Source organism: Balaenoptera physalus (genome assembly GCF_965194825.1).
Source record: "Balaenoptera physalus genome assembly, chromosome: 6".
Taxonomy (NCBI): domain Eukaryota; kingdom Metazoa; phylum Chordata; class Mammalia; order Artiodactyla; family Balaenopteridae; genus Balaenoptera; species Balaenoptera physalus.
The window spans coordinates 92,315-164,403 of NC_138885.1; the positions used below are offsets into that span (position 1 = coordinate 92,315).

The following is a 72,089-nucleotide window of genomic DNA, read 5'->3' on the forward strand; positions in this document are numbered from 1 at the left end:
TAAATATGCATTTGGGCTATGCCTAGCCAAGGGCATAAAATCTTCTTTTTTTTATTTAGGCTATGTTGTTTCATACCCCAACAGTTGAAATTAAAAGTAATTGATCACGCATTTCTTAGTTCTAATGAGGCTTTAAGCACTGAGGAAACCAACAAAAAAAATACAACTACTAGACAAAAAAGGGCAAATGCCATGGACCCTAAGTCTCACAGGCATCAGTCCAGATTATGAGTCCAGATAAGAAAGTCGCCAGTTTACTGGACAGACCTAACTGGTAGAAGTTCTTCTCTGAACACAATGTTCCCAGGCCATGCACACACTCTCTCCATGATATTTTCAGAGAAGAATGCCTCGTTTGCGTGTAATTCTGAGAAGCATGTATAATTCTGAGAGCGTTAGTGTCTTAACAGGATCTTGCAAAGCCAGAAACAGCTGTCTTGTAGTGAAAACACAAACTGGACTTGGATTCAAACCAGACTTGTTCTAGCTCCCATTCTGCCACTCACTAGCTGTATGACTAGTCACTTAATCTTGCCAAGCCTCAGTTTTCCAACCTGTAAAACTGATAAATCTATGTCCTCACTGATTGAAGGAAAATCAGTTTAAATATTTCTCTGGATAATCCCCCATCAACTTTTTGCTTTGCAAAACTGTAGTGTAGAAATGCCAGCAGTATGGAAGTTTATGTATTGCACTTGAAAGATTTCTGAACTAGCGCTCTTGGATCTGAGAGTAGAATGGGAAGGGGGTCTGTCTAATTAATTAGCATTAATTAGGTAACCTGTCCAGAACCTCAGTTTCTGATTCTGTAACATCAGGGTTAGATTAGGTAATATTCAAGGTTCCCCTCTAGTTCTGGATCTAATATTCTCACTCAATATTTTTAATTAGGCGATTAAATATAAATTTGTATCATTCACTAATATACCTGTCCTGTGACTTTTGCTCAGAAATTTCTGTTTCTGGCTGGGGAACTTCTTGCTGCTTTTGGAAATTTCATCGTTACATAGCTCTTAGATAGTTGTAACGGGTAAAGGATGATCCTCCTATCAGCACAATTAACTGCCCTTTCTTCTCAAGTAGCCCTCTGCGGAATGAACTTGATTACACTTGTTTCCTGGGCCTCTCTATTTGGCCCTGCTGCTGCTTTCTCCATCCAAATCTGCATTTCCTCTGAATGCGCCTTATATAGTGATTGGTGGAGAGATTTGCTCCCAGGGAAATCAGGAAACCTTTTTCCTCCTCCTGAACACCTGCTCACTCCTTAATCCTTGCCTTCAAAGTTTCCACCCCCACCATCCTGCTGACATTAATGTCAGCATCACCTCTCTGACTGACCCAATGCCCTTTTCATGGTCCTCCTTTTCTCCATCTTCTCTGTAGAGCTTTTTACTATATCCTCTCTCTTGAAAATACCACCCTCTCGAAGATACCACCTCCCTTGACTTCTTCTGACACTAATAATGAAGTTCCCATCACTTTAGAGTTGACAAAATGATTTTGTAACAAGACTGGAGAAAACCCTCATAGACAGAACTCCTCTCAGGGTTGGGGGAGATGGAATGATGGTGTGGGGTGTGAGCTGGGGACTACAGGGCATAGTGGTGGGATAAAGATGAAGCTCCCAAAGGGAATATGTGAGTAAAAATAGGTGATCACCAAACTTGCTAAGGATAAAAGTGGTGTTCTTTACTTGAGGACTTTTATTTTGTTGAGTAACCAGATGAGTAGGTATGCAGGTCAATGGCAGAGCTAAATGGCCCCATGTAACACAGGAACAACTGAGTAACCGTAGGGGTCGGGCAGACACGTCAGGGGAAGAAAGGAAATCAACCACCTGCATCAGTGTGACGGAAAATGGACTTCGTGGAAGTCATTGCTGATGGAAACTGAATACTTTAGGGGATGTAATATAATCCTCTTCTAGTCTGCTCTACAAAATCTTCAGTAAAGCCTGCATTGCTCACTTATGTTTTTTGTGCTAGTGGATTATTTGCCAAGGTCTGTGTCAATGTTGATACAGATTGAAGCATACTGTTTGGCACTGGCTGGAAAGAGACTGCCTGCGGAGACAGCCACATCTTGACAGTATCTCATTTGATCCCCACACTATCCTTGGGTTAGATGACTTGGGCAGAAACAGAATTATGTTTCTGATTTTGCAGTGGAAGGAGAAAACATCACAGCTGCGAAGTGAGGTGATGGGACTTGCCATTTATGGCAGTAAATGACAGAAGTAAAATATGGATCCACGTGGCTCTTTTGACTCCAGCAAGATCTCACTCAGGTATTTGTTTACCTGAAGAATAACCTTTTTTTTTTCCACTCTTTTTGTCTTCATTTCCGCCTCTCACCTCCTCAACATGCAGCCTTTCTCTGAGAACCCAGCTTCCTTAATAAGTTCAACTATCAACTGCATACAGGTGACACCCTCATACTCACAGACCTACATCTTCAGTCTTAATGTCTCCTGTATGTAAACTTTGAATCCTTATCTCTACCTACTTAGCTGGATATCACCATCATCTCAATCTCAATCTGTCCAAAATTGAAATTCCTATTCCCCCCCTTCACTATTTCTCCTGGGCAGGTATCATGCCCCTAGATTTCTAGGCTGCAATGAGGGCTGGATGAAAGGTAGGATCCTCTGATTCCTTTTTCCTCCTCAAACTCGGCATCATCAAAGTCTTGTGGATCCTGCCTTCAGGGTATCCCTTGGGTTTTCTCTTTCCTTTTACATCTCATTTCTGTACTGCTTAATCAAGGCCCTCTTCATTTTACACCATGATTATTTTTATATTCAATGCAAATAGATATCACTTGCATGTTTAATATTATGTTGAGAGGACTGTAATATATTAATGTGGGATAGGGCCTCGAAAAATAAGTCTAGAGGACTTCCCAGTGGTCCAGTGGGTAAGACTCCGCACTCCCAATGCAGGGGGCCCGGGTTCGATCCCTGGTCGGGGAACTACTTCCCACGTGCATGCCACAACTAAAGATCCCGCATGCCACAAAGAGGATCTCACATGCCGCAACTAAGACCTGGAGCAGCCTAAATAAACAAATAAATGTTAAAAATAATAATAATAAGTGTAGAGCTCAGAGAGGTCTTAAATGAGCTAAACATATTCCTTTCACCTCCTGGGGTTCTCTTTTTGCCAGGCCTAAATGGGACAGTGAGGCAGACAACTTCAAGCCCACACAATACTCTTCTTGAACCTACGGGATGGACCCGGAGATACCAGGGGACAATCACTGGGAAAGCCAGCCCTCTGGTGCTATGGAGAATTTTAACACACATCTGAATTTATAGGGTCATCCAGGGGTTAATTCTAACTGCCCACCTACTCCCATAAATCATATCAGAGCCTGTATAATCATCTTGGCAAGTTGTACACCAAGATTTTCTAAATAGTTGCTAAGTGGTTCTAGGACCTCAGGTTCTCCCTCTCCATTATATCCCACCATCAGTTCTATACTAATCTTCAGATATATGTGTGTGTCTACACACACACACATACACACACACGTTCACTTTTCTGCTTAAAACCTTGAAAGGTTCCCCAATGATCTCAGAATAATGTCCTGACTCCTTCCATGGGCATTGGGAGCCCATCACAGACAAGCCCAGCCCACTTCTCCAGCCTCACCTCCGTGTTACCCCCAACCCTTCCATCCAGGCTTGCCCATTCCACCTTCCTGAAACACACCCTGGAAGTCTTGTTTCTAACCACAATCCCTACGTTCCCTAAGCCTGGAACCTCCTCCCTGTACTCTTAAAATCTGCCTCCTTTAAGAGAGAGTAGAGGATAGAGGAAAAGGCGAGGCTTTGGAATCAGCAACCTGGGATTCCAATTCTGGCTCCATTGCCTACTAGCTGTGGGGCCTTTTGGTCAATCACTTAACTCCCTTAGGCCTCAGTTCCCCATATGGACAATGGGAATAATAAGAATATAAACAGTATAACCCCCTAAGGCTTGCAGAGAAAAATAAACATAATAAAATATACAAAAGTGCTATGTAAACTGGAAAGAACTACAAAAAGCATTATTATTTTTTTTTTATTATTATTATTATCTCCACAGTCACCATCCCCTTCACATCTCTTCTCTCCTCCAAAGCAGTATCATTATCATTAATAACAATTCTGAGAATATTTTACATAAACAACATACCTTACGGGTTTTAAATACCTTGTCCATACATCTAGTCCACTGTGCATCTCACTCATCTTGGCACTTAACCTTGGAAAAGTAATTTATCTTTTCGTGTCTATGTACTCTCTTCCCATGTCCATTATCACCTCCTTTGGAGCAATGTCCCTATTTCATATCTCCTTTCCCCATTGCCAGCACTCAAAAGTGATGGGCTTGCAAAAGTGAAAGGTTATAGGCATTGGCTCTAGAGCCAGAGAGGATCTGAATCCCATTTCTGCCACTTACTAGTTGTGTGGCCTTAGGCAGTTTATTTAAACTCTCAGTGGCCCAAATTTCTTCAGCCATAAAATGGGAATGATGTTAGCACCTACCCCACAAAACTATTATGATGCTTAAGTGAGCCAATATGGATAAAGCCTGGCACGTAGTGAGTTCTTAATAAATATAAACTATTACTATTAAGTGAGACTGAGTCTGATTCCATTCTTTTCTGCCTTATCACTTCAGCCCTCTTTCAACACAGATTCCCCATGAATCGTCCTTATTCATTTATACACAGGAACAAAATCTACTGAGCATCTGTTACATACAAAAGACTGTCCCTTGGATAAAAGCAGCTGTGTTTATGCCTGATCACTGTCTGTTGCTTTCTCCTGGGCCAAATGGTACTAAGAATGAGACGAGTTCTCTGTGGATTGCAGCCTTCAGCCTTCTCCTCTTGTTTTCTCAAGCAGGGAGTAAGATGGTGTTCCAACATCAGATCACCAGGTACAAAAAAGTTCTTCATATTTTTTTACTGAAAGGCTTCTCAGGCCCCTTAACATGCTAGTATTTATGGTGAATCTCCAATAACAGGGAATAGAGTTGGCCACATTTCCTGAACTCATTTAGCCACGGGACCTTTTATTTCAGTTTCTCGCAGAATCAGCATTCTGTCAAATCTGCTTTGGAAAATGCTACGTGGAAGTCCTATTCCTATCTGTTTCTCCTTTGTCCACAATTTCATTTTGACTAATGCAAACTGTCCTTGGAAATGCCTCACCTATATGAGACGACCCACTGGAAGACTAGAGAATCTTTTTTTCTTTTGAATTGAAGTATAGTTGATTTACAATATTGTGTTAGTTTCAGGTGTACGGAAAAGTGACTCAGTTTTATTGTTTTCAGATTATATTCCATTATAGGTTATTACAAAATATTGAGTATAATTCAGTACACATTGATCATATACAACATAAACAAGTCAGGCTGTATTGCTGTAAATGGCTCTAACTTCTAAAATGTATGGTAATTCCTACATAGTCAAACATTACTTATGTTTCAGCCAAAAAACAACCCCGAGCAACCATAAGAGTTGTCACAAAGACCATGTATTTTCATTAGGACTTCTAGAACTTCCCATGGAACTTATGACTCCTTTTGTTTGTTTGTTTTTTCCTATAGCTTGCTCATCTGTTTCCCATTCTATAGCAGATTAGAAAAAGGAAGATCGGGCTCACAGAGGCAAACACACTAACCACAGACAGAATACAGCTGAGTACCTTGCCGTGAAGGTGTAGATATAAAAACTAGAAAGGTGACACAAAAATTCATTGCAACCTAGGAACAATTAGTGCAGGGTAAAATCCGCGAAGAAACTATAATATCCCTGACGACTTTATTACGTCACCTCCCAGGCCCCTGAGTGATCAAGGAAAAGTTGAAGTCTATTCAAGATACTAGATTAAATAAATCAAGATAATATATAATACATTTTAGAAAGTTTTCCATCTACAATGGATTTTTTAACAAAATAAATTAATGGATAAGAATAGATGGGTTAGAAAAAAAATCACAGTTACAGAAAGATAGAGAAGATGAAAAGGCAGAGGGCTATGTACCAGATGAAGGAACAAGAAAAAACCCCAGAAAAACAACTAAATGAAGTGGAGATAGGCAACCTTCCAGAAAAAGAATTCAGAATAATGATAGTGAAGATGATCCAGGACCTCGGAATAAGAATGGAGGCAAAGATTGAGAAGATGCAAGAAATGATTAACAAAGAACTAGAAGAATTAAAGAACAAACAAACAGAGATGACCAATACAATAACTGAAATGAAAACTACACTAGAAGGAATCAATAGCAGAATAACTGAGGCAGAAGAACGGATAAGTGACCTGGAAGACAGAATGGTGGAATTCACTGCTGTGGAACAGACTAAAGAAAAAAGAATGAAAAGAAATGAAGACAGCCTAAGAGACCTCTGGGACAACATTAAACTCAACAACATTCGCATTATAGGGGTCCCAGAAGAAGAGAGAGAGAAAGGACCAGAGAAAATATTTGAAGAGATTATAGTCGAAAACTTCCCTAACATGGGAAAGGAAATAGCCACCCAAGTCCAGGAAGCGCAGAGAGTCCCATACACAATAAACCCAAGGAGAAACACGCCGAGACACATAGTAATCAAAGTGGCAAAAATTAAAGACAAAGAAAAATTATTGAAAGCAGCAAGGGAAAAACGACAAATAACATACAAGGGAACTCCCATAAGGTTAACAGCTGATTTCTCAGCAGAAACTCTGCAAGCCAGAAGGGAGTGGCATGATATACTTAAAGTGATGAAAGGGAAGAACCTACAACCAAGATTACTCTACCCGGCAAGGATCTCATTTAGATTTGATGGAGAAATCAAAAGCTTTACAGACAAGCAAAAGCTAAGAGAATTCAGCACCACCAAACCAGCTCTACAACAAATGCTAAAGGAACTTCTCTAAGTGGGAAACACAAGAGAAGAAAAGGACCTACAAAAACAAACCCAAAACAATTAAGAAAATGGTCATAGGAACATACATATCGATAATTACCTTAAATGTGAATGGATTAAACGCCCCAACCAAAAGACATAGACTGGCTGAATGGATACAAAAACAAGACCCATATATATGCTGTCTACAAGAGACCCACTTTAGACCTAGGGACACATACAGACTGAAAGTGAGGGGATGGAAAAAGATATTCCATGCAAATGGAAATCAAAAGAAAGCTGGAGTAGCTATACTCATATCAGATAAAATAGACTTTAAAATAAAGAATGTTACAAGAGACAAGGAAGGACACTACATAATGATCCAGGGATCAATCCAAAAAGAAGATATAACAACTATAAATATATATGCACCCAACATAGGAGCACCTCAATACATAAGGCAACTGCTAACAGCTATAAAAGAGGAAATCGACAGTAACACAATAATAGTGGGGGACTTTAACACCTCACTTACACCAATGGACAGATCATCCAAAATGAAAATAAATAAGGAAACAGAAGCTTTAAATGACACAATAGACCAGATAGATTTAATTGATATATATAGGACATTCCATCCAAAAACAGCAGATTACACGTTCTTCTCAAGTGCGCACGGAACATTCTCCAGGATAGATCACATCTTGGGTCACAAATCAAGCCTCAGTAAATTTAAGAAAATTGAAATCATATCAAGCATCTTTTCTGACCACAACGCTATGAGATTAGAAATCAATTACAGGGAAAAAAACGTAAAAAAGACAAACACATGGAGGCTAAACAATACGTTACTAAATAACCAAGAGATCACTGAAGAAATCAAAGAGGAAATAAAAAAATACCTAGAGACAAATGACAATGAAAACACGACAACCCAAAACCTATGGGATGCAGCAAAAGCAGTTCTAAGAGGGAAGTTTATAGCTATACAAGCCTACCTCAAGAAACAAGAAAAATCTCAAGTAAACAATCTAACCTTACACCTAAAGAAACTAGAGAAAGAAGAACAAACAAAACCCAAAGCTGGTAGAAGGAAAGAAATCATAAAAATCAGAGCAGAAATAAATGAAATAGAAACAAAGAAAACAATAGCAAAGATCAATAAAACTAAAAGTTGGTTCTTTGAGAAGATAAACAAAATTGATAAGCCATTAGCCAGACTCATCAAGAAAAAGAGGGAGAGGACTCAAATCAATAAAATCAGAAATGAAAAAGGAGAAGTTACAACAGACACTGCAGAAATACAAAGCATCCTAAGAGACTACTACAAGCAACTTTATGCCAATAAAATGGACAACCTGGAAGAAATGGACAAATTCTTAGAAAGGTATAACCTTCCAAGACTGAACCAGGAAGAAACAGAAAATATGAACAGACCAATCACAAGTAATGAAATTGAAACTGTGATTAAAAATCTTCCAACAAACAAAAGTCCAGGACCAGATGGCTTCACAGGTGAATTCTATCAAACATTTAGAGAAGAGATAACACCCATCCTTCTCAAACTCTTCCAAAAGATTGCAGAGGAAGGAACACTCCCAAACTCATTCTATGAGGCCACCATCACCCTGATACCAAAACCAGACAAAGACACTACAAAAAAAGAAAATTACAGACCAATATCACTGATGAATATAGATGCAAAAATCCTCAACAAAATACTAGCAAACAGAATCCAACAACACATTAAAAGGATCATACACCACGATCAAGTGGTGTTTATCCCAGGGATGCAAGGATTCTTCAATATACGCAAATCAATCAATGTGATACACCATATTAACAAATTGAAGAATAAAAACCATATGATCATCTCAATAGATGCAGAAAAAGCTTTTGACAAAATTCAACACCCATTTCTGATAAAAACTCTCCAGAAAGTGGGCATAGAGGGAACCTACCTCAACATAATAAAGGCCATATATGACAAACCCACAGCAAACATCATTCTCAATGGTGAAAAACTGAAAGCATTTCCTCTAAGATCAGGAACGAGACAAGGATGTCCACTCTCACCACTATTATTCAACATAGTTCTGGAAGTCCTAGCCACGGCAATCAGAGAAGAAAAAGAAATAAAAGGAATACAAATTGGAAAAGAAGAAGTAAAACTGTCACTGTTTGCGGATGACATGATACTATACATAGAGAATCCTAAAACTGCCACCAGAAAACTGCTAGAGCTAATTAATGAATATGGTAAAGTTGCAGGATACAAAATTAATGCACAGAAATCTCTTGCATTCCTATACACTAATGATGAAAAATCTGAAAGAGAAATTATGGAAACACTCCCATTTACCATTGCAACAAAAAGAATAAAATACCTAGGAATAAACCTACCTAGGGAGACAAAAGACCTGTATGCAGAAAACTATAAGACACTGATGAAAGAAATTAAAGATGATACCAACAGATGGAGAGATATACCATGTTCTTGGATTGGAAGAATCAACATTGTGAAAATGAGTATACTACCCAAAGCAATCTACAGATTCAATGCAATCCCTATCAAATTACCAATGGCATTTTTTACGGAGCTAGAACAAATCATCTTAAAATTTGTATGGAGACACAAAAGACCCCGAATAGCCAAAGCAGTCTTGAGGCAAAAAAATGGAGCTGGAGGAATCAGACTCCCTGACTTCGACTATACTACAAAGCTACAGTAATCAAGACAATATGGTACTGGCACAAAAACAGAAACATAGATCAATGGAACAAGATAGAAAGCCCAGAGATTAACCCACGCACCTATGGTCAACTAATCTATGACAAAGGAGGCAAAGATATACAATGGAGAAAAGACAGTCTCTTCAATAAGTGGTGCTGGGAAAACTGGACAGCTACATGTAAAAGAATGAAATTAGAATACTCCCTAACACCATACACAAAAATAAACTCAAAATGGATTAGAGACCTAAATATAAGACTGGACACTATAAAACTCTTAGAGGAAAACATAGGAAGAACACTCTTTGACATAAATCACAGCAAGATCTTTTTTGATCCACCTCCTAGAGTAATGGAAATAAAAACAAAAATAAACAAGTGGGACCTAATGAAACTTCAAAGCTTTTGCACAGCAAAGGAAACCATAAACAAGACGAAAAGACAACCCTCAGAATGGGAGCAAATATTTGCAAATGAATCAACGGACAAAGGATTAATCTCCAAAATATATAAACAGCTCATTCAGCTCAATATTAAAGAAACAAACACCCCAATCCAAAAATGGGCAGAAGACCTAAATAGACATTTCTCCAAAGAAGACATACAGACGGCCACGAAGCACATGAAAAGATGCTCAACATCACTAATTATTAGAGAAATGCAAATCAAAACTACAATGAGGTATCACCTCACTTCTGTTAGAATGGGCATCATCAGAAAATCTACAAACAACAAATGCTGGAGAGGGTGTGGAGAAAAGGGAAACCTCTTGCACTGTTGGTGGGAATGTAAATTGATACAGCCACTATGGAGAACAATATGGAGGTTCCTTAAAAAACTAAAAATAGAATTACCATATGACCCAGCAATCCCACTACTGGGCATATACCCAGAGAAAACCGTAATTCAAAAAGACACATGCACCCGAATGTTCATTGCAGCACTATTTACAATAGCCAGGTCATGGAAGCAACCTAAATGCCCATCAACAGACGAATGGATAAAGAAGTTGTGGTACATATATACAATGGAATATTACTCAGCCATAAAAAGGACCGAAATTGAGTCATTTGTTGAGACGTGGATGGATCTAGAGACTGTCATACAGAGTGAAGTAAGTCAGAAAGAGAAAAACAAATATCGTATATTAATGCATGTATGTGGAACCTAGGAAAATGGTACAGATGAGCCAGTTTGCAGGGCAGAAGTTGAGACACAGATGTAGAGAATGGACATATGGACACCAAGGGGGGAAAACTGCGGTGGGGTGGGGATGGTGGTGTGCTGAATTGGGCGATTGGGATTGACATGTATACACTGATGTGTATAAAATTGATGCCTAATTAGAACCTGCAGTATAAAAAAACAAACAAAACAACTAATACTAAACTTTCATTGGGTTATTTGTATGGAAATATGTTAATATAAATGTTTCAGACATTACATGAAATTTCTAAAAATCTTATATTTATAATTGTATGGAAATATGTATGGAAATATGTTAATATAAATGTTTCAGACATTACATGAAATTTCTAAAAATCTTATATGTTCTGGTATAATGTTATAAGTAATAATCCTAGTTATTACTTTAAAATGTATATCTCAGAAATAACTAATTTTCTTGTCAACTGCATTATTATGAACTTTCATCAAATCTTTAACCATGGTCATTTTTAAGTCTTTTGTCATTTACAGACAGTACTGGGTGTACTCTGATGATTTTGCAAATATGTTCCTATATAAGGGTTTCATCTTCAAGAAAGTCATGGAAAAGACTCTGACAAGTACAGGTTTCTGGTAACTGACTGTACTGCTGAACTGAATGAATAAGCATTTTCAGAACTCTAATGAAAAACTGATGAACTCATAAAAGTGCTAACAAAAGATCAAGATGAAAAAAAAAATTAATTACATGGGACTGAGTGAACTGATGAGGATGAGTATAATTTTTGTGACTTTCTGTCTGAATTAAAAAAAAAAATCCCACAAGGACTCAGAGGCAAAGAATATACAAATCAATTTTCACTGCAAAGTAAAGGAGCTGTTGCAGTGGAGGATTACTGGACTGAATGTCAATATTATGACATAGTATGAGTGTGTTTCATGTTTGGTAATTGCAATCATTGTTGCTTTTGTTGTGGTCATCCATGTACAATGCTTGGTGTCAGTCTATTTATCTCTTGTAAAAATAAAATACAGTGTGTGTGTGTGAAAAAAAAAAGTGGACAGAAGATATGAATGATAGCTATTCAAAGAAAATATACAGATGGTTAAAAGCCTCTGAAAAGATGCTCAACATTATTAGTCATTAAAGAAAAGCATATCAAAACCATGTTAACTTCATGCTTTATATACTGGGAAATTAATGAACATATAGACCAGTTGTAGCTTGGGTTAGGGTCATTGTGCTGGTTTTTTATAGATTCATTTCTTCTTTGAGTGTCTGTTCTTGATCATTCTTCATGCCTCTTCAAAATGCCATGTTCTATATTTCAAGTTTATTCACATTAATTCTCATTAAACCAATCAACGCCTTGTATCATTTCCGACACATTAATGATAGAAATACACTCGCAAGCACTTTCTTACTTTTCAGACATCATTGATTCACAAGATCTCCAGACCTCTTTAATAAAAAAAAAAAAAAAAGAAGAATAGATGGGTTAGATGGACCTAGAGATTATCACACTAAGTGAAGTAAGCCAGACAAAGACAAATATACGATATCGCTTATATGTGGAATCTAAAAAATAATGATACAAATGAACTTATTTACAAAACAGAAGTAGACCTACACATATAGAAAACAAATTTATGGTTACCTAAGGGGAAAGGGAGGTGGGGGATAAATTAGGAGTTTGGGATTAACACATACACACTACTATATATAAAATAGAAAAACAGCAAGGACCTACTGTATAGCACAGGGAACTATACTCAGTATTTTGTAATAACCTATAAGGGAAATGAATCTGAAAAAGAATATATAGATAGATGTGTGTGTGTGTGTGTGTGTGTGTGTGTGTGTGTGTATACATGAATCTCTTTGCTGTACACCTGAAACTAACACAACATTGTAAATCAAATATACTTCAATTAAAAAATAATGTATAAAAAAAAAAGAATGGATGTGTTAAATGGCCAATCTTATGTTTTCCGGAGATTTCTGAGAAGAGGCGCACACCACCTCATGTTTACGATGCTGGGTAAAGGAGACGTACTTAGTATCCATGCTATTGATCATCCATCGCTTGACAATTCACCCTGTGGCTCTGCCCTTCACTGACCTTCTTAGCACACTCTGCCTCAGTTCTGCTCGGCCTCTAGGACTCTCTAAGTCTCAAAGATCTGTGTCCAACGTCAAAATCCCTACGCAGCTGACTTGGCATTCTACAGCCTCCGCTGGTCATTTATCCAAGTAACTTAACAAGAGTGAAAGATCAGGGCTACGATGCATTTACATCTAAGGAGTAAATGGTGATCCCCCAATACAGCCACGTTAGAGTGCTGGGCTTGCGCATTTGGGAGTATAAAGGGAGCTGGGGGGCCACACTTTCGAAACTGCTTCGACCACAGCATCGCAAGGTAAGTGCTCGCAAGTGCCCGCTTTTTTGCTCCATGTAGCTGTGATTATACCTGATCAGGTTACCTGGAGAGGAGAGAAGGCAACACAGCAGCCTTTGCTGAGGGCCTACTAAGCGTAAGGAACTGTGTTAAGGGCAATATGGGAGACAAGATGGCGAGGCCTTTCAAGAAGCTTCTACAAAGAGTAAAAACACAAGAATATAAGCAATTATGACACCAAAAAAAAAACTAACCTGCAGGATATAAAGCTGAATATAATACGTGCTTACCCCTCTAATTGTTTAGGTCAGTATTATAATTGCAGTTAACAAATAAACATGCTAATTTGTGATATCTCTTCTGTGATTGCCTTGAAGTATTATTTGAAATTTTTGTGATTGGTTATGTAAATTTTTTTCTTATGTCAGGACTTCTGGGAGATGATTGCGGGAAGAAATTCTCCCATGCATTTTATTCATCTCAGAATGCATCCTAGTTTGCTTATTAATGACCAGTTTCCAGACTGCTCATGCATGGCATGCCTTGTGGACTTTGGGCTGGGTCATGTCTGACACTGCAGGAGCATCCCTCAGAGGGATTCTACAGCTTTAGGAGCTTGCGATGCTTTGATTTCTGGCCACCATCTTCACCAGAATACCTTCTGTCGTACATTCACAGGGTTAAGAGAAATCTTGGGGATTTTCTGGTCCATCTGTCTCATTTACAGAAGGAAACCAAAGCTCAAGGAAATTACAACAGCTACTTTACAGAGCTGGCATTAGAAAACCGAGGTTCTGCCTCCAAGTGTGATTTCGTTTGAACCAAGGATTCAGAATATGATACTTAATCATTTAATCTTTTCCTGAGAAAGTTGTGAGAATTTTAGGATATAGTTGGAGATTATTAGAGACTCATAAAAGGTAGAGACCAAGAGTACGCGACCAAAGTAGGAAAGCAAGTGTTGAAATGTCTCTTCCTGCCTAAATGGTATTTCACGACATGTTCCCCAGGTTCCATAAAAGTACTGTGTGGTAAATGGGAAGTTTAAGTTAAATTTGATATTGAAAATTATTCAGACTCTTATGGTATCCTGAGATCTTCATGTAGGTTATCAACTTCTGGACTGAGATTCCTTAGTCCCAAGTAAGTTATCAGCTACCCTACCTTCATCTTCTCCAAGAGAATATAGGATATTTAAGAGAGTGCCCTTCCTAGACCTCTTAAAGAAGTCTTGCCCATAATTCACAACTTTTCTCTCATTGCCAAAGAATTCAACTTCTGGTCTAAAAGCATCCAAGTTACAATCCGGATCATTCCCCTCCTTCCCTCCTTTCTTTTTTGACCCCTCACGGCCCCCTACCCTCAGCCGGAAGCATCATCTCTCTAAGTCCCCATAACACTTCATTTAGACGCTTACAGAATTTGTATTATTCTTCCTTGTTCAAAGATTTATTTGAGCATTTCTCTTAACTGTTCCTAAATTTTGCATTCCTTTAGGGTAGAGACTGTCTTTATCCTTTTTTATACCCCCTTAAGGAGCTGACATGGTACTTTGCACACACAGAAGATACTCAAAAAAATTGTTAATCAGTGCTGTAATTACCCAATTATTTAAAGAATGATGACTTAACCGAAGGGAAAAATGGAAAATGTATTTCCATCCCACACCATCCACTGTGTACTATTTAAATGTAGCTAAACTTAGAAAAGTACAATTTCTAGATTTATTTAAACTCTTCATAGTTCATTTGTTCTTTGTTTTGTTTAGTTTTGATTTCCGGAATCACTCTCTCAGAAGCCACTTCATTCCTGAAGGACACTAACCATTGCTTTGGAAACCAAGAAGGTAAGAGTCACTTTCATCTTGATTGGGAATACAATAATTGAAATTAGCAAACAGTGTTTTACACATTCTCATTCTTGCCACACTCATAGGAATCTGAAACTGATGAAATTAAAATCCATTACTTAAGTATTTCTAAAGGCAGATTACAAAATATGCAGCTAAGGAAGCAGGGCTTCCCAAATTTGCTCATCACACTAACAGGAATAAAACACACTGCAGAACTTTGACACACAAGCTCCAGGTCAATATACTTAGGTTGGCCCCAAACATGATGTTCGTAGGCTCAAGATTCAGTCTTCACACAAGTCTAACTTTGCTGTTTTTTGAGCAGAGGCCGCACCCGTGAATCCCCTCAGCTGTGTCTTTACTCACAAATGATGCTGAGAGAATAAGGAGAAATGGATTCAAACCTATGTCCACTGTAGTAATAAAAAAAATTACTCCCCCACCTCAAGATTTGTGTTTATTGGAAGTAATTCTAGATGAATTAGGACCAAGAAAACCAAAGTATAATTAAGTCATGACCACACCATTGCTGACAAGATGCAGTAGCTGAGAAGTTCCCAGGAGAGGGCTGAAAGTTGAGAGCAGTGTCATAGCGCACTGACAGCAGTAAGAGGGGTTGCGGAGCACTCAGAAGGTGGTGCTGGAGGTCAGGGAGGCTGGGATGGCCATCCCCATTGGAAGACCCCTAAAGACAGGAACAGAGGGGATGGTTGGAGGGACACAGCTGTGTAGGGCTGGAAGCAGGTCAAGCTCTCAAAACCAAGAAGCAGATAATTAGGGGACTTTCTGGGGGTAGAGTTTCCAGGGACACCATGAGTCATGCCAAGAGAGTTGGATGAGACCTAACAAGGGAAAGTTTTATCAGCCAAGAATACATGGTTTTAGCCCTGGGTCCCAGAGTACAGTTGTATAAATATGGGGACAAGATCTGACTTAGCAACCGGACGCACACAGCGTGCGTTGAGGGGCTTTGCTTGACAGTGAGTGGTGAGCCATCGGTGTGAGGAGGCTGCCAGAGGGCAGTCACCACCTCGGGCATGACACCTAGGTCAGGAGAGGTGAGGGCACATGCTGATGGAGGACAACATGTGGTCTGGATGTCACACTTAAGAGATTAACAGGAGTGAGCTCACTGTGATGGTAAAGGAGATGCAGAAGCACATCACGGAAGAAACAGATGAAGACAGCACTGGGGCTACTTAGCCTGGAAAAGAAAAAGCTAAGGGGGGACTTCCCTGGAGGTCCAGTGGTTAAGACTTCGCCTTCCAGGCTCAATCCCTGGTCTGGGAGCTAAGATCCTACATGCCTTGCAGCCAAAAAACCAAAACATAAAACAGAAGCAATACTGTAACAAATTCAATAAACACTTGAAAAATGGTCCACATTAAAAAAAAAAAAAAAAAAAAAAAAAGCCAAGGAGAACCCAGAGAAGCCATCAAGTGGGTGAAGAGTTGTCTTGTGGGGAGAAGGTCTGAACTCTTTCTGTTGTTACCAAGAGCCGAAAGGAGGATCAAACATCCTGAAGTCACAGAGAGCCAGATTTCAGTTTAAAGCAAGAAGTATCTTTGGCCTGCAGAAACTACCCCAAATGATTTTCCAAAATTTTCAAAAGGGAAAAAAGTCATCTTGAAGGCATTTGAGTAGGCTGGACAACACATTTGCAAGAATATCGCTGAGACAACTCATGCATCATCTAGGCAGTAAAAGTAGGAGATACTGGATTCTGAGTCATGGTTAGAGCTGTGGGTGGAAGAAGAAAAATCTTCACCTCAACACACGCAGTGACTTGAATCCCAGACGGAAAGTCTTGTTTTTCTAAGAGACCTAAAGGTATAGTTTGACCATGAGTCATTGTAGTCTTTCCCCAACTTCAGACTTCATTCTTATACTACTATCACAAATTTTGCAATACCCATTTAAGACCAGTACTGCTAATTCACTTAATATTTTGATTTACCTTGATTCCTTTCTCTTCTTAGATGTGTTTTTCAAAGTTACCCTATATGCTTGCTATGAAAGTCTGGACAGTCTATCTCAGCATCAGCTGAGACATTTAGATATTCAGAATCTCAAACTCTACTCCAGCTCTGCTGAATCAGAATATCTATTTCAACAAGATTCCCAATTGGATTCCTATGCCCACCAAAGTTTGAGAAACACTGCTTTATATCACTACTATAAACAGATATTTCACTGTCTCTAAGTCGTTAGCACATATTATTCTATTTTATTCTAACTTTCTTCACATTTTCACAAAATATTATCTCTAAACTTGGGATGCATCTTATAATCAATGAAAGGAGTACTGTAATTAGCAGGGTGTTTTCCTTTATTAGTGGGACACAAAATAGGTTATCTTACAATCGATGGCATCTTACATTTTGCTAAAATAAGGTAATAGACTTTAATATAACTATTAAAATTAAGAAATAGTTGCCTAAAATCATTTTGTATTTGACCATTGGGACTATGCCATGGTTTTGGAAAGAGTGGCTTTATAAAAGCAAAATAATGCTCCCAAACATCACTGTGTTTGAGGCCCTTGAGAACAATTCAGTTTCCTCAGTCCCAACCACAGAGATTCTGTTGCAGATGATTTTGATGTGGATCAACTTTCAACACTTTGGGTAGCAGGCTGAACACTAAGTCAAGCTAAATGACATCAGATCATAAACTTGTAGCCTGATGAGATTCCCTCACACTATAGTGCAACCATTCTCAAACTGTGGCCCATGGATCCTTGGAGATTCCTAAGACCTTTTCAAGAGGTACATGAGGTCAAAACAATTTTCGTAATACCCAGATGCCATGTGCTTTCTTCACTGTGTTGACTTAATGATGCAAAAGCAAGGATGGATAGACGATCTGACACTTTATTACAAATCAAGACATGGCACCAAGCTGTACTAATAGTCATAGTATTCTTCACAGCCATACACTGACAGTGAAAAAGAATTTTTTTTAATTTAAAAAGCCAGCTTCAGGACTTCCCTGGCGGCACAGTGGCTAAGAATACGCCTGCCAATGCAGGGGACACGGGTTCGAGCCCTGGTCCGGGAAGATCCCACATGCTGCGGAGCAACTAAGCCCGTGAGCCACAACCACTGAGCCCGTGTGCCACAACTACCGAAGCCCGCGTGCCTAGAGCCCATGCTCCGCAACAAGAGAAGCCACCGCAATTAGAAGCCCGCGCTCCGCAACGAAGAGTAGCACTCGCCTCAACTAGAGAAAGCCTGCACGCAGCAACAAAGACCCAACGCAGCCAAAAATAAATATAAATAAATAAATAAATGTTTTTAAAAGCCAGCTTCATTGAAAAATGACCTAAAATTTGCAGCAATGGAAAGTATTAATTTGACTACATCTCAAATTTATCCACATCTTTATAATATTCTACATGATCAAACAGGAAGTTCATGAAAAGCACTCCTTTTGCACACTGGACTTTGACATTTGTCTCAAGGAAAAACACATGTGCAGTTGTCTGAGTTGCAAGATGAACCAGCCACTTGATTCATGAAGCACCATTTTTACTTGAAAGAATGACTAGTGGACAAACTATTGTTTCTCAGACTTGTATATCTGGCACACAGTTTCTCAAAAAGCAGTGAAGTGTGTTTATCCTTTCAAGGAGAACTACTGACAGTATTTTTTACTAATGATATAGTTGAGTTTTCAAGCAAAAATTAAAATTTTGGAAGACTTGTATCTACTATCATTAGCTTGACAACGTCCTAATATTTGAATTTTCTAATGAGATCAGTACTGATATTAATGATTGTGATTTTTTATACTGTATAATGAAACGTGCCAATATTTGGAAGTTCTGTATAATTCAGTGAACAATATTTTCCAAATGATCAATGTATGATGTTTACAGATGGGTAAAAGTTTCATTCAAAGTTCAACACAGACCAACAGATCATAATGTTTGTTGATATGGTTTCAGATTCCACATTGCAACTAGCCTTTAAGGAACTACCACAGAAACTACCACGTGTCAAGTTTTGGTATAGTATCTAAAAAGAATTTCCACAATTATGTGAAAGGGCAATTAAAATACTCTTTCCTTTTCCAAATTATATATCTGTGAAAGATTTTCTATATCTACTTTAACCAAAAAATAAAAAACAAAAAAACAAAAAACCATACAGCAACAGACAGAATACAAAAGCAGGCATGAAAATCCATCCATCTTCTACTCAGCAGACATTAAAGTGAGTTGCAAAAATGAAAAACAATGGTACTCTTGCCACTAATTTTTTTGTTTTGGAAAATATAGTCATTTTCATAAAAATATGTCATTAATGTTAACATGCAATGAATTTGATAGGAACTTTAAATGAATTAGATTTTCTCAATTTTGACTTCTAATACCATAAATATTGGTAGATATGACCTGCATAAACCAAACTCACTGGGTTCTCAATGGTTTTTAAAAGTGTGAAGGGGTTCTGAGAAAACAAAGCTTGAGAACTGCTGCTGTCGTAAAACTCACTTAAGCCACAAAAGTAGGGACTATCTTCACAGATGAGGAAACAATATGGATGAATTCTTCCTCTCCACCAGGCAGTAACTGAGAAAATTTAAACCGCATGAAGCCTGCAAGCCAGAGGTCCTCTTTGCGGTGCTATATTGAGTTCCAATCTCTTAACTATGAAAACTTAACCACGAGCACACAGATGGTTCAGCAGAGCCGCTGGCCAAAGTAACATCGAAATGCAACTTATCCTGAATAAGATCCAGAGGGAAGCAGTTGCTCCTCTTTCTGTAGGACTAGATCCCCCCAGAATCTCAAGGAGGGATATTGCAACAACAGTCAGTTACCAATGAAGAGTAATTTCATAAAGTGTAAGACTGAGGGCGGGGGAAGTTCCAAGAGACAACCATAAAATGTTCAATTTTCCCACTTTTAATAGAAAACATAAAAGGCTTTATTCAAAACATATGACCTATTTCTTAAGAGAGATATGGGGATACATGTGTGTAATTGAACTCCATTTTATGGTCACTTACAGAAGAATGTATGGAAAGGAAAAAGCAGAGAAAGAAAGGGAGAAGGGGAAGAGTTGTGGGGAAAAGAAGTAGAGGGTCAGGAAGGATACGGGAAGAGGTCCAGAGGGAACAGGAAAAGCAAATGCAGATGAGGAAAAGGAACCAGAAAAGTCACACAACCTGCAGGGGCCTTAGAAATGAGCTAGGCTTGCTTCTTCATTTTAAGTGAAATTAGTGGCCCAAAGAAGTTAAGTGGTTTGACCAAGTTCAGTGCCGGGACTTTAAGCCAAATTTTCTAGCTTCTAAGCAAGGAAAACACATAAAGAGAAGGTCTGTGAAAGGGGATGGTTTGGAAAGAAGTGACGGGAGGGATGAGCGGGAGGGTGGACAGAGAGAGAGAGGCAGAAAGATACATAGACACACCATACACGCACATGCACACACACACACACGCTAAGCAGTGAGTTCTAAAGCAGCTATTTAATTAAACACTGTTTGTCACACCCCGACACTGCTACACATAACTAAAGTTTGGAGACCCCTGCCTTAAGCCCAGTACTTCTCAACTCTACTATGCCTAGAAATCACCTGGAGATCTTGTTAAAGTGCAGATTCTGGTTTTGTAATGCGGGGTGGTTCTGAGATTCTGAATGTCTAACAACTCCTCGGTGATGCTGATGCAACGTGTTCAAGGACCACTCTTGGAGTCAGAAGGCCCTACACCAGCAGTTCTCAGAGTGTGGTCCCTGGACCACAATGATGAATTCACCATCAGCTGATGAATGCACCACCAGCATTGCCTAAGAACTTGCTAGAAATGCATATTCTCAGGCCCCATCCCATACCTACTGAATCAGAGGCTCTGGGGCTGAGGCCCAGAAATCTGTGTTTTAACAAGCTCTCCAGGTAATTCTGGTGCATATTAAAGTTTGGAACCATTGCACTAGGCCATAATGTCTCCTATCACCTTGTTGCCTGTAATTGGCTAAACAAGTGTGGCAGTACTTTATATTCAAGTCATTACTTTTCACTGGGCTATCTGAACTTTCTACTAGGAATTATCAACATTCCAGTAATTCTTTTCAGACACCCTTAAGATTTGGGAATGACACCGAGATCATGAGGCTCAAATGTGATGTGTAATTAAGGAAGTATTTTCTGAGGCCTCCTTTATTAGGCTCAGCTTGGTTTCCTCTAATTGGTTTAGACTTCCACACCTGGAGCTGGACTAAGAGATGTCCCCTCAAACTTTTTTCTTGGAGTAAAATATCTCCTTTAGCTCACCCCCACTTGCCCACTCTAGGCCCCTATACCAGGTCCTGGATTCCTCAGAACGTAGGTTAATCCCAGGAACTTTTGAATCTGGCCCCCTGTCTGAATGGAAATAACAGGATGGAGTTTCCCAAAGCTCCAGACTCAGCAGCCCTGGTCTTCCCAGCCCCTGCAGTCATGAGCTCTGATGCAGAGATGGCCATTTTTGGAGAAGCAGCTCCCTACCTGTGGAAATCAGAGAAGGAGAGAATCGAGGCTCAAAATCGCCCATTTGATTCTAAGAAAGCTTGCTTTGCAGTGGATGATAAGGAATTTTATGTGAAAGGTATGATCCAGAGCAAGGAAAATGACAAAGTCACAGTCGAGACCCTCGACAACCGGGTAAGTGTTGATCTCAGATGTCCTTGCTAACATGGGCATCCCCCTTTGCCTTTGGATTAGAATAGTAGAAATTGCATACTGGCCCATAGGAATCTGAAGATAGAACAAGACTCACATTGATCTACTCTGAGTGAAGTCGCAGGTAAAAACTGCCATGGCACATACCTTTCCTCTGGCTCTTTCCTTCGAGGACTTGGGCTTTGAGAGTTTTTATGATGTTTGCTTTGGAGAAAGGGGAAGGTGGTGGTGGAAGAGTTTGGACTGTTTAAGGGAGAGATTGATACAGATTGCTGCTGGATGGGCGAATATACCAAATAGAACTCTCTAGGCTGCAGAGTCACTTACAGAGGGAGCTCCAGAGGCAATGCCTAATTTAATGCAGAGAATTACAGAGCACCATTCAATTCAATCCTTACTGAACACGCACCATGTCTAGGTCACAGTGTCTATCACTCTGCAAATATGAGCAAATCTCAGTCCCGCTTCCCCAAAGTTTATCATCTAGTGTAGGAATCAAGAGTACATGGTGGGTATGGGGACTTCCCTGGTGGCACAGAGGTTAAGAATCCGCCTGCCGATGCAGGGGACACGGGGTCAATCCCCGGTCCCAGAAGATCCCACATGCCGCGGAGCAACTAAGCCCGTGTGCCACAACTACTGAGCCTGCACTCTAGAGCCCGTGAGCCACAACTACTCAGCCCGTGCGCCACAACTACTGAAGCCCGTGTGCCTAGAGCCTGTGCTCTGCAACAAGAGAAGCCATGACAATAAGAAGACCGTGCACCGCAACGAAGAGTAACCCCCACTCGCCACAACTAGAGAAAAGCCCGTGTGCAGTAAGGAAGAACCAACGCAGCCAAAAATAAATAAATAAAATAATTTTTTAAAAAAAGAGTACATGGTAGGTATGAATCGCAGTTCACAAATTCAAGCATACAAGACAGATGATGATGACGATGATGATGATGATGATTGTTATTATTAAACTTAACCTCTGGTGTCAGCCTCTTTTCACAGGGCCGGAAATAAATTTTCTGGAGTTACTATTGGGGTCCCCTCCCCAGAGCCATGCCACATTTTCAGTAATACCACATGGGGTGTCACTGCCCCCCTGAAGGATTGCTAAGAAACAAGCCCCAGTTTCTTTGTTTTTTTTTTTTTTTGGAAAAGATTTTTTTATCCAGTGTTTAAGTAAGATTAAAAACTACAAGATTTTGCTTGCAGCTGATGAGCAAGAAGAGAAAAGTTAAACCCAAATTATCATCTGATTGGCTAGTTAAAACGCTCTGACTCAAGATCAAATTATTCAGTGACACACCAGTTACTTTGTGTGGGCTGAGGAGTTCTGGAGCAAAACAGCCCTAAACAAAACATATCATCTGAGAGCACAGGGCTAATGGGCATATGAAATACTAAACAAGAAAGCTGATAAAGGGAGGCTGTCGCAGACCTTTTGCTATTTTAGGCTTCTAGCAGTTGGTTACCATATACAAGGACCTAGCAGCCAGTTATTTTATCTCTTGACTTATCTGAGGTTAAACAACTTTAACCCACTAAGCAGGAATAAAGAGACACTTTGTAGATGAGTTGGAAAACATAAAGCAGTCCCACTTCTCCAGTAGAATTTTAGTTGAATTAAATCATAAGAGAAACAATGATTACTGCACATATTGTCCTTGTCACACTGCATCTGTTGAGTAGAATTTCCATTCCAAGTGTTGTTTTCATCTTCACCATCGTCTTGAGTCCTCAATCTGTATATCTTGCCCTCCTTTTTCAAGTCTTCCCCCCGTTTCTCCAGCACTCTTTTTCTGACTGGTTCCGTTTTTTCTGAGTTGCTAGAGGATGCAAGGTTTGAGGATTCCAATGATGCTGCTCTCACCGAGGTCTGTGCAGGAGGAGGATTACCAAATAAGAAGTTGCTGATCAATCTCCAGATGGCAAGGAATGGGTAAAGGACTGTCCCCAAGAATGTCCAAAAGTCGCCACTGGAAGAATGTACCATGGATGTAGTTGGTCTTCCTGCTGGCAACAGTACCACTGAAGCACTTGGGGCAAGTTCCAAATCCAGTAATTTCTTTTTATAATCTTCTTTGGTAAATTCCCTCCTGGGAAACATTGTTGCTAATGAAAAATTACCGTAAGTGTTGCCAACAGTCTGTGCAGCACTGCCTTGCTTCTTCTAGAGGAGCATCACAAGGGAACTGATTTGTGAAGGAAGAACCATCAGGAAGACGGAATTGAATTCTCGCAACACTGCTTCTTTCTGTTGTGGAAGAGTCTCTCTTGACTTCCATTTCTGCCTGTTTGGCCAGCAGGGCAGCAGCTTTAGCAGCTTCTACTTCTTCCTTTGTCTTTGCAAAACGAGCAGCTCTCTCTGCACGGTCCAGTGCAATCTTCTGTTTTATACGCTCTCGAGCTGCCCTATCTTCTGCCTTTTCTCTGTTCCTTTCCTCTAACACTCTTTTTGTTAATTCTTCTTCTTGCTTTCTTTTATAATCCAACATTTCTTTTCCAGTTTTCCTCCTCTCAATTTCCTCCTTAATCTCTCTCTGTTCTTCCTCTTTCCTTTTCTCTTCTCTCTTTTCTTCAAGTTGTTTGGTTAGTCTTTCCACTCTGACGGTGAGCTCCTCTGTAGGTCTCTGATTTGAACATCCACCAGGCTCTGGAGACACAGTGGCCTGGCCTGAAATTTCTCCTCCTGTTGCAGAATCTGACTTTGTATCAGAAGTGGGTGGTGTCTCACAGAGCTCTACATTTCTGGACTGACAGTTTTCAGAAGTGTTGTTCTGATCAAATGAGGTGGATGGAGTAGAGACTGAACTTTCTCACTGGCCACTATTTGCCACTGATATTTCACCTTTTAACGAGTGCATCTGCCGGACTTTGTGGATTCTGGTAACAAGTTCATCTGCAGGAACACTTCCTGCTATTACTTCCAAGGGAATTCCACTGTCTCCAATAAAGAAACTGGATGGAACACACACTACAGGATAGATCTGTGAAAACTGTAGGCAGGCTTCACTTTTGGTATCGATTTTCACAGCAACAAAACTGTTTGAAGATGCTTCTGTCACTTTCTCATCTTCCCAACTTGCAGCCATCTGTGTAGCCTGTTCATCATCACCTGCCACGAACACCACGAAGACCGTGCCGCTCCTCTTGGCCGACGCGATGGTGGCCGGAATGGCGCCCTGGAACCACAGCATCGCTGCCCTCGGGCACAGGCGCTCGCTCGGCGTGTTGCCGCCTCGGTCCCGGAGCCGGCCCCGCCCTCTCCGTCTTTGGGCCCCCGCGGCCCGCCTCCGGCTCCGCACCGGCGCGCAGGCCCGTCAGCGGCTCCCAGGACGCGTGCAAGCGCGCAGGCCGAGGCGCGCCCCGCGACGCATGACGCCACGGGTCGCCGTTGGCAGCGCGCCCCCGTCCTTTGTCTCGTTGGCAAGTCGGTGCGTGCGGGAGCCCGGGAGACCGCAGGCCCTGCAGTCCCGGAAGTGGAAGGAGCGCCCCAGTTTCTGAACCTTCAGGACACACAGATTTTTCCATCTCCCTTATGCTATTTTGGATGTCCCTCTCTCTCTAGTTTAGGGCGGTGGGGCAGAAGGGCTTCCTTTCCTCAAGAGATTTGGTCTATATCAACAAATCTCCTCCCTTTTATCTTTTCGGTAAAACCCTCAAAGCTCTTCTGAGGATTCGGGCTTTTGGAAAACAAACGCTAGAAAGGCTTACAGGCTCTCTCGCTTTTATGCCCTATTTTCTACCTTTCCTGAGTAATGGAGTGCCAGTTGTATGCTTAAAGGGGAGGGAAAACAGAGAGGGGAAAATTAGGTAATAGTCTCAAAATACTGTTTTCAGGCATGGACCATGCTTCAAGTCCAAATGTTTTAACTATTAGGGCAGCGGTGCAAGGAATTCTGGAAGCCTTGAAAAGACAGGGGAGAGCAGAAACAGGTCATGGAAGAGGTGGCACTTCAGAAGAGCTTTGAAGGTTGCTAGATGTAATTTCAATGTAGATATACTCCAGACAAAGGGACCCACATGAGCAGAGGTATTGAGGTGGAGATTTACAGAACACACTGGAAGAGTTTTTTCCAATCTTCCAAGCTTGATCTCATTGCAGCACTCATAGCAAATGGGGTAAACAGAGGCAAGCTGCTGTGGCCTTGGCCATCCTGAGTTCCACCTGGCCACCCTGAGGCTGAAGGGCTCTATAACTTTGCACACCTGTAACCCTCTTCTGGCACACAGAATGGCATGCTGACTTGGGGCATCAGACCAGAATTGGTTATACAGTTTGACCAGTCTTCGATTTATCAACAACAGTTATTTACGGATCATCTCTGGGCACAGAAATGATCCTTAAAGTTAACCACGGTAATGGGGTAATCTCACCACAATATCTCACCATTTCCACCCCACTGGTAGGTCACCACATCGGCTCTCCCACTCATCATGTGATTTTTCCTCTCAATATCCAGACACTCACTCTGAACAGTGACCAAGTCTTCCCCATGAACCCTCCCAAATTTGACAAGATCGAGGACATGGCCATGATGACCCACCTACACGAGCCAGGAGTGCTGTACAACCTCAAAGAGCGTTACGCAGCCTGGATGATCTGTGTGAGCGCCCTTCAACCTCTCTTTATTCCATTTCCTTCTCTTAGTAAAGTCAAGATCCATAGCTTGAATTTTCTGATTTTCTCAGACCTACTCAGGCCTCTTCTGTGTCACCGTCAACCCCTACCAGTGGCTGCCGGTGTACAACCCTGAGGTGGTGACGGCCTACAGAGGCAAAAAGCACCAGGAGGCCCCGCCCCACATCTTCTCCATCTCTGACAACGCCTATCAGTTCATGTTGACTGGTGAGTAATTTCTTTAATCCATATTTTAAAAAATAGTTTTAGTGAAGTATTCAAGTCCTTTAACTGCACTGGTTCTTAGTTAATTACTCGAGCCCTTCACAGGCTTTGGTCATCCAAACGGTGCAATGACCAAAGTGACCTCAGTAGATTCAGAGGATGTCAGGATGGAAAGCCAGGGGCGCAGTATCTTCCATTACCAGTCACGGTTCTTAAGCCAGAGCTTGGGACTGAAGCCACACTAAGTACATGCTTCTCTGGGGGTGGATGTGAAGCACAAGGAGATGCGCTGCCCCCACCTCCAAAGAAACCCTCAACAGGAACACACTTGGAAGAGAGACTATATTAGTAGCCACTTAGGAATGCAAAGTTGGAGAAATGGGCACAGCAACTTCCCTTCACCTGTTTTCTCAGGCTCCCTCTTTCTCCTCCTTAAATTTCCAGAATAGCAGATGAAATAGCAGAGATGTGGTAATACTGTCACCCTTGTCATGCCTAACATCACTTCGGTCTGTTCCACTTTCACCTGATTTGACTTGGTGCAGAGAGAAGAAGTAGAAGCAAGCATCTGAGATCTGAAGATGCTTAAAAGTCATCCAGGACAATGTGGCCCAAACTTCAGCCATTCCAATGTCACATTCGCAATCCTGGCCATTTCTGCATATTTAAAATCTTTCCTTATAGTGACTGAAGTTCCGTCCATTTCAAAAAGGAAGAATAGGGAATTCCCTGGTGGTCCAATGGTTAAGACCCTGTGCTTCCACTGCAGGGGACACGGATTCGATACCTGGTCAGGGAACTAAGATCCCACATGCCACGTGGCGTGGCCAAAAATAAAAATAAAATAGGAACCGAACAAATCTGCCCTTTGATCTGGAGGAAAACTATTTTTTAAAAAAAGGAAGAATAATATCACTATTAGTATTAGTTTCTTAGGACTGCCGTAATCAAGTACTACACACTGGGTGGCCTAAGCAACAGAAATGCATTGTGTCACAGCTCTGGAGCCTGGAAGTCTGAGATCACGGTGTCAGCAGGGTTGGTTCCCTCTGAGGGCCGAGAGGGAGAATGTGGTCCAGGCCACTCTCCCAGCTTCCGGTGGTTTGCTGGCCATCCTTGCCATCCCTTGGCTTATAGAATCATCACCTTGATCTGCACTTTCATCTTCACACTGTGTTCTCATCTGTCTCCAAATTTCTCTTTTTATAAGGACACCAGTCATATTGGATTAGGGGCCCACCTACTCCAGTATGACCTCATCTTCACTAATTACATCTGAAATGACCCTATTTCCAAATAAGGTCACATTTTGAGGTACTGGGGGTTAGTTAGGGCCTCAACATATTAGTTTGTTGGGGGGAACACAATTCAACCTATAACACTCTTGTAAATGGAAAATCACGGTCACTGTCCACAAGTAGAAAGTAAAGGTGAAAGAAAAAGGCAATGACAACAAATCAGTGTCCATAAATTCTAATTAGAAGCTGTGGCTTCTTACAAGTCCTAAGTCTGAGACTTGCTTTCTTTGTTGAAAAGGGAGATAAGAAAGTGCTATTGAGGAGGTAAAGATCTGTGAACACGAATAACTTCCACACTGTGGGACTCACCGTTCGCTTCCCATGCTGCCCACATTACACATCCAGCATTTGGGAAATCTGCACAAATTGTCTCAAAGAAGATTCGACATGCCCAAATCATCACACCACTAGTTAATGGCAAAGCCAGAACTAGAACTCATGGGCTCTGTCTACCCCCAATGTTGCCTGATTTGTATATCCTGCCTGTATGTTGTTTATTTATTCTGTCCTGCTTCCTTCTGCATTTCTAGATCGAGACAACCAGTCCGTCCTCATCGCGTGAGTAACCTGTGTTGTTGCCATGATGACTTGGAAGGGGCTGTCCATTCCTTCTGCTCTCCTTCAGCTCACTTACTTTTTAAAAAAAATTATTTTATTGAAGTATACTTGATTTACAATGTTGTATGTACAGCAAAGTGATTCAGTTATACACATATATTCCTTTTCATATTCTTTTCCATTTTGTTTTATCACAAGGTATTGAATATAGTTCCCTGTGCAATGCAGTAGGACCTTGTTGGTTATGCATTCTATATCTAATAGTTTGCATCTACTCATCCCAAACTCTCAATCCATTTGTCCTCCATTCCCCCTTTCCTTGGTCAGCTTGGCAATTACAAGTCTGTTCTCTATGTCTGTGTATCTCACTTTATTTTATTTTATTTTACTTTATTATATTTTATTTATTTTTGGGTGCGTCGGGTCTTAGTTGCAGCACTCGGGATCTTTTGTTGGGGTGCGCGGGCTCTTCGCTGTGGTGTACAGGCTTCTCTCTAGTTGTGGCAGGCGGGTTTTCTCTTCTCTAGTTGTGGCACGCAGGCTCCAGAGCGCGTGGGCTCTGTAGTTTGTGGCACATGGGCTCTAATTGAGGCACGCAAGCTCAGTAGTTATGGCGTGCGGGCTCGGTTGCCCCGCGGCATGTGGGATCTTAGTTCCCTGACCAGGGATTGAACCCGCGTCCCTTGCATTGCAAGGGGGTTCTTTACCACTGGACCACCAGGGAAGTCCCTCTCACTTACTTTTAAATCAACAGCGGAGAATCCGGGGCTGGGAAGACAGTGAACACCAAGCGTGTGATCCAGTACTTTGCAGCAATTGCGGTCACTGGGGAGAAGAGGAAGGCGCAGCGGCCGGGCAAGATGCAGGTGAGCAGCTTCCTGCACCTGGAAGGCTTGCTGGAATGAGTATAACTGAAACCCCAGGTGAGCCCCAAGTGTCCGCAGGGCTTTGTGCTCAGCAGAGATGCACAGCACGAGGTCCTGCCCCAGGGGGTGTTTACGGGGCAAGGCAGGAAATGGCTCCACCTTGTGGACTCGGGCTCTAGCACCAGCTCCATCAGCAACAGCCGAGTGACCATGAACAACTCCACATCCTCCTTTGGCTAAGGAATGGTTTAGGCCAGTGGTTCTCAAACTGGAGTGCACGTCAGAATCACCAGGAGGGTTCGTTAACAACGGATTGCTGGTCCCCAGGCCCAGAATTTCTGACTGAAATTCCTGTCTCACATTCAAAATCCTGGCATGTTGCATTTCTGTCATGTTCCCATTGTTCATGCCCTGTCCAGGGATCACACTTTGAGAACCACTGGGCTGGACAGTAGTTTCCAAACAGCTCTGAAGTCAGAAAGGCAAGCAATCATGTGGGGAAGGGGAAAAGGTAAAAACTCTGCTTTCTATAAGTGGATTTCTACGTAATAATTCTCACAAAATATTTTATGCAACTTAAACATTTTTTTGAGAACCACTGTTTCTATCATATGGGTCACTTTCATTGCTCACAGTCTGTTTCTACTTCTGAACCCGAATATCTGTATAAATGGGTCCTGGTGCATGCAGGAACAGAGGTCTATATTTTACAAATCCATAATTTATAATAAAATGTTATCAGAGAAGAAAGGCCATCTGGGAGATTGAGAGGTAGCGGGTAGGGCTCCAACCTGGAATCTGGTGTGGCCAGAAGCCACTTTGATGCTGTGCTAAGACTCCTTCTACGATGGGACCTTGAAGCCTCCTTGGGTGGGGTGGGGATGGGCTTGTGGGTACTCAGCACAACTGTACCTGCCACCAGCCTGAGCTGGGCGACATCTCTCCCTGGGACCTTTCCAGAGCATCCACACTTTTGAGTCACTGGGAAGTTACTTCGGAAGACGTCCAAAGTCCTCTCTTTTCCTCTTCTCACATATTATTAGGGAACCCTGGAAGACCAGATCATCCAGGCCAACCCCCTCCTGGAGGCCTTTGGAAATGCCGAGACCGTGAGGAATGACAACTCTTTGAGATTCGTTAAGACTCAGTCCAATTGTCAATGACCCCCAGAAAGAAAACCCTCTCCTCCAATGCTGAATATGAAAAATGGCCACATAAACTAGGATATACCTGGCCTTAGTCTACCCCCAAGCGCTTCAGATCAAGCTGCCCAACCGAGATATTCTGATAACCCTTCAAAGAACATTTTGTCTTATTCCCAGCCGAAGGAAGATTTAGCTGTCCTTCCCTAACTAATCAGCATCACCTCAGAGCCTCCTGAAGTCACAAGGATTCAAGATTCAAATTCCACAAGTACAAAATGACTTCTCTATGCTAAAATTGGTCTCTTCAGGTGGAAGCATTTTAAAATACATAAGTCCATTGAACAGTATCCACTGACTTATTAGCCATGAAAACCTTAGTGTGAAGTTAGTTAGCAGATCTGACCTTCTCCAAGTCAGGAGGTGCTGGGAGGAGGGAAAACCTGGTGGAGGCAGCAGAGCTCAAAAATTGGGAAGAAGTTGAAACTGAAGCTACTGAAGGATATGTCCCATCCTTCAATGTTTCACTTAGGATTAGCTCAACCAAAGAGGCATTTACTTCCGACACTGGCAAATAAACAAGTATCCAGTCTCCTATCTAATTTCACTGGCCAGTAGAGCAAGTACCCAGAGGCACTGGCATTCAGCAGCTAGAACTCCTGAAGAGCGAACACATAATTCACATAAACCTACACTGGTCCTTCATTAACTCTCCTTAGGCTTCATTCAGAGAATACTGAGAATACTACTGAGGATGTACTACATTCCAGGGTCTGTGGGTGAACAAGCAAGGCAATATTTTTGCCCTCCAATTGGCTCACAGAGTGGTAGCTACCAATTAAGCAGATGATGTAAGAAGGGAGTATACACACACACATATATACTATATATAATTTCACTCCTCACTCCCCAAGATTGGGGGAACCCAAGTGCTGTGTGGGTCTTTGGGGAGCCAGGAGGCCTGGCCTGGGAGCTAGGTTTGCATGTAGTAAGTAGTAAGGAAAACTGAGGCAAGAAATCTCAGAAGTAACATCCAGAGGCAAAAAAGAAGTCAGATAGTCCAACCAGGTTATCAGTTCAAAGGTGTTACAAAGAGTTGGAGCAGGATAAAGACCAAGGAGACAGTCAGGTGTGAGGTGGTCCCAAACCGAGACTTGAGAGGGAGCCTGCAGGCATCCCCAGAGCTGTGGGAACAGGGCCAGGTGCTTTGGGCAGAGCTACCTGAGTCTTGGCTGAGCCAGCGTGGGGACCAGATGCCAAGCAAACAGAGAGGAGGAAGGTCCTCATGCTTCTGGCATCACCTCCTCCGTGAGCCTACACAGCCCACCCATCCTCAGTAGTACCTAACAGAAGCTGGCTACAGTACCATAGAAAGAAAATAACTGTGTTTTTCAATCTGTCTTTGGACAGGGGACGTTCATTCGCATTCACTTTGGAGCCACAGGAAAGCTGGTGTCAGCGGACATTGAAACCTGTGAGTCCAAACACTCTATCTGGCACCTTGGATTTGGCCACAGAGGCATCTCCTGGGGACCCTAAAATCACATCGTTTTTTGTTATCTTAGATCTCTTAGAAAAATCCAGGGTGGCATTTCAGTTATCCCGTGAGAGAGGCTATCATATTTTTTACCAAATCATGTCAAACAAGAAGCCGGAACTTATGGGTAAGTTCCTTGGTTATCATTCTCATCTTCCAAATCGATCACATTGGAAAAAAACTCAGAGTCAGTTGTGCATAAGATGCTAAAGGGATCCTCCTGCTTCACAGACCTGCTTCTCATTTCAACCAACCCCTTTGACTTCCCCTTTGTGAGCCAAGGAGAGGTCACCGTGGCCAGTATTGATGACAGTGAGGAATTGTTGGCCACTGATGTAAGTATTTTGTGTGTTTATTTACTTAAGTAAGGAATTGTTGAATTTATGAACTGAGAGGTACCCATGATCTCGGGAGGAAGCTGGGATGCAGGGATGCTCAGTGATTAGACCCAAGAGCTCAGAGAATTAGTACAGATCACACCCCTCCCCCACTTGGTTCCATTTCAGAAGATTCCAGGAAATGGGAATACAGAAAGTTCTCCAAAATAGGCCTTCAGTTCCATTCTCCAGCTTTTTAGAGTAAATGTTTGCATGGATAAGGTCTTTAAAGTTTTTGTTGGAAGTTTTCAGGGTACAAAACCATCTACATGGTTCTTTTAAGAAAATCTAGAAAATACAGAAAAGTCTAAAGCAGGAGAAAACAGTCCCGCTCTGCAGCAGCCGTTCCATTCCTCTGGCTACCTGCCACCTCGGGCTCACAGTAGGCACCCACCTCCTCAACACACCAGTCAGGCCTCTGGCCTTTAGCTTTGGGGAGTATCTCCAGGATCAGTAACCATAATATTAACTGAGTGCATTGAGCACTCACGCATGCTAGGAACTGAGAAAAGAGCTTTGCCTCAACAAAACCTCTGGGATCAGCACCACTGCTACCCCCGTTTCATAAAGGTAGAAGCTGAGTCTTAGGAAAAAAACACACGATTTACACGAAGACAGTTTGTAAACGACGGTCTGAACCCAGATCTGCCCAACCCCAGAACTTACATTTTTAACCCTAACCCTAAGACCCTGACCCTGACCCTGACCCTGACCCTGGCCCTGGCCCTAACCCTAACCCTAACCTCATAGTGTTGCTGACCCTTCTACTGATATAATTGTATGTAATTGAACTTATTCAATAAATCTATTAAACACCTGCCCTCTGCCCAACACCCTCCCAGGTGTTGGAAATGCAATGAAAATACTCCATAAGATGCGCACCTGGTGGGCACATTGTTAACAAAAGGCTTTTACATTTTCACCAGTAGTTTCTCCGTAAGGTCATCACTTGCCAATTAATGACCATGCTGTTTAGGAAGCTCATTAAAAACCCAGGAGTCACGGTTCCCGCCAGGCTCTCCCGTTCTCCCTCGGGCACTCTTCCACCCTCTCTAGGTTTCAGTTTCCAGGAACTCGAGCCTATTGAGAGAGTGCGGAAATAGCTAATCTGGTTTTTGGATGATAGACCATAAACCAGATTTAAAGAAAAATATGTCATTGCTGGTTTTCATTCAAACAGACAGGTATAATGAAGGAAGGAACCCCTCTGGCCCTCCAGGAGTTGCCTGGGAACCTAGTCTGCGAAATACTTATACATCAAGAGATGGCTCTGAGCTGGAATTCTACAAAAGAAGAGTAGAGCAACCCAGTACAGCTTTATACCCCCTCAGCCGCAGGAGGAGAATGGCTGCAGGCTACTGAAAGCCAGCAGCATTGACAAATTAACTCCCCCCAGCCTTTGCCAAACTACAGTGGTACCTCTGAGTTCTCTGTTTCCTTCTCTATTCTGACTCTTTTCTCAATAAATCCACATTTCTTAATATAGTGTCACAGTGGAAGCAAAACAGACCTTCAGTTTTCAGACCTCAATTTATAAAGCAAAGGTTCTAGGGGTTTTGTTTTTAAATTAAAGGACCACATAATTTGAAAATTGTATAGGTTCTAATTCTTCAGTTCCAAGACACCAAACACACTGCATGGGGTTCCCATGGGAAGGCCCCTCTCAGCAGAAGCGCCACCGATTCCACAATGAAAGGGCAGCAAGGTGCCCTTCTCCCTTCTCTGCTGCCTGGATGGCCCCCATGTTTTTCAATCCATGCCCCCTGGCAAGTTTCTAAGGTGCAATTCTGAGACCCTTCCCTTTCCCATCCCAGCAGGTGGCCAAGGGCCAGCCCGGGCTGGAGAAGTGCAGGAAGCAGAGCTGGGCCAGCTGGTCAGAGTGGGGTTTGGGGGTTCTCAGCAGGAGAAATCACCATGCAGGATAAATCCCTTGGCCTTGCCATAAACCAAGGGCAAGTCTCTCAGGGCTACGGGCCCTCTCAGGTTCTCCTTGCAGATACCTCGTGTGGGGCACTTGGCTACTTGGAAAAACCGCGCAGGAGCGAGCTTTACACCAGCAGATGTTTTATAAAATTGGACGGGGTAGGTTCGGGCCTGTCCTCAAAGCCTCTACTCAAAGCCGAGCCCTTCCTGCGGCCGCCAGGTTAGGGGGCTACGCGACTGTGCCGAACAGCTCTGGTGTGAGTCGTGGTTCCCTCCTCCACCCACCCCCACGAGCCCCCGTCCCCTTACCTGCGGCCCGCGGCTCTCCGCTCCGCGCTCGGATGCCGCTGGGGTGCCAGGGGCCCACGGGAGGGGTCGTTCCCGGCCGCCGCGCGCTGGCTCCCTGGACCCGCGCCGGCTCGCCGGGGGCCGACGGCGAGGACCCCCAGGACGCCCCGCGCCAGGTGTGCTCTGGCCAGGACGCCCACTTCCGGGAGAGGCGCGCGGACCGCCGGCGCGCTCAGGTGAGCCGCAGCCAATGCCGAGCAAGACCCGCCCCGCCGGCGCCGCATCCGCGCGGCACAGCACGGTCTCGGCACTCCGGGCACGGGCGCCTGGGGCCGGGCGTCTCCTCTCCTGCGAGCGCGAGGCAGGAAGCGGCGCCCCTGCGAGGCCGCTAGCGATGCCCCGGCGCGCGAGCCCCTGCGGCGCGGAGACCGCTCCAGGATGGACTCAGCGAGGCCAACGCTGCCAGGACGAGCGCTTGCCGGGACCCGGCTCGGGCGGCGGAGCTGCAGGCCCCCGCAAACAACCCAGTTTTTTAAATGGAAAAAGGACTTGAAAAGACCCTTCTCCAGATAAGACATACAAATGGTCAACAAACACCTGAAGAGATGTTAAACATCATTAGTCACGATGGAAAGGCACATTAATACCACAACGCCATACCCCTCCACAAACACTAAAAGGCCTATTATCAAGAGAATTAATAACAAATTTTGGCAAAAATGTAGAGACATTGATACAGAGTTTCCCATGGGGAAAATGAATCAGTTCTGGAGATGGATGGTGAGAATATTTGTACAAAAATGTGAATGTAGTTAATGCCACAGAACTGTATACTCAAAATGGTTTAAATGGTAAATGTTACTTTTAATCACAATGAAAAAAATGAATGAAGCACTGATGATACGTGTTAGAACACGGATGAACACTGAAAACATTCTAAGTCAAAGAGGTCATGCAGAAAAGGTCACCCAGATCATACTTAGCTCGTGTGTTTTAAATCCACAAAGGTTTTGAAAATGGGGGAAAGTCTCAGTAATGGTTTCAGAAAAAGAACACTGGATCAGAATGGGAAAAGACATTTCCATAGAGTTGCGGAGATGGTGAATGTTGAAGTGGGCCCGTGGATAGGATTATAAGGTGGAACCATAAAATTTCGTCTTTGGGTCTTTATGTGCTGGTTCCCTGGGAGAGGACCCCAGTATTGCATAAAACACACTGGAGTAGTTTATGTGAGGTGTGTATTTTGTACTGCTACTTATAGTTTTTTTATACACTTGAAATTACTGGGGAGTACATTACTTTTCAAAAGAACCATGTCAAAACCATGCCCAAAAAAAGCAGAGAAGACATCAAACTTCATAATAGAGGCCAAGCCTTAACCAGATCCGGTTCACCTAAAGTGGTGACGCTCATCTTTCTTGTAGGGTCCACGTGTTATTAACAGGCACCATGGGAAGATTATATTAGGAGCCACTCTGTCTTGGGTGCTGCGGATGACCTGGATGTAGTAGAAACAGTGGGATTTCTGAATTCTAGTTTCCCACATCAAACCACCAAAACCCTGTTAGAACTAATAAACGAATTCAGTAAAGCTGAAATCAATACACAGGGTACAAAATACAAAGGGTACAAAATCAATACACAAAACTCAGTTGTCTTTCTACACACTAATAATGTGCCATCAGAAAGAGAAATTAACAATCACATTTACAATTGCATCCAAAAAATACCTAGGAATAAATTTAACTGAGAAAGTGAAAGCACACCTGAAAACTGTAAGACACTGATGAAAGAAACTGAACAAACACAAATAAATGGAAAGATAACCAGTGCTCATGTTTGCAAAGAATATTCTTAAAATGTCCATTCTACCCAAAGCAATGTTCAAATGCAAAGCAAGTCTGGTCAAAACTCCAACGGCATTTTTCACAGAAACATAACAAATATTCCTAACATTTGTGTGGAAACACAAAGGCCCCTGAATAGCCAAAGGGATTCTGAGAAAGGAAAACAGGCTGGAGGCATCTCGCTCCCTGACTTCACACTACGTTACGAAGCTACAGTCACCAAAAAAGTGTGGAATTGGCACAAAAACACACTCACACGCCAGAGGAACAGAGCAGAGAGCCGAGAAATAAACCTACAGGTGTGTGATCAGCTGATTCACAAGAAAGGAGCCAAGAACATACACCAGGGAAAGGACAGTCCCCTCAATAAACGGTGCTGGGAAAACCGGACGCCACACGCCAAAGAACAACACTGCACTCTGTCTACACCACACACAAAAACTGGCTAAAAAGCCAGTTTTCCACAGCAAGCCCCTCCTCTCCTGGCTCCTCTGAAGACAGACACCCTCAGCGCTCAGCCACGCACAGGAACTTCTCCCCACTTTTCCTCACCTCTTCCCTCCGCGGCGTCACCTCCCGGCAGGTCCTGAGCAGACCAGGCTCCCATTACCGTGGCTCGACGCCTGTCCTCCCGGAGCTGGGGCCGTCAGCATGGCCTCGGCCCCGCGTGTTCCAGAAGCCAAGGCTCCAGGGGCTCCTGAGGAGACCCAGCTCTTCTCAGCTGCCCGGGCAGGGCCAGGTCCGCGGCGGGTCGGGGAGGCGGGCTCACGTTCCCCGCCAGCCAATGGGCATGTGCCGGCCAAGCCGCCCTCACAGTTCAGCAGAGGCCCCGCCCCCTGAGAGCACGTCTGCTGAATCCATTAAACTGCAGAAGTTCAAACTGAAATAGAGCCAAGTATCCCATGACTTCTCCAAAATCGTTAAGGAAGAATTAACTGGAAACCAGATGAAATGACTGCAGACACAAACTTTAAAACTTACACCAAATTCATTCAAATTTATTAACACACATTCAAAACGCAAAACTATCAGAATTATAGAAAAACATAGAAGAAAATCTACATGACCTTGGGTTTGTAGGGAGTGGCTGAGGATAATGAGGAAACAAGATTGGCCAAGAGCTGATAATTGTTAAAACTGAAAGATGAGTTCATGGGGTAATTATACTTTGTTCTTGACTTAAAAAAATCTTTTTAGGACTTCCTTGGTGGTCCAGTGGTTAAGACTCTGCACTCCCAATGCAGGGAGCTCAGGCTCGATCCCTGGTCAGGGAACTTGATCCCACATGCCGCAACTAAAGATCCCACATGCTGCAACAAAGATCCGCATGCTGCAACTAAGACCCAGCACAGCCAAATAAATAAATAAATATTTTTAAAAATGTTTTTTAATTGAAGTATAGTTGATTTACAATGGTGTGTTAGTTTCAAGTGTACAGCAAAGTGATTTGGTTATATTATATATATACTTTTTCAGATTCTTTTCCATTATAGATTACAAGATATTGCATAGATCCCTGTGCTATAGAGTAGGTCCTTGTTGTTTATATTTAGTAGTGTGTATCTGTTAATCCCAATCCTAATTTATCCCTCGCCCACCCCTTTCCCCTTTGGCAACCATAAATTTCTTTTCTGTGTCTATGAATCTATTTCTGTTTTGTAAATAAATTCATTTGTACCAGTTTTAGATTCCTTATATAACTGATATCATATGATATATTTCTCTGTCTGATTTACTTCACTTAGTATGATAATCTCTAGATCCATCCATGTTGCTACAAATGGCATTATTTCATTACTTTTTATGTCTTAGTAATAATCCATTGTATATATGTACCACATCTTCTTTATCCATTCATCTGTCAATAGACATTTAAGTTGCTTCCACATCTTGGCTACTGTAAACAGTGCTGTTATGACACTGGGGTGCACGTATCTTTTCAAATTAGAGCTTTCGTCTTTGCCGGATATGCCCAGGAATGGGATTGCTGGATAATACAGTAACTTTATTTTTAGGTTTTTTTTGAGGAGCCTCCATACTGTTCTCCACAGTGGCTGCACCAGTTTACATTCCCACCAACAGTGTAGGAGGGTCCCCTTTTCTCCACACCCTCTCCAGCATTTATTATTTGTAGACATCTTGATGGTGGCCATTTTGACCAGTGTGAGGTGATGCCTCATTGTAGTTTTGATCTGCATTTCTCTAATAATTAGCAATGTTGAGTATCTTTTCATGTGCCTGTATATTTTTTTGTATATGCTTAAATTTATCCATAATAAAATGTTTAAAAAAATAAAGCAACCAATCAATCAAACATTATAGAGAAGGTAAATGATCATTTCTATGTAAGAATGGAGAAACGGAGAGAACAATTAACCAAAAACTACACAAATGGCTAATAATATTTGAAAAGACAGACACACTACTTCAGTCATAATTAATGAGATGAAAATAACATGCTGTATCTAGCAGGTTGGTAAATGTTAGTAAGTCTGATAAGGCCCAGTGTTTGTGATGATGTAGGGAAACAGGCACTAACACTGACAGACTGTGGAAACTGATGCAACCTTTTGGAGGCCAGTCTGGCCACATCAACATTTTGAAGACAAAATTCCACTTCTAGGAATTTATCCATCAGATATGCTTGGTTAAATATGCAAAAGGTATGTTAAATGACACTGAAGCAATATTTATGTCAAAAGTGGGAAAAAAACGTGAATGCCCATCAGTAGAGAACTGTGCATGGGATTTAGCTGTTCCCTCCCCACGTTTTCCTACCACCATCTAGGCTACATCGACTATCCAGTCCATGCATCTATATGTTTTGTGTGATCCTCTAGGAAGGTGACCAAAAAGGGGGAAAAATAATTTAAATGTTAAAATTTGTGCCAGATGGGCTACCTCCAGCCCATCCCTACCCAAATCCATATTTAGAAAAAGTGATAAATAATTCTCTCCAAACCAATGTATGATTCCATCAGTTCCAATCAACATATCAATGGATTTTTCTGGAAAATCACCAGATTGTTGAAAAATTAACAGAAGTACAGGGCCAAAAGGAGCAAAGAAATATTTGAAGAAACAACTTACCCTAACATATAGGGTGATCTGTTGTAACAAAATAGTAATGAAAAGAAGGTGACGATGGAATAATAATAGCAATAAGATTCATGAAACAGAACACATAGCCCTTAAACAGACATTCATATATAATAAACACTGAAATATATGAGTTGGTTCTGATAATGGATGGATAAAACTTTAATATATCCCTACATTATTTACATAAATGAATGCTAGATGGATCAAGTGATAAGAATGAAATATGAAAACATTCAATGCAAATTTTAAAATAAACACTATGACTTCAGAACAGGAGAAGATTTATTTAGAAAGATACAAAATACAAACTACAAAGAGTAGATTCATACTCTGCAACATTAAAGTAGTAAATCCTGTCTTGAAATAGTTTAATCTTTAAAGTAGAAGGATATATTGTAAATAACCATTATCCAGAACAAAATAAGGTCCAGAATAGACTTTTTAAAAATACAACTTTATAAACAATTGAAAATAACTCACAAATAATAGAATTATGACTACAACCAAGCAATTTGCAAAGAAGTAACTAAAGGTGGTGGGCAATATATTCCACTATAAACAGCATCATTAGTAATCAAATAAATGTAAATAAAATCAACAGTAACATATCATATACATATAATTCATAAAAATTTGGACATTAACCAGAGGAGTATAGATGTGGGAAAATGGAGACTCTCCTCCAGGTTAGTGCTGGTAGGATGGATTTAATCATTTTGGAAGACAGAAAAAATGGTCTGATAGAGTAAACTTGAAGATGCACAAAAAGATGCAGCAGCAACTCCATTCCTTGCGTTCTGTTTATGACAACAAAGATATGTGCCTAAAAGTATTCACAGCAGCATCACTAGTGAAAGGGAAATATTCACCAGTGTATCTCTGTAAAGAAACAAAAATAAAACCCAATGACCTAGATATACATTTGTCAAGATGGTAATTTTTAGAAACAAATATCTGACTGAAAATAAAAGATGCACGTGTATTGGCACATGTACAACGTTAGCATTAAATAGAGGGAAGAACAGAAGGTTGCAGGGGTGTTGTTTAGTGGTCAAGTAGTGTTCTGTCTCATCCCCACATGGAGAAAGAGGTATAGGATTTTTGTCTCTGAGACTTTATGACTTTTTTATGTGAAGAACATAGATTTTTTTAGAATTTATTTTATTGAAGTATAGTTGATTTACAAGGTTGTGTTAAATTCTGCTGTATAGCAAAGTGATTCAGTTACACATACATATACATTTTCATGTCCTTTTCCATTATGGTTTATTATAGGATATTTAATATAGTTCCCTGTGCTATATGATAGGACCTTGTTGTTTATCTAGTCTATATATAATAGTTTGAACCTGCTAATCCCAATCCATCCCTCCCTCACTCTTTCTCTCCCTTGGCAACCACAAGTCTGCTCTCTATGTCTGTGACTCTGTTCCTATTTCCTAGATAAGTTAATTTGTGTCATATTTTAGATTCCACATATAAGTGATGCCATATGGTATTTGTCTTTCTGACTTACTTCACTTAGTATGATAATCTCTAGTTCCATCCATGTAGCTGTAAAAGGAATTATTTCATTCTTTTTTATGGCTGAGTAGTATTCCACTACACACACACACACACACAAACACACACACCCCCCCCTACATCTTCTTTATCTATTCATCTGTCAATGGACATTTATGTTGTTTCCATGTATTGGCTATTGTAAATAGTGCTGCTATGAACACAGGGGTGCATGTTAGTATTATACAAATTATAGTTTTGTCTGGATATATGCCCAGGAGTGGGATTGCTGCAGCATATGGCAACTCTCTTTTTAGTTTTTTGAGGACCTGCCATACTGTTTTCCATAGTGGCTGCACCAATTTACATTCCCACCAACAGTGTAGAAGGGTTCCTTTTTCTCCACACCCTCTCCTGTATTTGTTATCTGTATGCTTTTTAATGATGTTCATTCTGACTGGTGTAAAGTGGTATCTCATTGTCCAACTTTCCCAGCGCCACTTGCTGAAGAGACTGTCTTTTCCCTATTGTATATTCTCATCTCCTTTGTCTAAGATTAACTGGCGGTAGGTGTATGGGTTTATTTCTGGGCTCTCTATTCTATTCCATTGATCCATATGTTTGTTTTTGTGCCAGTACCACCCTGTTTTGATTCCTATAGCTTTGTAATATTGTCTGAAGTCTGCAAGGGTTTATGGCTCCTGCTTTGCTCTTTTTCCTCAGGTTGCTTTGACAACTCTGGGTCTTTTATGGTTCCATATACATTTTAGGATTTTTTGTTCTAGTTCTGTAAAAAAGTGTCATGGATAATTTTATAGGGATCACATTAAATCTGTGGGTTGCTTTGGGTATTATGGCCATTTTAACAATATTAATCCAAGAGCATGGAATATCCCTTTCTTTGAATCATCTTCAATTTCCTTTATTAATGTTTTGTAGTTCTCAGCCTATAAGTCATTCACCTACTTGGTGAGGTTTACTCCTAAGTATTTTATTTTATGATATGATTTTAAAAGGGATTGTTTGTTTACATTCCCTTTTTGATATTTCATTGCTAATGTAAACAAATGCAACTGATTTCTGTATGTTAATCTTGTATCCTGCTACCTTGCTGAATTTGTTTATCAGTTCTAGGAGTTTTTGTGTGGAGTCTTTAGAGTTTTCTATTTATAGTATCATATCATCTGCATATAATGACAATTTTACCTCTTCCCTTCCAATCTGGATACATTTTCTTTTTCTTGTCTGATTGCTGTGGCTGGGACTTCCAATACTATGTTGAAGAGAAGTGGTGAGACTGGGCATCCTCGTCTTGTTCCAAATTTTAGTGGGAAGGCTTTAAGCTTTTTACCATTATTATACTGGCTGTGGGTTTGTCATAAATAGCTTTTTTTATTTTAGGATATGTTCCCTCTATGCCCACTTTTGGAAGGGTTTTTATCATGAATGAATGTTGAATATTAGGAAATGCTTTTTCTGCATCTCTTGAGATGATCATGTGGATCCTGTCTTTTTTTGTTGTTGATGTGGTATATCACAATGATTTGTGTATGTTGAATCATCTTTGTGACCCTGGGATAAATCCAATGTGGTCATGGTATATGATTTTTTATGTGTTATTTAATTTGGTTTGCTAATTTTTTTGATAGTTTTTGCATCTATATTCATCACAGATACTGGCCTTAATTTTTTTTTTTTTTTTTTTTGGTAGCATCTTTGTCTGGTTTTGGTATCAGGGTGATGGTGGCTTCACAGAATGACTTTGGGAGTATTCCTTCCTGTTCAATCTTTTGGAAGAGGTTGAAAATAATTGGTATAAGTTCTTCTTTGTATGTTTGGTAGAATTTGCCTGTGAAGCCATCTGGTCCTGGACTTTTTTGCTTGTAGGGAATTTTTTAATTTACTGATCCTATTTCACTTCTAGTGATAGGTCTGTTCAAATTTGTCTATTTCTTCTTGATTCAGTTTTGGTGGGCTGTATGTTTCTAGAAACTTACCCATTTCTTCTAGGTTGTCCAATTTGTTGCCATATAATTGTTCACAGTATTCTCATGTTGTTTTTTTTTTTTTTGATTGTTGTTGTTATTTCTGTGGTATCAGTTGTAGTTTCTCCTCTTTTATTTCTTATTTTATTTATTTGGCTCCTCCCTCTTTTCTTCTTGGTGAGCCTGGCCAGAGGTTTGTCAATTTTGTTTACCCTTTCAAATAACCGTCTTTTGGTTTATTGATTTTTTCTATTTTTTAAATCTCTTATTTATTTACTCTCTGATTTTTATTATTTCCTATTAACATTTGCCATTTTAATTATAATATGTTTTGGTGTAGGTCTGTTAGTGTTCATCTTGTTTGGGACCCTCTGTGCTTTATGTACCTGTATATCTGTTTCCATCTTTAGGTTTGGGAACTTTTCATTCTTTCTTCAAATACATTTTTGATCCCCATTTCTCTTTTTTCTCCTTTGGGGATCCCTATTATGTGTAGATCGACATGCTTTATAATATCTCATAAGTCTCTTATATTGCTTTTATTTATTTATTTTTTCATTTGGCTTTCTGTCTGCTGTTCTGATTGGGTGATTTTTCATTACTCTATCTTCCAGATCACTTATTCATTCTTCCACATTATTAATTCTGTTATTCATTACCTTTAGCTCAGCTTTTGTCTTGACAAATGAGTTTTCTAATTTTTCTCGCTTCCTCTTCACTTCCTAGTTTCTTTTTACAATAATCTGCATTTCTGTCACTAGCTCTTCTTAATTCCCTCAATATTTTCATTATCTCTTTTTTGAACTTGGTGTCTATCAGCCTGAATAGGTCTGTTTTATTGTTTGTTCTTTCAGAGAAATTCACTTTATCTTTTAATTGTGAGCTCTTCCTCTGATTCTTCATTTTACTTATATTTCTCTTAATCTATGAGTTTAGGAGAAACAATTATCTACTTTGGTCTTGGAGGGCTGTTTTTATGTACAAGCATCCCTCTGTAGCCTGTGTGAATTTAATATTTTTGGTACAATGGCTGTTTTTAGTATGAATGCCCACCACATCTTTCCTCAGTGTGTGTGACCAGTACCTCCTTGATGGGGGTATGACTGGTGTTGTGGTGACCACTGCCTGCACTGGATATGGAATGGGGCCTCTTTGCTCTGTGGTTGTCACAGCTCTGTCAGGGGCAGGGTCTGCTCCTTGGTTGTTGGAGTACAAGCCCCCAGATTCATTTCTAAGCTGCAGCGTGAGACAGGATGGATTGGAGCGCTCCTGCTGGGACAGGGGCCACTGAGTATTCCTCCTCTGGAGCTGTCCACCAGGGAATGTGCTCTGTGGCATCACCTGTCACCCATTGTGTGGGCTCACAACATACACTGTTGTTGGCATTGCCCTCAGCCCCACCTCAACTGTGGGAATGCAGGCCATAGGCCCTTGTGTCCCTCAGGTGCATTGCTCACACAGCCACCCACACAGATCTATAGGTACTGATCCACCGAAGTCAGGTTCCAGGACCACAGTTGTTGCACACATGGGCCCCCATGGGAGCATGAAAGCAGCCCACACCTCAGCCCGGCCCAGCCTCCATGTGCCTCCATGTACACACAAGGCCCACAGCTGCTAAGGCCAGACCCATTCCAGCCATGGGAGCACCGACTGTCTACTTACATGCCCCACAGGCACTGAGTTTACAAAGACAGTGCAGTGGTATAAATCCATGTATTGCCCAGCCACAGGGATTGGCCTTAGGTTTCAGCCCTGCTTTCCAAGTTGCATGGTCCCTGGAGATCAGCTCTGATTTCAGCCCCACCTCCACATGTGGGCAATCTGCTGGCGCCTGCACTCTCCCAGAGCTCATAGAGGTGGCACCAAGAAAGAGGCTGCTATGGTGGCCATACACCTCCCTTCATGCCCCTCCACAATGGTGCTTTACTTCTATGGCAGGCCCAGGCTTCTTGTGCATACACACCCAGTTGTGGCTGTACCACACTCCAGCCCCTTCAGACTGTCTTCATGCAGCCAACCACAGTTCTCTCCTCAAGTCTGTTCTCTGAAGCCCAAGTTTCAGCACCCAGCCCCTGCATGCACTCGCAGGCATGTTTCTTGGGCTGGGAACAGCAGTAAGGTAGCACAGATCCTCTGTGCCAGTCTCTCTCTGTTTTGCCTGCTGGAAACTTGCTGCTGTCTTCTCCTTCAAGCCTCTGAAGCTCCCTTTCTGTCCCAGCTTATCTCCCTGCCAGTGAAGGGGCTTCCCAGGGTGAGGGAACCTTTCCTCTTTCACTGTTTCTTCCCAGGGTCACAGGCTCTGTCTGGTTTCCTTTTTTTTTTTTCTTTCATCATATCTGGTTACGTGGAGATCATTCTTGCACTTCTGAGCACCTGAGATCTTCTGCTAGTGTTCAGTAGGTATTCTGTGAGGACTGTTTCACATGTAAATGTATTTTTTATGTATTTGTGGGAGGAGATGAGCTCCATGCCCTTCTATTCCACTGTCTTCATTTGATCACTATATGACTTTTTTACCTGTTATCTTCTACTTCAGGAAATCAAATGATCAATGCCTAAATGAGACTGACCAGAGGCCTAAATTTCAAGGTCATCACACAAACATCAGCCCCATAGAACCTCTGAATCCCAGAACCTGAAGAAGTAAAAGAGGGGACAAACTACCTTAAAAAGGATATTAGACATGTATACTCCCTGCAAGAGTATATCAAAGGACTTGTTTCCACAGATTTTGACAAGAGATACTACAAAGGCACTTTAAGTTTCCAATATAATAGGAAAAAAAACCAAACTATTACTGTGGCATTCTAATGTATTTTTCCCTGAACATCATTGAGGTTGGATGCCTTTTCATATGTAAAATGAGTACTTTTATTTCTTTTACAGTGAAATTTAATTTCATATGTTCCAAATATTTTTATTTGTTCACTTCTGGTTTTTCTCTTCATTGAGAGGCAATTCAGTTATAATTTATGTGTGTGGTGTCTCCTCCCACAGCATCCTTACAAGCCAATTACTATCCACACAGCCCATAAAAAAGTCATCAAGAAACTTGTTTTCACAGGTCATCTACCACTCAAGCCACCTGATATGAGGGTCATCTGCCTTGCACAGCATTACATCAAGGGTTCTGTACTGAGCTCTTTGCTCTCAACTTGTGGACCAGATAAAAGACTATAAACCAAAAATCAATAATAGATAAACACACACAGAACAAACAAACATACAAAAAAATGGAAAGAAATCCAAACATAATATTAAAGATAGTCCTTACATCACAGGGGAAGAGAATAAAAGAAGAAAGGAACACTGAAGAAATTAAAGAGGAATTCCAAAAATCTCTGGAGACAAATGAAAATGAACACTGAACAATCCAAAATCTATGGGACACAGCCAACAGTGATACAAGTTTAATCTCAGGAAACAAGAAAAATATCAAATAAGCAACCTAACATTACATCAGAAGCAACTAGAAAAAGAAGAAAAAGCAAAACGCAAAGTTAGTAGAAACATAGGAATTATAAAGATCAGAGTAGATTTTTTTTAATAGCAACTAAAAATTCAATAGAAAAGATCAATGAAACTAAGGGCTGGTTCTCTGCAAAGATACACAAAATTGATATACCTTTAGCCAGACTCATCGAGAAAAAAAGAGAGGGCCCAAATCAGTAACAACAGAAATGAAAAAAGAGAAGTTAAAAAAACAACACAACAGAAATACAAAGGATCATAAGAAAATAATATGAATGACTATATGCCAATAAAATGAACAAAGTAGAAGAAATGGACAAATTCCTAGAACTGTACTATCTCCCAAGACTGAACCCAGAAGAAATAGAAAATATGAACAGAGCAATTGCCAGTAATGAAATAGAATCAGCAATAATTTTTTTAAAACTCCACAAAAAACTCAAGGATCAGATGGTTTCAGAGTTGAATGCTACCAAGCATTTAGAAAAGAGTTAACACATAACCTTCTTAAACTATTCCAAAATATTGCAGAGGATGAGGTCAGCATCATCCTGATGCCAAAATCAGACAAAAATATCACACACACACACACACAAAAATTACTAGGCAATGTCACTGATGAACATACATGTAAAAATCCTCAAAAAATATTAGCAAACTGAGTCCAACAATATATTAAAAGAACCATACACCATGGTCAAGTGGGATTAATCCCGGGGAGTCAAGGATGGTTCAATATCTTCATATCAATCCATGTGATACACCACAGTAACAAACTGAAGAATAAAAACCATATGATCGTCTCAATAGATGCATAAAAAGCTTTTGACAAAATTCAACAACGATTCATTATTAAAAGCTCTCCAGAAACTGGGTATAGAGGGAACATACCTCAACATAATAAAGGCCATTTGGAGAAGGCAACAGTTAACATAATACTCAATGGTGAAAAACTGAAAGCATTTCCTCTAAGATCTGGGACAAGACAGGAATGCCCACTGTTGCCACTTTTATTCAACATAGTATTGGACATCCTAGGCACACCACATCAGACAAGAAAAAGAAATAAAGCAAACCAAATTGGAAAGGAAGAAGTACAACTGTCACTGTCCACAGATGACACAACACTGTACATAGAAAATCCTAAAGATACCCCCCAAAACAACTAGAGCACATCAATGAATTCAGAAAAGTTGCAAGATGCAAAATTAATATACAGATCTGTTACATTTCTAAACACTGACAATGAGCTATCAGAAAGACAAATTAAGGAAACAATACCATATGCAATCACATCAAAAAGAATAAAATACCCAGCAATAAACATACGTAAGCAGATAAAAGACGTACACAGAAGACTATCAGACATTGATAAAAGAAGTTGAAAGCAACACAAAAAAGATGGAAAAATATACCATGTGCATGGTTTGGAAGAATTAATATTGTTAAAATGACCATACTACCATATATACGTATACATACACATATATTTTATATATATATATATATTCAACATATATCCCTATATATTTTGAATGGCCATCTCACATGCTCTTTCATTTCATGTAGCTATTCCTACAATTCCAGGCCAAGTTTATTTCTAGGAAAATGTATTATTTCAGATACATATTTACACACTCAAAACTCCTCTGTAATCCCAGATTATCTGAGACTACTGCTTGACACTGCCTAGATTCTGAAGCTTCACTACAAGCATTAATAAAACTGTATTTACATAGGTATTTATATGATAATCAAACAAGAATGCATTCACAATTGTATTATGATTTATTGCTTCTTTCGGAGCATAAAATTGTCTTATTTGCCACTCTCTTGCAAATGACTGTTTACAAATTATACTTAGAATTTAGAGAGGAATGAATATATGAAAAACTGACCAATGTGCAAATATCATCAATTTATATATATATCACAAGATTAGGAAATTCTCTAATTATTATCAAAGAAAAATAAAGCCTGGGTGCTCTGCAGTCATGATCAAGGGAACGCAGGGGACCACACTTAAGAAACAGACAGTGATCAGTGCAGCAGCGCTCACCACCTACCAGCTGGGATTACGTAAAGGAGCCAAACAAATGTGAAATACAGAGATGACGGTTACAAAGACACAAAAGTTCCCACCAAGACAAGGACGCTTTGGGCGGCTCTAGGTTCAGGGGGGGATCTAGGGGAGATGTCAGTGCTATGGATGTGTTGAATCTGCTGCCTGTGCCTATTCAAGATGAAAACCAGAGAGACCTGGATCAGATCATGAGCACCTAACATGAAACACGCCAGGGAATACTAACCGTCCTACAATCAGTAACATGGTGGTTCTGTTATGAAATAAATGATACATACAAGTCCCAAATCCTTTTGCTGTTGAGAAACCTAGCATACTTAATTATTATGATATACTTACAAATCTAGTTAGCTGTGTTCTTCCAATAGTCTAGATATATATTTATCTGTTTTCCTAACTTGTCATTATAGTTTAAGTTGGTGGTAATTTATTTTATTATTTTAGTACTGACAAGTTTCCATTTAGGTATAAAGACTCATTTAATAGGCCAATATCAATTATTCAGAAGATTTAGTGATCTTAATATAGATGCTCTCATTGTAAAACTACAGAAAACTGCTACATGACAAAGTTGGATTTAATACATGCAAGACAGCCTCAATATTAGGACAGCAACAGAAAGAGTCATTTGTTTCTGTGCCTGAACAAAATGGAATACCACCTATCACAGGAATTGTTGAATAGTACTGTAGTGTGCCTTAAAGTAGCTGTTATGAATCACTAATATGAATAAAATGGTGTAGGGTAAAGAAATCACAAATTTTACATCATATTCTCATCAACTTATTAATATCTGACTGAAGTAAAACTATTAGCAATGAAGATAGAGGTGCCTTTTATGTTATTTTAATATACAAGATAGTTATGCAAAAATGGAATCTCCCATGTGTAAAACCTTGTGCATTTTATTAAATTGAAATCATACATTGTTTATTGATAGAATACTTTTAAAACAGAGCAACTATCACAAGGTACATTTGAGCCTGACTTCCACTCTCTGAAATTCATGATTATACATTCACATTCCTTAAGGACTGATTCCTTTTCGTCAAGAGGGAAGGCCACCTCATCAAGATGAACTGACCACTGACGATGGCGGCAGAAGAGAGCTTGTGTCTCCATTGAGCCCTCCATACACCCTGAGCTAGAGGACACATTTCTCTCCAGCAACTACCATTTGGATACTACGTTCTGCGCAGGACTGAATGACTTAACATACGTTTCTCTTAGTCTTTACCATAAGCATGTGGTGTTACGGGCTCAAACCTGCAGTGATCCTGAACATTTATTCTCTGATTCCAGTCATTAGTACGAACAAGAGATTGGTTTCCACACTTAAAAGTATGTTAAAAGTCAGGTTTCAGCATTACTTGGATTCAGCACCAAGAATCAAGGTCATTGTGAATTACACTAAACTACATTAGAAGCCACAATGGGCTGATGCAGGAACTATAATCCCAAATTCTCTTTACTAGTTCAGCTTAAGGTTCAGAATTATTTCATCTTCCTATGTGGCTTTGGCACTGGACCAGAATCAAACCCTGAAGAATCGCTTTTTCTGAAATGAACACTTACCTACATTCCTGACACCCTACCTTCCATGCAGAGCCATCCTTTCAGATATAAAGAAATCATTGTCACCTGACTCCTTTCTGCTGCTGGGATGGTGGGCTCAGTGGGAGGATCAAGACAGCCAGTACCTACTCTGGAGGGAGACAGGCATAAACCAAGTGTAGGTTGTGATTCTCGGGCCTCATCTCCCCTCAAACCTGCACATATCCTTGCACCTGTAGGTGCAATGAGAGAACAGTTTGGGGGAACAGAGGATACTTGTGAAAAACTTTATCCCAGTTGTTAATTACCAAAAACAACTACAATCTACTAGCTATTTCCAAGGAGATCATTGAAGAGTTTTTGAGAGACTCCGTTTTGCTTTGTTTTACTTTATCCCAAAAGTAAAAGTCAGACAGAGTCGTATGTGAATGAAGCAGGAAATACTGAGTTGACTGTGGAAATTGGAAATACACAGGAGACTGAAAGATCTTAAAGAGGTTATAAGTAATGCTTGAACCAAAAGTTTGGTGGCACATCATGGGGAAGTAGAACCAAACTGAAAAAGCTCCCAATGGTCAAATGTAGATGAACTTGAACAACAAAATAAAGAGCATGGAACTGAATGATAATACAAAGTATTCAATAAATACATAGGATTCCATATCAATGTTAAAAATATAATTATAGAAATAAATGGGGAAAAGGAATACATTCCATACATAAGAATGATGAATAATACAGGGAGCGATTCCTCTTTTAAAGTGGGGAAGCTTGTTTTACCCCCTCCAGCCCCTCCTTGCATTTGAGATGCACTTAGTGATTTCCCTACAAAGAATAGAGTATGGAAAAGAAAAACACAGTAACTTCACAGTGGAGAAACCTGGCAAATACTTTAAACAAGTGATTGACAACCTTAATGATAAATCATGTCAATTACCAAATGATATGACATGATGAGAGGTGGAATCTTTCTCCAGAATAACTCATTTATTCTAATCATGAGGAACACATAACACAAACTCAACTTTAGGGGTAGTCTAAGCAGTGTCTTATCTGTATTTCTCAAACTTGTCAAGGTCATGAAAAATAAGGGAAGACTGAGAGAGAGTCATAGAGCACAAGAGACAGGGAACATAGGATGAATATATGTACCTAATGCTCTGGACTGGGTCTTGGAAGAGAAGAATGACATAGGGTCAAAACTCGTGAGATGCAAATGAAGTCTGGAATTCAGCTAACAGTATTGCACCAGTGTAGATTTCCTAGTTTTCACAAATGCAGCATGGTAATATACAAGGGTAACTATAGAGAAAATTGGATGAAAACATATTTGCGACCTCTCTGTATTATCTTTGCAGCTTTTCTACAATTCTGAAATTATTTTTAAAATAAAATGTTTACTTAAAATTATATAAAAGTTTATAATTTAACCACAAATATTTATGTTAACTGATTACCTCTTTGAATTTATACCCTTTTTTATTTTCTATGGAAGGCATTTTAACTCTTTTCTTGATTTCAAAAATAAACTATTAAACAAAATAGATTCATATATTTTGCCTTCTATGTTGTTCCAAATTGAATGAAAAGATCCTCTATAAATGTGTTTTCTAAGGTCAGAAATGCAGGAGTTCATCTTGCAACCTCTTTATTTGTCAATAAAGGGGGTAACACAGGAAAATCTTCCTTCTGCAGATTATGAGTCCATTTTTCATGTACAGCAAATCTCTAATCGTTTCCTGCCACATGCTGTTTCCCTAAAATTCAGCTGAAACATCTTCCTCCATTCTTTTAGTGACCCCAGAGCTCATTCTTCCAGCATTCACTGGAAATTTTTCAGTAAATTAATCTATGTCAGTAAGCATGATATTTCAAAGGTCCACCATTCATGACAGCAAGAGACATAAACCTAGGCTTCTCAAAATAATTTCCATTGAAGCAGAGCTTCCCCGACCACATTTTAAAGCCTAGCTTCCTCCTTCACCTTTGGACATCACACCTGTGCTATCTGATTTATTCATTCTCACCTACCTGAGTGTATATGACTGTTGTCTCCTTTTCTTCACATCCCGGGTCTTTCCTCTGCTCAAAAAAGGTGACCACGTTCAGCTTAGAGACAGCAAGACCTGTTTATTTAAAAAAGGAACATGACTCGTCCCGGGGATTCTACAATTTCCAATCCAGTACTGTGCTCAGCAGAGAAGAGAGGATACTACATGTTATAGAAAATTAGTTCACCAAATAGTATTTCCTGACAGCCCCTGTAAAATCCGAAGCATTTCTAATTTGCAGATCCTTAACTCTACTTCCAAAAATAAGGAACTCTATCAAAAACAGGGAATGGATACTCGACTTTAAGATGTGGGCAACAGTATTTTATTTCATTTTATGAATATCTAGAATTATCACTAATTTAGAGTGAAAGATGCAGATCAACTCAAGAAATGAGAAGGATAAGAAGAAATATCTTGAAGATTTTCTTTGCATCAACAAACTCCTATTTCCTTTAAATGATTTCATTTCTCATTTGTGCTGATTATAGCATTTTAAGATACTTGAACATATACATATACAACTGTTGTTTTCTTTTCCTGAAGATACAAAAAATAATAAAGCAGTGAATAACTGCGACATGACAGTGGAATTAAATAGAAATTTACAAAACAGTTACTAACAAAAGCCAGTGTCTCCACTGAACAAAGGTGAGAGCTGTGATTTTCCAAAGCAATCTACAAGTAAAGGGAAATGAAGTAGAAAGGGGGAATTTTCAGATTAAATGCAATTGTTTATGCATATCTCTCAATAAATCCAAGACCCTTATAAATTATAATTGGAAAATTATTAGCTTCTCAGTTGAGGAATCTGGCAGACAGCCCCTGAACCAAGTGGACAAAATTAATGTCAGCCGTACTTGAACAAATTGAAAAACTGGCCAGTGCACACAGGACTCATCATTGCTGTGATACTGTTTTGCAAAATAATAATAATGATAATAATAATAAAAATAATATAATCATAAGAAAAGTATTAATCAAATTTAAAGCCACATATAACTCTCATATCCTGTACTCTAGTGCATTTTAAAGAGTAACTCTTTCCTTGAGGCAATTTAGGGCTCTGTTTCTTTTTCAGAACTTTAATTCTGGGCCATACAGCAATCTGCTTTATTGGTGCATTTTCATAATCCTTGTCTACATAGACTGATGTTGCATCCAGACAGGACTAAATATTACATATTCCCCTTCTTCACTGATATCCCAGGACTCAACCCCATCTTCCGTGGGAATCTAGTGTATCAACACATCCCCAAGGTGATCTGACAAAAAGGGAACATCTTCATCATTTGCACATCAGTAATTTATGGTAGGAATTCTTCAGGCTGTAAAGGGAACCTGGAGGAAAAGAATGGAAAGAAGGGTCTAGGATATAAAGAGGAATATCTTAAAGATCTACCCTTGGCTATCATTAGGAAAACAAAGTAGTAGAAACAAACGTGTTAGGCAGGACCACCAGAGATAGAGAAGTAAATGTTTGCAAGTGCTACATACATGGGATTTCAGCAAGAAAGGGGGACACAGCCACTGACCTGGGTCACAACGTTTACCTGAGAACCTGCCATTTCTCCCTCTTCCTCCGCATTTCTAGGTTCCCTCCTCAGACCCTGTAATACAGATAAATCACACGTGTACAAGTTTGAAGCCACCAGCACAGCGCCTTCACATGCTGCCCCCCCACTCAGAGGCAGCAGGACCTGGAAATGCAGAAAGGCCAAGGTCCCCTATCATTGGTCATGCGACAGATTCAGGAAAAAATGAGCTCCTACATGGAGACCAAAAGGTGCCTTTCTCCTGCCCTGTTTTCATGTGCCCTTCTATCCCACAGTCAACCACTAACTCTGCTGCAGCAACGGGGAACGTGGGTTGCAGGGACCTGACCCTCCCACACAGGCTCTATCACCTTTCCTTGAACCAAAGGATGCAGTCACCTCTCACACCACAAATATATCTGAGAGCCCTCTTGCTTAACGCTGGTTTCACCCTGAAATTGCCTGGAGCAGGTAGTTTTTTAAAAAATGTATTTGTAATCTAGATAAATTATGTTGTTCACCTGAAACTATGTTGTACACCTGAATCAAATATAATATTGTAGGTCAATTATACTTTTTTTTTTTAATGTGCCCCTCAGGCAGAATCTGTGAAGGAGGTCACAGGTGATATGGGTTATTAAAACATGTCTTCTGTATTGTAAGCCTAGAGTGCTAAGCAGTTACGTAAGCCTTACCTCTCAAATTTTAATATGCATACAAAGCTTTCCAGGATCCAAGGAAGAAACTGTGATTCTTCAGGTTTGGAGTGGGGCCCATGGATCTGTATCTTCGTCAAGTTTCTCCTTTGTGACCACGCTGCTCCCCAGAGCCATCTTTAGTAGCACGACACTTGCACTACGTAATAACCATGAAGATGTAGTTACTGGGCTCACCTTTCTGTCTCTTCTTCTGTTTCCCTATCACTGATTTTAAAAAACGTTTGCATACAATACAAGCTAACTATAGATGGTGGAGGCATACAGGAAGGAAGGGAACTTGGAAGTTCAGAGACTTTTCATTGCTTTGTGTTTACTTTCACTTTTTTTTCTAATAGGGTAGATAAGGTTTTACGTTGATTGGTAAAAGTCAGTTAGTTTTCCTAACTGGTTGTATTTTTTATTCTCCCATCAGCCATACGGGAGGTTAATTGCTATTCATTCTCACTAACATTTGATGCTCCCGATTAGTGATTTATTTACTTATTTAATTTAGGCATCTAGAAATTTGAGGTGCCATCTGACCGTTGTTCCCCTGGTGTCTAACATAAATAGATAAAGAAATGTGATATATATGAGTGAATATTATTCAGCCTTAAAAAAGAACACCCTTCCTTTTGGGACAACATGAATGAACCTGAAGGACATTATGCTAAGTGGAATAAGGCAACGCAGAAAGGAAAATACTGTATTATCTCAATTATATGTGGAATCTATTAAAGTCCAGCTCATAAAACAGCAGAATCTTGACTGTCAGGAACTTGCTGTGGAGGAGATGTGATGTGGTTCTGCAGGATGAATAAATTGTAGAGATCCAAGTACAGCCTGATGAGACAGTTAATTATAGGGTACAATGTACTTGAGATTTGCTAAGATTGGGAGTGTTCTCTTCAGAAAAAAATGCAAATAAGTGAGATGACACATATGTTAATTACCTGGAATGTGGTAATCATTTCACAACATACATGCACATTTTTGAAATTGAACAAATACTGGATCTGCAGGAATGGAAAGCAAGGTGCTGGAAGGTATGGATCTTGAAATGTGGAATTAAATGAGAAATTAAGACTCCAAAACATACAGTATTTGCTCTTCACATTATCTGCTTGTGGGTTTCAGCAAAATGCGAGCATCTTCCACTGAGATGTGGGAGGAGCAGCCAACCAAACACCGATCTCCTGTAACCTGTGCAGTGAGGGGAGGACCCAGGGTGGGGACAGACCTGCGCACGGCCTCCTGGGGGGCGGGGCTGGGGAAGGAGCTGGCTCTCTGCACTGCTCTCCCTGTTTCTGGGGTACTTCCCTCACTGTCTTTCCTAAGCCTGCCCATCAGAAACTTAACTTTAAAAGTTCACAGTAATTTTAACTCATTTCCCTGCCTATTTTATAAAATAAAATAAAACAAAAAAAATTTAACATAAACACAATTTTCTGGGACAATTATACTAGAAACGCTTCTCAGCAAGTTCAGAGAAATACAAATCATTGTCATGATCATCACCTGTCCTGTCAGTTGATGGCCCTTCAAGGGGTGACATCAGGACTCACACACAACAGAGACAGGGAATTGGCCCAAATGAAGCCAATGTCCCCTACACACCACTCCTTTTTTTGAACCATCCACACCATCCTGAATTCAAACAATTAACCACTTGCAACGTCCTTTGTGTCAGGCTCTGAGAAAGAGTTCAGGTCACATCAGCCATTCACAAATATCTTTTCACATGTCCGCCTGTGCTACAGAACATGCATTTCCTCAGAGCGGCCACGTGATAGAATTCTGACCAATGATATAAAGAGGATGATGTTCCCTAAATCAATAAAAAAAAAGTGGTTTCACAGCAAAACCCCTCTGTGCTATCAGATTCCCACAGCCTCCTTCTCGTTGCATGGAACATGGTTTGATGCCTGACGGTGGGGCAACCATACTGGGTTATATGTGCAAAGTGCCTGCACGTAGACAACGCCAGAGAGAAGTGAAAACAGAAAATGTACCTCATAAGTTTTCTCAGCCACTTTTTTCAGCTATGAGCATCTACCTATGCACTGTGTACATCACACCAAATATACATCTTTTCTATCCATATGCAGTAGTCCGTTCTTGGTATAACTGAAAACAAACCACTAGTTACAGAAAAAGACACATGATTATAGTTCACTTATACCAATGTTAAAAGTGAGAATAAACTGCTACCCAAATCCACTGTATCAATTAGCACCACTGAAAAAATTCCTCTTTCCATTCCAGGCAAGGTTGGTAAAAAGACAGCATGGGTTATGAAAAATCTCAGGAACTTCTAGCCTAAAAACTAAATAAACTGTTTGAAAAAGAAATACCCACTGCCTCTGACTGATGAACTTTTCCCCCAACTATTTGATGTCTGGTATAGAAGCCAGAGCACATGACAAGGCCATGGCTCTGTTGAGAGGAAGTGAGGCTGCTCCTTGCCACCTGTGGGTCATCCTCCCTGGAAGGTCACTCATTTAAAGTAGATATAATTTGGGGGACTCCCCTGGTGGTGCAATGGTCAAGAATCCGCTGGCCAGTGCAGGGGACATGGGTTCGAATCCTGGTCCGGGAAGATCCCACATGCCTCGGAGCAACTAAGCCCATGCGCCACAACTACTGAACCCACATGCCACTACTGAAGCCCGCGCGCCTAGAGCCCGTGCTCCACGAGAGATGCCACCTCAATGAGAGTCTGCAGTGAGTTCGCAGCCTGTTTTCTGGTGCATGTGCTCACAGGAATGGCTGGTGTCAGTTCAAGGCACCTGCAGGTTGCCTGGCTACACAAAACGATTGCTGAGGAAGCAGTATCAGGCAGTAGTTTAAGTAAGCTCTCAACAAGCCTCTTGTATAAACCTTACTATAACTACCATAATGTGCCAGCAGTTACAAACAGGAGGAAAAGATACAATATACAAATTATGAAAAATATAATCTCAAACTATTTGAGTGCTAAGGCCAGTAGGAAAGGGATTACTATAGGTGTCACCCAACTCTGTTCACAAATAGTTTTTTTGTGATCATCTGTTACCTAAAATAATGTTTAAATAATGTGGAAGAAGTTAATTTGCATTTATTATACAAGTTTATCATATTATTTTTAAACCATTCAGTTTTATTAATTAACATACATTAAGTTCACATACAGCCTAAAAAAACCTTTAACAATCCACCTATGATTCTCTGTCAAAATACAGATTACAGAAATTCAGAAGCATTCTTGTTCTTCTGATAGAATGATCTGAGATTGTGATTTATATGGTTTACAAACATGAGGTTAATTATTTAGTGAACATGGATGTACATTCATTTTATAACCACTTATGGAAGGGTTACCTATACTTTTCTTGGATATCAATAAAGTAATTTGAGAGTTGGATTATATTAATTATTGTTTTCAAACAATCTCAAAGCCAATATAAATAAAGATATTGATAACAATTATACCTGTCCAAACATTCATCCCCTTGACCCTGTGATCAATATCAACAAATAAATTTTATAAGTGTTTGTCTTTAGATTATTTTCTACAATATTCTGATTTAAAGTAATGCCAAAAAAGGGTTATTGACTGAATGCTTTCTACTATGTATTCTGGTATTTAATTAGATTTTATTTTTGATTAACTGCTTACATTTTTTCATCATTCAAGTTTCTTTCCATTATGAACTCTCAGGTGTTTTCTAAAGTATATATTTAGGACTAACATCTTTAATCACTTACTACATTTGTAGGGTTTCCCTCCACGGTGGACTCTCCGATGTTGAGCAAGGTGACAATTGTGGTTAAAAGCTTTGTCATATTCTCTACATTTGCAGAGTTTTCCCTAGTAGGAAAATGTCTAGAAAGTTTTGAGAGCCGGTTAAAGGCTTTGGCAGATTCCCTGCATTTGCGAGGTTTCTCTCCAGCACGAGATCGCTAACGCTGACTAAGATATGAACGCTGATTAAAGGCTTTGCCACATTCTTTACATTTGTAAGATTTCCCTTCAGTATGGATTTCCCTATGTCTTCTTAGATTTAATGATTGATGAACGCCCTTCCCACGTTTATTACACTTGTTAACGTTCCTCCCTAGTATGAATTCTCTGATGCTGAGTAAGACTTGAAGACTGGTGAAGAACGTTACCGCACTCACTGCATTTGGAAGTCTTCTCTCCAATACGAACACGCTTAATACACAGTAAGATTAGAACTTTGATGAAAAACATTTCTACATTGTTACTTTTAGAATGGTTCTCTGAAAATTGAATTCCCCGATGTTTCATAAGATTTGAGTCTTGGTCAAAGTGATTCCCCATTTCAATGAATGGATAACTTCTTGCTCCATTATAAATACTCCTGTGATTGTTGAAGATAGAGCTCTTGCTTAAGGCCTTACTCATTTTATTACACATGAAAAGTTGTTTCGTATTACCTATACTATGATACCTATAGAACAACGTTGGCTGGATAAAGACCCTCCCATTATTATCAACATTACAGGTTTTAGAATAGGGAGAAATTATTTGTTGGTTAAGGTATAAAGAACACTTGCTAATGGATCTCCCAAATTGATACTGGGATATTCTTTTCTTCATTCTTAAATCTATTGTTTTCAGACATGAGTATTTGCAGTATAGACTAGATGACTTTCCAAGTTTTCCAAATTTTCATTCAGAGATTGTGCATAATTTAAAAAATTATAGGTACTTCCCTGGTGGTGCAGTGGTTAAGAATCCACCTGCCAATGCAGGGGACATGGGTTCAAGCCCTGGTCTGGGAAGATCCCACATGCTGCAGAGCACCTAAGCCCATGCGCCGCCACTACTGAAGCCCGCATGCTCTAGGGCTGGCGTACCACAACTACTGAGCCTGCATGCTGCAACTACTGAAACCTGTGCACCTAGAGCCCATGCTCTGCAACAAGAGAAGCCACTGCAATGAGAAGCCTGCGCACCACAATGAAGAGTAGCCCCCGCTCGTCGCAACTAGAGAAAGCCCGCGTGCAGCAATAAAGACCCAACGCAGCCAAAAAATAAATAAAAATTTTAAAAATAAATAAATAATAAAAAAGATACACATCTTTATGTACAAAAACATATTTTTCTGCCAAAGTTACTGACTTAAATTGGAGTTTTTCCCAATTTGATTTATATCTTTGATTTATTTTGGCAGTAATGTTTTTCCTGTGGGAAATTGTCCTAATATGATTATATCCATAATAACATCCTTTTAGTCCTTCACATGCCTGCTTACATTCCCAGTCTTTCATTAAGTTTAAATTTCCAAGGCGACAGCTTTCTTATTTCCTGAACAGCACTTTTCAGAATAAATCTTCTATGCCTGGCTTTTTTTGGCATCAAACCCAGGATGTCATGAAAAGATATAGCTGAAAGATACCAAATAAATTATCCCACTTAATAATCTCAGTGAAAATACTCTACATTTTATGTATACTTGACAAATAGTTACCTAAATTAAGTAAAACAGAAATGACCCAAGTAAAATCAGAAGTGAATGAAGAGATATAATAAATGGTACTATAGAAATAAAAGTAATTATAGGAGGCTACTATGAACAATTATACAACAACAAATTTGACACTTAAAAAAATTACATGAATTTCTAGAAAGATACAGCCTACTTAGAATTTAGCATAAAAGAATTTTTTTAAATCACAATAAACTTACAATTAGACAAAAATACTAATTTTAAAGAATTCCCAACAAAAAAAATCTATGAACCAGATGAATTAACTAGATAATTTCAACGACATTTCAAGAAAATTTAACACAAATTCTCAACAAATATTTCCAAAGTGTGAAGAGGAGATAAATTATCAGGACACCTTCTATGAGACCAGGGTTACCCAATATAAATTAAAGCAAACAACTGGAATATAATGAAGATTATACATGAAAAGACCACAATTATCAGTATATTCAACAGTGGAAGACTGAAAGCTTTTCCTCTATATTCCAGAAAAAATGTAAGAATGCACATTCTCACCACTTGGATTCAATTTCCTGGTCAAAATGATCACGCAAGGAAAAAAAGGCATCCAAACCAGAAAGGAAGGAGTAAAATATCTCGGATTACAGATGACAAAATCTTATGTAGAAAAACCTAAAGCATCCACATTAAAAAGCAAATAAGTACAGAAATCATAAACAAATTTAGCAAACTTCAAAATACAAAATTAAACAAAAATTAGTTGAGTTTCTATACACTAACAGAAAATAATCCAAAAAAGACATTAAGAGTATATTTTCATTTACACTAGGTTCAAACAGAATAATATATTAGGAGTTAATGAAGGAAGTGAAAAGCTTGCATGATAAAGATTGTAAAAACTGCTGGAAGTAACTTGAGAAGATATAAATAAACAAACACACATTCCATATTCCCAGATGGAAATACTTATATTAATTGTCAATACTACCCAAGGTGATCTATAGATTCAGAACAGTCGCTTTCAAAATCTCAATGACAATTTTGACAAAAATAGAAAAGTTCCTTCTAAAATGTATGTGGAATATTACAAAACATTGAATATCAAAAATAACCTGATAAAGAAAGTGGAAAGTTGGAAGCATTACACTTCCAGATTTTAAATATACTACAAAGCTATAGTTATCAAAAGAGAATAGTGCAAACATACAGACAGAAAAAGAATAATCGATCAGCAGAGAGAGCACAGATAGAAGGTTCCATATTTATGTCAAATAATCTTCAACGAGGGTGCCTAGAGCACACAATTGGAAATGGGTAGTCTCTTAAACAAATGGCTCTGGAAAAATTGGATGTTTACATGTGAAAGAATTATGTTGGACTCTTACCTAATGCCACATATAAATGTTAACTCTAAAAGGATTGAACTGGGACTTCCCTGGTGGGCCAGTGGGTAAGACTCCGTGCTCGCAATGCAGGGGACTGGGTTCGATCCCTAGTCAGGGAACTAGATCCCACATTCATGCCTCAACTAAGAAGCCCACATGCCTCGACTAAGAGGCCTGCATGCCGCAACCAAGAAGTCTGCATACCACAACTAAAAGATCCCACATGCTGCATAAGACCCAGTACAGCCAAAGTAAATAAATAAATAATTTTTTAAAAAATAAAAGGATTGATGATTTAAATACAAAACTATAACTATAAATCTCCTAGGAGAAAACATAGGGGATATTTTTTATGACATTGGATTTGGCAATGATTTTTTGGATATGAAACTGAAAACTCAGGCAAGAAAAGCAATACAGCTGAATGGGATTCCATCACATGTAAAAACTTGCACACATTAGAGGAAACAATCAATGGGGTGGAAAGGCAACCTGCGGAAGGAGAGAAAATTCTGCAAATCATATATCTAATAAGGAGGTAAGATCCAGATTATATAAATAACACCTAGAACAAAACAACATCAAAAAACAAGTAACACAATGTATGGGCTGAGGATTTAATAGACATTAATTCAAATAAAATATACAAATAAACAACAGAAATGTGAAAGCTGCTCAAAATAAGTAATTATTAGGGAAATAAATGAGACCACAATGAGGTATCACCTCATACTGATTAGGAAGACTACTACATATATATATACATACATATAGTATATAGAAAATGTTGACAATGATATGGAAGAATTGAAATCCTTATACATGGTTCAAGGAAATATAAAAGAATATAACCAGCAAAAAAATAATACGGAATTTTCTCAAAAAATTGAAGATAGAATTATGATATGATCCAGCCCTCCCACATGTGGGTATGTATATAAAGGACTTCAAAGGAGCATCTGTTAGAGATATTTTCACACTCAGTTACTTTGTAGCATTACTCACAAAAATCAGTAATAGATGAAACAGCCCAATATTCATGAATATATTTTAAAATGTAGCATATACATACAATGGATTATTATTCAGCTTTGAAAAAGTAATGGATCTTGTCACATGATGCAAAGTGAATAAATCTAGAAGACAGTATTATTTTGTGATATACAATAGTCACAAAGGAACGGACAGTATATGACTTTCTTTAGGTGAGAACTCTGATAAAGAAAAAGTGGAATGTTAGTTGACAGAGGCTTGGAGCAGAGGGAAATGAAGAAGCGTTTGTTGGGGGCTTCCCTGGTGGCGCAGTGGTTGAGAATCTGCCTGCTAATGCAGGGGACATGGGTTCGAGTCCTGGTCCGGGAAGACTCCACATGCCGCAGAGCAACTAAGCCCGTGTGCCACAACTACTGAGCCTGCGCTCTAGAGCCCGTGAGCCACAACTACTGAGCCCACGTGCCACAACTACTGAAGCCCACGCGCCTAGAGCCCGTGCTCCGCAACAAGAGAAGCCACCACAATGAGAAGCCCGTGAACCGCAACAAAGAGTAGCCCCTGCTCGCCACAACCAGAGAAAACCCGCGCGCAGCAACGAAGACCCAACGCAGCCAAAAATAAATAAATAAATACATTTATAATAAAGAAATAAATAAAAAATTAAAAAATTAAAAGTAGAACTATATAACCTTTTATGTATGTGTATTCTAAAAGAGCCAAACTCAGAGAAACAGCGAATAGAACGGTTGTTGCCAGGGCCTGGGAAGTGGGGAAAATGAGGAGATGGTGGTCAGAGAGTATAAACTTCCAGTTATAAGATGAATAAGTTTTGGGAAATCCAACGTACATCATGGTGACTATAGTTACCAAACCATTACATTCTTGAAAGGTGCTAAGAACGTAGATCTCAAATGTTCTCATCACACAAAAAATAAATAGTTAAATAACCTATGGTCATTGTTTCACAATAGACAGGTTTATCAAATAACTATGTTGTACACTTTAAGCTGACAAAGTGTTATGTCAATTGTATCTCAATAAAGCCGGAAAAAATATTTCAAGATGGTGACAGCAGAGCATGAAAACAAGCACAGGCTTTTCTGGGCAAAGGACCCAGTGTGACAGCAAAAGTGTCACACCTGTGGGGCTGGCCCTTATTGAACCTGCAAAGACACACCTAAAACCTGCCCCCTTGTCCCCATCTCCACGGCTAACAACCTGCCTGAGCTCCCACCTGGGTCACTACGGCAATCTCCTAATCGGCCCCCTGATTCTCCTTTTGCCCCTTCAGACCATCTGTGGGACAGCAGCCAGAGTAAGTCAGATGACGTCCCTCCTCTGCTTAAAACCCTTCCCTGGCATTTCACCCAGAGTAGAAGCCAAAGTCCTTTCAACGGCTGACAAGCCTGTTCACAACCCCCAGGACTCTCTCCCTCGCTCACTTAACTTCAAACACACAGCATTCCTGACGGTCCTCAAAAAAGCCAGGCACGTCCCTTCCTTGTGGCATGTCCCCTTGCTCTTCACTCTGCTTGCAATCTCTTTGCCACCGGTGACACTCTGCATGTCCTCCCTCACAGCTTTTAAGTCTTACTCATTGACAAATATTTACGGAGCACAGACTACGTGCCAGACACTATTCAAGGCACAGATGGCTGCATCCAGCGTCCCTCTGATCATTACTAAGGTGGAGCACCGTTTCATAAACTCGCAGTCAATTTTACAGCTATTTTCCTGGAAAAAATAAATAGATAATATGGGAGCGTGGGAATCTTTCAGGCATAAACCCCAAAAGTTAATATAAATGTTATAACTGTCAGGGATGTGGAGCACAGCTTCCCACTCCTTAAACATGGGCTGTGCGTAGTGACATCCTTCCAAAAGGTACAGACAGAATGGACTGGGGGAAAGAGGAACGTTATAGTGGAGGAACCCGACAAGCCCTCCTTCAGCCAGGGGACCAGGGTCACATCAACAGTAAAAATCCACAGGGACTTCCCTGGTGGTGCAGTGGTTAAGAATTCACCTGCCAATGCAGGGGACATAGGTTCAAGCCCTGGTCCGGGAAGATCCCACATGCCACGGAGCAACTGAGCCCGTGCACCACAACTACCGAGTCTGCGCTCTAGAGCCCACGAGCCACAACTACTGAGCCTGCGAGCCACAACTACTGAGCCCGCATGCCACAACTACTGAAGCCCGTGCGCCTAGAACCTGTGCTCTGCAACGAGAAGCCACCATAATGAGAAGCCCGCACACCGCAACGAAGAATAGCCCCTGCTCGCCACAACTAGAGAAAGCCCACACACAGCAACAAAGACCCAACACAGCCAAAATAATAAATAAAAATTTAAAAATTTTTTAAAGAAAGGAATAAGCCACCCTCAGAGCTTTTGCCCTGTATATGGACTGTTGTGAATTACTTTTACCCTCTGTGGTTTTCCCCTCCAAAAACACAAAGCCCCAGGCTAATCACGAGGGAGACACCATGTAAAATTCATGCTACAAAATTCCTGGCAAGCACCCTTGAAAATGGTCTATGTCATCAAAAACAAGAGATGTCTCAGAGACTCTTAACACTGGAGACATGACCACTAAACACAGTGAGCTATCCTAGATGAGATCCTAGAGAAGAAGAAGGTAAAACTAAGAACTTTGAAAAAAGAGTGGCCTGTAGTTAATAGTCGCATATCAACATTGGTTCATTAATTATGACCATGTACCCTAATTATTGGAGATGGTATTAAAATATGAAACTTGGGCAGGGCTACTTGTGGAATCCTGCACTCTCTTTGAAAAAATTTTCATTCTTTCTTTCTTTCTTTTTTTGACTGCACAGGGTCTTATTTACAGCACGCAGAATCTTCATTGCAGCACTCAGGATCTTTTTTTAGTTGTGGCATGCAAACTTCTTAGTTGTGGCATTTGGGCTTCTTAGTTGCAGCATGTGGACTTCTTAGTTGCAGCATGTGGACTCTTAGTTGCGGCATGCGGGATCTAGTTCCCTGACCAGAGACTGAACTCGTGCCCCCTGCACTGGGAGCGCAAAGTCTTACCTACTGGACCACCAGTGACGTCCCACAAAATTTTTATAAATCTGAAAGTATTTTAAATTAAAATATATTGATCAATACATCAAATTTTTACATTTTTCTAACAGTTTATCTATTGCCCTACTAGTAATTACTATAATTTTCCACTGTCACCTAGTTTTATAGTTTTATTTATTTATTTATCTATTTATTTTATTTTATTTTTTTTTTTGGGGCTGTGTTGGGTCTTCGTTTCTGTGCAAGGGCTTTCTCTAGTTGTGGCAAGTGGGGGCCACTCTTCATCGCGGTGCACGGGCCTCTCACCATCACGGCCTCTCTTGTTGCGGAGCACAGGCTCCAGACGCGCAGGCTCAGTAGTTGTGGCTCACGGGCCTAGTTGCTCCGCGGCATGTGGGATCTTCCCAGACCAGGGCTCGAACCCGTGTCCCCTGCATTAGCAGGCAGATTCTCAACCACTGCGCCACCAGGGAAGCCCTAGTTTTATTTTTTTAATTGGATTCATGACACAGTAAAGTAAATAACCCAGGATAACACATAATTTCCTATAGCACCCATATGGCACATTTTATATTAAATTATTAATGCACATGTGGATAATAATTTATTATACACTATGTTATTTAGAAGTATTCTTGGTTGTTGTTGTTTTACTGGAGTGGCTGTGTCCTGGGTTCACTCTCTAAAAAGCCTGTCACCATAGATGTAGGTCAGGATTCAGACTGACATGAGTGTATTTCACTTCATGGCTGAACATATTCAACAGGTCAGTTTATAAAATAAAAATAAAATGATTAATGATTCATTGTGACTGGCTTGTTTTAATTTTGTTTCCATGTTTACATTTCAGGACTAATAGCACAAAATCAACTATTTGTCAACTCAAATACCAGTTTAGAATAATGAGAAAAGTAGTGACCACAAAGATTCAATTTATCATCGTGATTTTTTCTAATCCAAAGTGTTTAAAAAATATTCAAACTCATCAGTTCCTAGGTGACAGGAGAAAGTGACAAAATCAGAGGACCAACAATGGCAAATTATCTTGCAAGTGATTTCAGATGCTGCTACATTTTGTGCCGGAAATAAGCTGACTCTTAGAAGATCAGATGGAATTACTGGAAGCTCAAACCCTGGAATATTTCCTTTTTTTTTTAAGACTTATTATTTATTTATTTTTTGGCTGCGTTGGGTCTCAGTTGCAGCACACGGGATCTTCGCTGAGGCATGCGGGCTCTTCGTTGCAGTACATGGGCTTCTCTCTAGTTGTGGTGTGGGGTTTTCTCTCTCTACCTGTGGCACACAGTCTCCAGGGCGCATGGACTCTGTAGTTTGCGGCACGCAGGCTCTCTAGTTGAGGGGCGCGAGCTCAGTAGTTGTGGCACAAGGGCTTAGTTGCCCCGCAGCACGTGGGATCTTAGCTCCCTGACCAGGGCTCGAACCTGTGTCCCCTGCATTGTAAGGCAGATTCTTTACCACTGGACCACCATGGTCCAGTGGTAAAGAATTACATGTTGGACTTCCCTGATGGCGCAGTGGTTAAGAATCTGCCTGCCAATGCAGGGGACACGGGTTCGAGCCCTGGTCAGGGAAGATCCCACATGACGCGGAACAGCTAAGCCCATGCGCCACAACTTCTGGGTCCGCGTGCCACAACTACTGAAGCCTGCGCACCTACAGCCCGCGCTCTGCAACAAGAGAAGCCACCGCAATGAGAAGTCCACGCACCACAACAAAGAGTAGCCCCTGCTCGCCTCAACTAGAGAAAGCCCGCGCGCAGCAATGACAACCCAACGCAGCCAAAACTAAGTAAACAAATAAATTTATTTTAAAAAAAAAGAAGAATTACATGTTATTATAATGTCCATCCATATAGTTAGCAATGTAAGTCAAGATAAAGAGTGATCTGTTCCTATATGTGCACCACAATTCAAAAGAAACACATAGTGCTTCTAAGAAATCAGGTTAGATATTAAATAGAGTTGTAAATATAAAAAGCAAACACTTTTCCTTGCTTTGATTGTACAAAAGAAGTGGCCCGGGCTTCCTTGGTGGCGCAGTGGTTGAGATTCTGCCTGCCAATGCAGGGGACACGGGTTCAAGCCCTGGTCTGGGAAGATCCCACATGCCGCGGAGCAACTAGGCCCGTGAGCCACAACTACTGAGCCTGCGTGTCTGGAGCCTGTGCTCCACAACAAGAGAGGCCGCGATAGTGAGAGGCCCGTGCACCACGATTAAGAGTGGCCCCCGCTTGCTGCAACTAGAAAGAAAAGCCCTCGCACAGAAACGAAGACCCAACACAGCGAAAAATAAATAAATAAATAATTGATTTTTTTAAAAAAGAAGTGGCCTATGTTAAACAAACACGTCACCTGATAAGGTATGTTCATCTTAAGAACACTTCCATCTTTCTCAAAAAACTGAAAATAGAGTTGCCATATGATCCTGCAATCCCACTTCTGAGCATAAATCCAGACAAAACTATAATTCAAAAAGATATATGTACCCCTATTCACAGCAGCATTATTCACAATAGCCAAGATGTGGAAACCACCTAAGTGTCCATTGACAGATGAATGGATAAAGAAGATGTGGTACATATATACAATGGAATATTACTCAGCCATTAAAAAGAATGAAAGAATGCAATTTGTAGCAACATGGATGGATCTAGAGATTATCATACTAAGTGAAGTAAGTCAGAAACAGAAAAACAAATACAATATCACTTATATGTGGAATCTAAAATACAACACAAATGAATTTATCTACGACACAGAAACAGACTCACAGACACAGAGAACAGACTTGTGGTTGCCAAAGGGAGAGGAGGGTGGAGGAGGGATGGACTGGGAGTTTGGGGTTAGCAGATGCAAACTATTCTATAGAGAATGGGTAAACAACAAGGTCCTACTGCAGAGCACAGGGAACTATATTCAATATCCTGTAATAAACCATCATGGAAAAGAATATAAAAAGAACGTCTATATATGTATAACTGAGTCACTTTGCTGTACAGCAGAAACTAACACAACATTGTAAATCAACTATACTTCTATTAAAAAAAAATAGAACACTTCCATCACCACAGAAGAAAGATGTATTGATTGTATTGAAATAAAAGAAAAAACTGATATACTGTAACTTAGGAAATTATTAGTAAATTGGAAAAAGATAATGTTGGCTTAGAAATGCTCATCATCCCAAATATTTTACATGAGTGACTCTGGCACTTGTACAAAGTGGTAGAAGCCATTATTCCTCAACTGTATATGATTATGGCAAATGTGTTCAGCTCATAATCTTAAGAGACAAAATTTCTGCTCCTATAAATTAAATCATGATAACCTTTAAAATATTGTACAATTTCTTTTTTTTTTGGAAGCCCCCGCAGCTTGTGGAATCTTAGTTCCCCAACCATGGACTGAATCCGGGCCAGCAGTGAAAGCGTGGAGTCCTAACCACTGGATTGCTAGGGAACTCCCAAAATATTGTACAATTTACAAACATGTTTTGCAAATTCAGTGAGTAGATTAGATATTTTCACATCTGTTCTAAAAAGCACTTAAACACTGATAAGAATGCCCAATGGGTATCAAGATCAAATGCAATCAGCTACCATCCCAGGCAAATTAATGACATTGAGCAAATGTTAATATATGTGTCCACTTATTTAAAGCATGTATTAGTGTATGATACAAAACAAAGTCAAATACTATATGATTATATTAATATTTAAAATAAAATCCTATTAGGAAATGCAACGTGGTAAAATCAGAAGCATCTTGGTATAAATATATTACAAATATTTATGCAGGATTCATGATGGGATGATACTGTGAACCAAGTGGAAATTGATAAGAGAAAAATCCTGACTCTATATAAAATGCATGCTTGTTAGAAGGCCTTTCCCCTTGTTTACAATGAGAGAAAACACCTTTGAAATATGTTAGAAAAATGAAAAGCTTTAACAAGAGATAGGCATACACTTTCTGACATAAAAATTAAACAAAAAGGAAAAGTAAAGAAATGGGGAATGAAGAATCTACAAATAAAAGTATCGATTCTTTTTTTTTTTTTTTTTTTTTAATCTTTTGGTCATGCTACACAGCATGTGGGATCCTAGTTCCCCGACCAGGGATGGAACCTGCACCCCGTGCAGTGGCAGCACAGAGTCTTAACCACTGGACCGCCAGGGAAGTCCCAAAAATATCAATTCTTATGGGAAAGGAGCTTATGATAAAAAATAAGACTATAGATATCCTAATTTACCATTGAAATATACAAAATTAATCTAAAGCCTTGAGATTTTGAATTTACTAGGAGAAAGTTTATTTGCAATGAAAGTATCTACAAAAAGCACCCATTGTCTTGGCTCTTAAATATGCTAAAGTTTTAAGTTTTAATATATTTCGTCTTAAATTGTCTTAAGTAGTATGCAATGGCTAGTATTTTAAAAATCACAGCTGTATGTGGATCTTCTAAAAGTGAGTCACAATATTTTCATTATATCTTTATAAAAAATTTGGTAGTGGGCTGGCTATTATTATTTAACACTTCTAGTCACATTGGAAATCTGCCAAAGACGTTTCAATGACCTAATATTTACGAATATCTAAGATGGTCACTGTGTTAAGAGAAACCGTCAAGCATGGCAATATCTTAATCTGGAAACAAGGTAAGTTAAGAAGTATATTTTAAATATATTTTAGATAATTTGTGTTCCTTTAAAGCCAGGGAAGTAAAATTATAGAAAATTCTGAATTGGGGGCTCCTCTGGTAGCACAGTGGTTAAGAATCCGCCTGCCAAGGCAGGGGACACGGGTTCGAGCCCTGGTCCGGGAAGATCCCACAACTGCTGAGCGCGCGTGCCACAGCGGTGGGCGGCCCTCTGAGACTGGGTCCAGGCGCTGTGATGCTCTGGTTCTCTCGCTCGGGGTTCTCTGGGCATCAGCCTGGTCGCCCCCTGCCATGGTTGGGCGGCCTTACGCCAGGAGGAGGGCTGAGGCCACGCACAGCCCAGGCTGACAGCCCCGCCTGGGGGAGCCCAGAGGAAGGGGACATGCGCAGTGTACACATATGAAGCCCGGGACTGCCCTGTCTGGGTTATGTTCCCACCCCTGGGGCCCATCGCTGTTGCTGCCCTGGGCCATGCGCCTGTTGCCATGGCCAGGGAGTGGGATTCTGAAATCGTGGCTCCAGTGGGATGGAGTGGCAGGGACGGTGGGAGAGGGTCAGTCTCCCCGACCCCGGAGAACTGGGCAGAGTTGAGGAGAGGCAGTGGGGTGCCAGGCTTTGGTGCAGGACTTAAACGTGGGTTCTTTGACTGTAATGCCAAGCAGAGGCCAGCAGAGGGAGGCATAGTGATTTGCTGGGATCTTGTGGGGTCCTGCCCATAGACACGACTTGGGAAGCCACATGTATCCCGTTTGGGACAGTTCTGTTGGTGGCAACCTGAGGTGAGTGGCCAGGAAGGGAAGAGTGACAGAAGGTGGGCTCCCTTGTCTGCAGCACCTCCCAGCCCGGCCAGCCTGCCCTGGGCAATGCGGCGGGCAGGCTGAGAGCCCCAGATTCGCCATTCTCCTGCTGGGTCCAGTCCCCGCTTACATTTTCCCCAGAGAGAGGCATTTCCTGGTTCCCTGCTCACCGTCTCAGCAGCTGGGCATTCTGCAAAGTATCTAGAAAATACCCGCAGTAGATTTGTGAGACTTTTTTTTTTTTTTTTTTTTGGCCGCACCACTCAGCATGTGGGATCTTAGTTCCCTGACCAGGGATCGAACCCACGTCCCCTGCAGTGGAATCGCGGAGTCTTAACCACTGGACTGCTAGGGAAGTCCCTTGTGAAACTCTTTAAAACGCCTTTACAAAGTGCCCAGGATACGAGCAGTGAGTCAAGGTTGTGGGTGTCCTGCCAAGGTTCAGGGTTGACCCTGCAGAGAGGCCTGGATTTAAACCCCAACCTACCATTACTGTGTGTGTGCCTGGGCCAATTGCTTGACATCTCTGTGCTTCCGTTTCTCCCTTGAAACCGAAGATTGTGATAGTACCTGCCTCAAAAGACTGATGTGAGAAAAAAAAAAAAAAGACTGATGTGAGGAATAAATGAAATAGTACGTTCTAGCATACTCGGCACATGATCTAGTACATAACAAGCACTTGACAAATAGTATTATATTATTATGCCCCCAACACAAACCCATACATTAAATCATCTGACTGCACATAAATCAGTCTTCCAGACACTTGCAGTTGCCCCTTGAGGCACAGACACTCCATCAGTAACGGGTAGAATTCAGTGCTTTGTGGGCTACCCGTCTTCTTAAGCAAGAGTGAGCAAACTTTTCCTATTGACCTGAGGTCAGGAGAACATCAATCAGTGTAATTAGTTAATTCAATAATGGCTTAACTTGGGAATGCCCTGCCGGTCCAGTGGTTAGGACTCCGTGCTTTCACTGCTAAGGGCCTGGGTTTCATCCCTGATCTGGGAAATAAGATCTCACAAGCCGCGTGGTGCAGCCAAAAAAAAAAAAAAAAAGTAAATAATGACTTGACTCTGTTTGGCTGTTGAGGAGTTTTGGAGGGCTTCATCCTTTTTTTACCTGAAATTGATTGACAATATTATGTTTAGCTTCAGGTCTACTGAGGGCTTATTTCTTGGTTCTCACTTGTGTTTGAGACGCGAAACTGTCAAGTAAATGCCCTTTGGACAAGCAAGGACAACGTCTGCCTCTGGGACGCGTGTGTGAGCAGCTGCGGCTGTGCAGGTCCACACGTACACACACGCAGAGACGTCTTTGACTCACAACAGTTACCTACACAAGGAGCCGCCCTC

At 40.6% G+C, this 72,089-nt stretch overlaps 1 protein-coding gene and 1 pseudogene across 2 annotated transcripts; one reads left to right on the plus strand and one right to left on the minus strand.

Annotated features, from left to right (window-relative positions):
• The first annotated feature begins 13,173 nt into the window (after positions 1–13,173).
• Positions 13,174–34,155, plus strand: LOC309662835 (myosin-13-like). The gene is made up of 11 exons (XM_082465997.1): positions 13,174–13,212; positions 14,960–15,037; positions 21,477–21,691; positions 26,167–26,310; positions 26,396–26,552; positions 28,378–28,405; positions 29,160–29,271; positions 31,824–31,887; positions 31,979–32,077; positions 32,182–32,285; positions 33,508–34,155. The coding sequence occupies exons 3-11, from the start codon at positions 21,488–21,490 to the stop codon at positions 33,625–33,627; spliced, it is 1,032 nt and encodes a 343-aa protein (XP_082322123.1). The 5' UTR covers positions 13,174–13,212; positions 14,960–15,037; positions 21,477–21,487; the 3' UTR covers positions 33,628–34,155.
• On the minus strand, positions 22,541–25,048 carry LOC309663081 (UBX domain-containing protein 4 pseudogene; annotated as a pseudogene). The gene has a single exon. The product of its transcript is annotated as a UBX domain-containing protein 4 pseudogene (transcript).
• Positions 34,156–72,089: the final 37,934 nt, after the last annotated feature.

What these genes read in the sequence shown, in the direction of transcription:
- LOC309662835 (XM_082465997.1), top strand. Translation starts at nt 21,488, where the DNA reads ATGAGCTCTGATGCAGAGATGGCCATTTTTGGAGAAGCAGCTCCCTAC. An exon ending in AACCAGTCCGTCCTCATCGC is followed by an intron (nt 28,406 to 29,159) that starts GTGAGTAACCTG and finishes TTAAATCAACAG; the next exon opens with CGGAGAATCCGGGGCTGGGA. An exon ending in AGCGGCCGGGCAAGATGCAG is followed by an intron (nt 29,272 to 31,823) that starts GTGAGCAGCTTC and finishes GTCTTTGGACAG; the next exon opens with GGGACGTTCATTCGCATTCA.